Raw genomic sequence first — 72,089 nt, forward strand, 5'->3', positions numbered from 1 at the left:
TCTTTTAATTCTAGTAATTGTTGTTTTCACTTGTGTTTTGCCCTTTCTCCATTCAGGCTGCTGTCCAATTGCATTACCTACCGACATATGTTGTTATTCATCAAGTAAGCTCTCTGTTTGTTTGCTTTACTTATTGCCTTCATGAAAATATAGCTTGCTTTTTTTTTACTCAGGGTTAGGATGTTGCTGGCCTGACCAACATTTATTATCCATCCCTAATTGCCCAAAAGGCAGTTTAGAGTCAATCATGTTGCTGTGGGTCTGTATACAAACTACTTCCTTTTTATCGATAATGAATTGTCCCATTCCAGTTTTTCTTACTCATCATCAAGTTATATCGAAAACATTCTAATGATGGAGAAATCCACTGTATCCCTCTCAAATTTGAAAACCAGTACTATTAGCATAAGAACCATTAGAATTTTACAGAAGGAGGCCAATTGGCCCATTGTGTCTGTACTGCCTCCTGCAAGACTTCCCCATCTCATCCCATTTTCCAGTCCTATCATCGTATCAATATTGGGCAATATAATTACCACGCTAGTCATTAAAATTACAGAAATTGGAAGATGACTGACAGACAGCTGATAATGTTGCAAATTCTAATGAACCCCTGCAGTCACCTAAAGAACAGGGTCCCCATTCGGAAATCTGCACTTGAATGCTAAGAACAGTAAATATTGAAATTCAAACCTGTGGTCCGTGAAATTTCCCTTCTATATTAGAATCTCTGTAATGATGATGTGTTATGTAATTCACAGAACCCTCTTATATTTAATAACTCTTATTTGCAGACAAGCAGAGAGAATTGGCTCCTCTCGTTACAACAGTCTCTTGGTGAGTCTCAACTTTTTTTATTGCTTTAGAGTGCACAATTATACCACACAGCAATAAAAATGTAGTTAACTGTATTAAGATGAAGGAGATACTTGTCTTCCATGAAAGAAAAAAGTTTAATTGCCGACTAAAGACAAATAAAAAAAATCAAACACATACATACAAACACGTCATTTTTTTGAAGTGGGAACATATGGTACAGACACAAAGAATAAAGTTCGCAAAATGTTTAGCATTATTGAATTGTTAAATCTTTTTAACCCCTTGAGACCATGGTTGATTGAAATCCCCGATGCTGTCATTTGTTCCACCTTTGAATTATTGGTGAATATTTGTTTCTGCAAATTGTTTTTTCACTGTGAAGATGAAAGACATGTTAACAGGATATCTGCCAGTGTTCATATTACCAATCCATACTCTTTCTCCTTGTTCTGGTTCTTTAAAGCAGCTGCTGAAATATAGTTCAGTGTATAATCCTAAGTCTGGCTCCACTGTCTTCCAAAATTGGCTAACTGGCAAATTTCTTAATGCTGAATCAGTTGGCCTGTTTTCAATGAATTTAGTTAAAATTGTAATATCATTGCAAATGGTTTCATTTATTCCACATGGGTCTCAAAGTTTTGCCTCGATCTATGGTCAACTGACCACTGCAACAGTTTAAGCTACGTTTCTTCTTTTTCAAAAAAACATTCATCTTTGAAAGGTCTCTAGTTTAAGAGTCAGGTGTTAAAATTTGATAGTCCATATTCACTATCATCCTAACAACAAATTTACTTTGTGTGCTAATACAGTGGTGACCACGGAATCCGAACATCTTATTGTTTGAACAAATTGGAATCTGACCAATTATTTTGAGAAAATTTTGCCCTAAAATCTGAACACATTTTCAGAATCTGAACACCACATACCGTTCAGGTCACACATTGTTTATTCAGTTCATCCCCGGAAGTAGTCATGAAAGCATCTCTCTTGTGTCCATCACTAGTTTACCTTGTGTTTTCACCTTGATTTGTGCTGGTTTTTAAAAAAATTATCACCCTTGTGCATTCACCATGGCACCCAAGAAAAACAATGAAGCAAATAAGAGTAAGAGGAAGTCTATGAGAATGACAATTGAGTTGAAGAAAGAACTTATTGCTAAGCATGAGAGCGGTACGCATGTCTGATCTTGCTGCCATGTTTGAGATACCGAAATCAACCGTGTGCATGATTCTGAAAAATAAAGAAGTGATAAAAGCAGCTGATGTGGCAAATGGTGTTACGACTCTGACCTCTAAGAGATCAAAGTTTATAGAAGAGGTGGAAAAACTCCTCTCAGTGTGGATAAACGAAAAACAGTTGGTTGGTGATCCCATCTCTGAGGGCATAATTTGTGAGAAAGCCAGGCTCCTGTATGCTGACCTTAAAAAGACGTGCCTGGAAGTAGTGCTGATAGTGATGAGTTTAAGGTTAGTAGGGGGTGGTTTGAAAACTTTAAGAAAAGAACTGGGATTCACAATGTTGTTATGCATGGAGAGGCTGCTAGTTCGAATGTGGATGCAACGGCAAATTTTGCGAAGAAATTCAGTGAGTTCGTGAACACTGAGGGGTATGTGGCACAGCAGGCATTCAATTGTGATGAGACAGGCGTCTTCTGGAAAAAGATGCCAAGGAATTCCTATATAACTAAGGAAGAGAAGTCTTTACCAGGCCATAAGCCAATGAAAGGCAGGCTTACTCTCTTGTTGAGTGGTAATGCTAGTGGAGATTGCAAGATAAAGTCTTTGCTTGTGTACCACTCAGAGAATCCACATATGTTCAAAAAGAAGAATGTTATGAAGAGTAAGCTTAATGTTATGTGGAGGGCAAACATGAAAGCATGGGTTACCAGGCAGTTCTTCACTGAGTGGATTCATGAGGAGTTTGCCCCTTCTGTGAAGGCTTATCTTGAGGAAAAGAATCTACCCCTGAAGGCTTTTCTTGTGATGATGCTCCTGCTCATCCTCCAGGCTTGGAAGAAGATTTGGTGGGTGAATATAGCTTCATCAAGGTGAAGTTCTTGCCCCCCAGTACCATTCCTCTCATCCAGCCCATGGACCAGCAAGTTATCTCAAATTTCAAAAAACTGTACACTAAGGCTATGTTCCAGAGATGCTTTGAGGTGACAAACTAGACCGAACTGACCCTCAGAGTTTTGGAAAGATCATTATAATATCCTCCATTGCTTAAAAATCATAGACAAAGCATGGAGGGAAGTGTCTCTGAGGACAATGAACTCTGCCTGGAAGAAACTCTGGCCTGAGTGTGTTGCAGGGAGAGACTTTGAAGGCTTCAAAGAACCACCTGTTGTGCCTGTTATTGTGTCTCTGGGCAAGTCCATGGGCTTGGAGGTGAGTGAAGAGGATGTGGAGGAGTTAGTGGAGGATCACAAGAATGAACTCATCACAGAAAAATTTCAGCACCTCCACAAGACACAGCAAGAAGAAGTGGCAGAGGAAATTTCTTCAGGGGAGGAAGAGGGAGCTAGTGGGAACACTTCCAGTGTTGAAATTAAGGAACTGTGCTTCCTGTGGTCTAAAACACAGGCCATTATAGAAAAGTGGCATCCTACCAAGGCAGTGGTCAACAGGAGCATAAACATGTTCAATGACATTGTGATTGACCACTTCAGAAAAATTCAGAAAAGTCGCCAACACCAGACAATTTTGGAAAGGTGGTTCTCTAAAGAAAGCCAGTTCAGTGAGCCCCAGCCCTCTACAAGTGGGCTTAGTGTTACGACAATGAAAAGACAAAGAGAGAAAACAGCAGAAGCACAGTTATCTGATGTTATTATGGAAGGTGACTCAGTAAACCCTCTCCCTCCTTCCTCCTCTCCAGTACCATTACCACTCCTCACTAAGGTAAATGAAGTTATTTTCATGTTAGTACATTTATTTCTTTTTATTATTATTACTTGATATTTAGGTCATTTACTCATCTTATTTTACCTTAACCATATGTATTTGCAGTTAAAACTGTCTTAAAAATGTTTTCTTTTTGGGTCCAGAAATGGATTAATTCACTTCCCATTAATTCTTATGGGGAAAATAGTTTCGGAATCCGAACTTTTCGCAATCTGAACAGCCTCCTGGAAAGGATTAAATTCAGATTCCGAGGCACCACTGTATTTCTTTTTCAGTCCAATAGTTTTGTCAAAAGGTTTAGTTATCCAATCCATCCATGTTCTGCTATCAGGACTGAAAACAACAAATGCTGGAGATCACAGCAGGTCAGGCAACATCCATGGAGAGCGAGCAAGCTAACATTTCAAGTTGAGATGACTCTTCTTCAGAGCTGATGTGAAGTGTGGAGGGGCAGCATTTATGCTGTAGTTAGTGGTGGAGGGTGATGGTGGAGTATTGAGTGCTGGGGAGAAAGGATGTTGATAGTTCAGATTAAGTGATTGGAATGTAAGAATGTTCTTGTATCAATTTATCTTATTATCAATGTCATAGTTGTTGTGTTGACAAAAAAAGTAAATTGTCTCAGACCTCCAAATGGTTTAGTCAGAATTCCATCTTTCTGAAACATATTATCCTGCTTGACAGCTCATTTGTATTTCAAGGTTCTCCTTTTTTTTAATTTCAAAAATATACTTTATTCATAAAATAATTTGATGGGTCTGTACAGTTGGTCATACCATACATACGTAAACATTTACATACAGAGATCAGAATTTATCATTTTTATATACAGGTCTGTACGTTTATCAATCATATGTCCATATACTTTCACCCACCAAACTGTGCTTCTATTAGAAGTTGTCAGCATTTGGAACACATGACTATTAAATTAAGGTTTTCTCATCTGCTATTGGTTGTGCTTACAAAACTTTACTAATGAACTTTTTAACATTTCCAATAACATTAATTGTTTGATAGGATAAATACTGCACCGTTTGTCTGTTAGTTTTCTCTGGCATTTAAAAATAACTTGTATTTCTACACCAGCGTTCCCAATCCCAATACCTCTCAAAACAATTCATAACCAATTAACTACTTTTGAAGTCTGGTCAGTGCTATAATGCAAGCGCCAATTTACAGCCGATACTGTATCAGCAATTGAAACAAATGGCTGGTGAAGATAAAATGGCCATGGCATCGCCTCAGCCTTTATATTTTTACTAGACATTACCGTAGAAATTTTAACATTCACTTAGGAAGACGGGTATGGTTTAATTATAGGTTCAGACAGAGTAGTACATCTTCGGTATTGTACTACTTCAGATTTCTGAAGTTGAGCTTGAGCCAATATCTTTTGACTTACACGTAATGCTGCTGAGCCAAGGCAGTTAAATCACTTTGGCATTGGTCGAGCCTGGTAAAGCTATATTTGAAATTTAATTCTGTTCCTTAACTATGCTTTCGATGTGCATGTTTTTGTTTTGCTGAAAGAATTTTAAAATGTAGAGGTCAAAAATTGACCTCTATTAAAGGCTTTTGGTGCAAATCGTGGAGAATATTGGAGAGAGAACTATTTTCAGGAATTCCCCATTCAGTCATAGCTTTAAAAAAGTTACGCGTGAGCATAGATTAACTCCAAGAAAACAATCAACTGGGATTAATTCCAACCGATAGTTAGGGTTTGACTGTCCACTCACAGTGGTGGGGGGGGGGGGGGGGGGGGCGATTATCGATCACACAATTGATTCATACCGCAGTGTTAATAGAGAACTGATAGCCGGCGAGTAGTTAGTCCAATTATATTCGTAAAAACTCAGAACGTTGATCGTACAGAACATTGTTCTGTGTACAGAATTGTTTCTCATACATTGATTAAATCAGACTCTGTTCGGTGATTTGCTGTAACATAAGTAAAAGAATGCAAAACGCATGCATTCCAGAAACAACGTGATAGCGGATAATTTGCAGCCACTCCAAATTATTCCCTAAATCCCAATAATTTCAGTTTCTAAAAATATCCAGTTCATTTCCAATATACTTCTGCAAAAACATGAAATCACTCGTTCTTGCATTTGACATGCTGATTACGTATTCTACGGTGTGTTGTTCCAAAGGGAGGAACTCTGTTATTTAATTCACCATAATTTTCTCAGGAGTAAGTGGTGGATTGAATGCATTTGGGTGGTCACAGTATCTAGATACGGAACCTTAGGCCAAAATACTGCACTTCAGTTTAACTGTCAATTCCAACACTGTATTGGTCAAATGATTTAATAAAAAGGGAACAGGTTTATGTTTAAATATAACTGTAGCGTCGAAAGCGCGTCTATCTCTCAAAAATTTCTAGCGATTCACTCGCTATTATATGTCGAATCTCAACATTGTCTGGGAATGAAAAAATCAGATAGCTGCTTCATGTAATAATCGTAAAATGAAACGATTACGGGTCATTTTATTCCAAAGCGATCTAATACAGATTATTTATAGTCAGAAAGGAATGAACTAATTCATCAGCATCATATGGAGGAAAACCTTTTCAACCCTTCACATTTCCGGCAGTCTTTCGTCTCAGACACTTGGAATTCAGTCCAAAAATGAATTACTCGATAATCAACTCTGTTTGTCTATCTAATCAGTTAAGTGTACTATCATTGGAGGATAGACCTCATTATGGATTTTAATGATGTAGAAAATAAGCTAATACTGTGTTGTTCTGACTTCAAATGAACTTGGAAGACAGCATATTGAAAACTAAGACACAACTGGCAAAACGTGTAACACGTTTCTCTAAACTGTGGAGCTGACGCCATGTGGTAATAATAAGCTAACACTTGGGGAAAAGAAAAGATGAGAAAGAGTCTGCAAAACATATCAAAAATTAGATCGAACTGACTTTCAAAGGTCATGCGTAGACAAAACTCGGCGTAGGATTCAACCTGAAATATTGTCAAGATCTCTTGCGTGTTTACATATAGAATCAGTTAATAGTTTCTGTTTTTTCAAATAGGATAATAACTAAAAAAGCAAAATAATGCACAATGAGATTGAATGCACAGAGGAATTAATAATAAAATAATGCAGTCTTCTCGAAATTGAAAAGATTTAAATTAATGCTGCGTTCATTTATTTGACAATTCCGAACATGCTGTTTTATTCTCAGAAATTACCTCGTGACCGGACTGTTATATTTGATGAGACGATTGGTTTCTGCTTATTGCTTAGAATGTAATTCGAATATACTGCAAGTTATTAATATGAGAAAAGAAAGTTCTCTTTTGAAACTTGCTGAGTTTGGTCACTAGCATCGAATCGCCAAGCGTATTATTGAGGAATAATGCACGCCCCTTACTGTTTACTTCTAGTACTACATATTACCTTGGCCTATCCGAGATAAATTGGTGATTAATGTCTGTTATTGTACATTAAACATCACTTCGTATCTTTATAAACTATAGTTTTGTGCTGCTCTAACCCTTGATATATGCATTTACACATAAAAGTGTATTTTAAATATTTGATCATAAATCATGGTTTTCCATTTTATTATAAAAGAACGGATATGCTTTGCAGATAATTTGGTAGTCTCTTAATTCGCAAGCTTTTATTTTAATGAGAAAAACATAACGTCTTACTGTTCTAGTCACTAGGTTGCATTAATTCACCACATCACAAAGACATTAAGGTATAACGTGTGCGATTGTATCTCGCCAAATTTGGGGATGCAAGCAGTTGTCTTATTTCTGAAATTACTTGTTTTTTAACAGTAAAGAGCCCTAAAAACTGTTCAAAATTAATTCGCTGTATTTTGATCACAAGTTGCATAAAATTGTTCACCAAACACGTTATGAAATTCATATTGTACTAATTGTGGTCGAATCGAACGGAAGAAAATCTCCAAGTGAACAAAGATTGTGCTGCATTTTTTTGTTACTCATAGCTATTCACATTAATTTATTATTGCAACCACGTGGAAATGTTTACAAAGACTAGAGCAGTTTCAAAGTTCTCAAAGAAGGTACAACGACAACGTAGTTACTACAGGGAGATTTGTTGGATCAAGAGCGGTGGTAATTTTTCATCATTTACAGGGACAACTTCAAATAGTCGCGTCGGAATAGATGGTTTTCGCAGTTCTTCAAAGTATTTTTTAGTTTTACTGCTTTTTGGCAAATAAATAATCGCGAAAAATATTGCTGTAAACGGCGTTAACTGAATGACTTGGTATATTTCGTACTTTAAAAGCATTATGGTGTTTGTTTTTGGCAGAATACGTGGATTATTCAAATAACTATTTTAAAAAAGTTAAACTATAAACATGTCGTCAGCGTCTGGCCGAATGTGCATGGAAAACAACACGAGATCAAAACGATGACCAGAACATCCCAATAATGGGGTTTCTACTCGCACACAATAATGTAGCAGTGCAAGGAATGTGGCTGCATCATTTACCTCACACAGATATAGTGTTGTTACATATAACATGTCCTTTATAACTTCTGTCAAACGATCATATCGAATGACTTAAATGGATTGGATTAATGCAAACCAGATCAATTGCGCTAGGTGGCGCTTCCGGTCTTCAATCAGCGCAAATAAACCGGCTAAACTGTTTCTTCTAAACCAAAACGTATACTTTTGTTGGTACGTAGCCCGGAACACAATCGAATGTGGAACAGTAGAAGATGCTGCAGTTTTTGTTATATTTTGTTTTAGTTCTTAAAATTAGACATCAAACGAGTAAAGCTGTGTCGTTTACATAATTTACGCCGCGTTTATGTCCACTAAAACGAATGAGGCATCCAGTCTAACGAAGTCGTGCTTTCATGCATTTGCTGTGCGGGGACCATCAAGTTCTTTTGAAGGATTGCAACTGCAGCATACGGAAGTGACAGTGCCATAACTTATGTTTCACTTGAAAATCTAGAAACAGTTCGGAGGTCCCTCGTAAGATTCTATTGTATTCACATAAATCTGCCTTGTCCTTTACTGAATGAAGTGCATTGTCACAAATTGCCTCAGGGTTATACGGTGAGGAATGCCATCTTTTAAAAAACATACGGTTGGCATTCCGCCTGTCTCGTTAAATACACAGGAAAAGGCGTGTTTTGATAAAAAGAAAGGGACCCTATTATTAAGCATCAAAGTTTTGCGGCGGTCGGAGAAAATACTTTCCGATTGTAAATTACCTCTCACAACAAATTGGATAAAGCCGTGCCTTTTTGATTTCCCTCTACCCCCAAGTCAGTTACTTCGCTTGATTAGTGGACTCACCTTTGAAGCGCCACCCGCTTTCAGTGAATTTCTGCACAAAAAGGCCCCCAACACTTTCTGCATTGTGTGTTATATATAAAAGAAGAAAGTGAGAATATTGGCCTGCAGCTATTTGCGATATGTTCTTCATGTACCAAATAACTGAGATGATTAATTCCCTGGGCTGCCGCTGGGCCGCAGCAGAATTACATCATGAAAAAGTCTCCTCCAACACAGGCTTTTTCTCATTGATCACAGAAGGACTCTTTTTTATTTCCAGGAAGTAATGCATTTAACAATTCATTTTTAAAAAAAGTTTGAAGCTTTGCTTGCAGTTCTTTTGAAATGCGCTAGAAATTTCGGCTAAGAATGGCCATTTCTTAAAAATTATAGCAGTTTACGAGTTGCGAATATTATAATTATGCTTTCCTTCCGTTCATTCGTCTTTAATTTCGCTTGCTTTATCTTTCATAATGGGTAGTAATTTTGGGCATGCATTTTATTAGAGAAACTATTTCAGAAACTAAATAGTGCTCGTTGTGACGAGTATAACGTTAGAAATATCCACGGCCAAAACTTATTTCGTAGTCATTTTAAGCAGGTTCGAGTTTAACTCAAGTAATAATCCAACCAAGTCAACTACTTCCAACTCATTGGTGTATTTGTTGTTTTGCTTTAGGGAGGTCAACAAACTACTTGGCATGTCTTCTGTACAATCTAAGATCACATTGCATAATCAAAGCAGAGATTCTCTGAATTCGAACATTTTGACCGACGTGCATTTCAATTTGATTACTGAGCCTCTCAAACGCAGCGTATTATTTAGTGATTTTTTTTAGTGGTGGGGCGGGCGTGGGGCTGAAATAATGCCTTTGTTTTGTGTCGCTCCCTGAATGTTTATTTTCCATTCACGTTTATGCACAGTTACACCATGAAGGGGCGGACGTCCCAACTTGTAATAGACAAGCAAGTTCATCTCCTCCTCATAACCACAAGATCACTTACATACCTTTCAGATATTCCGTTTTAGATATGGCATCTCATTTTACTTCTTTACCTCTAGACTTATTGTTTTCGGAAAAATTGATGCATTTGACAAGTTGATATTTGAGTGCACAGAGTGAGGGTATCCCGGGTATAACGTTCTGTTTGCGCTTCGACAGGCAGTTAAGCGTTAAATGATTCGTTTGCTGCACATTCTATTCAGATGTGGAGTCAGTGACCACAGCCATCACATTCACATACCATGGCACGTGACACTTGCATGTCCAAGGCGATGTGTGTGGACTTACTGCTGGAAGCTGTCCGACCTGAGCTTTGGACAGTTTCCACTTCCAGGGAGCTTTTTTCCCGTCCTAATAAAGGCCTGAATCCTCTTGGTGGGTTGCAATTTAAAGTGAAAAGAACAGCATAATAATGATGTTAAATAACCCTGCACTTACTAAGAAAGCTAGTATAAATACTAAAAGGTATTGTTTGAGAAGTTCGAAAGTAAAAGAAAAATGGCGACTTGATTGCCGTGATCCTAATAATTAAAAATGTGCATATTCACTGATACATTCTTAGTAAAAACTGCCAAAGTGGCAGTAATTTCCCGCTGTTAACAAATTGGAGGTTGCCCAAAGAATATAGCGCCGTGCACGATGCCACTTAAACATATCAACATTGTTCAAACTTTTTAAAAACATCTTTCGTATGAGCTATGCCATTTGATTGCTTGGACACGTTATTATAATTCCTTACACTAATGACGTCGCTAACGTTCCTTTACAAATTGGTACTAAATCATTTGATCAGCACTGAATTACTACAATGAAAGGATCGGCAGGTAATGACTTGCTGCCCCACACATTTCCGATGTCTAGCGTTAGGGACATAGAATGTGTACAGCTTGACCTTACAGCTCCTAATTAGAATGGGGCATTTGTGGAAGAAATCTATTCGTATTCAATTCAAACAAAACCCTTGGTCACCGATTCGCTGTAGGAGCGATGAAATCCATTGTCTGAGAACAACTCATTTACGTCCTTCAAGAAGTAGCCGAAAGTGATTTGATCACGACCTTTAGATATGTTGGACACAGAAGCTGTATATTTCAGTGTCAGAACAGACCGATTAACAAGAAGAAAACGCTGGTGAGATATCAAATTAGAAAAAAAGAAAATATTTTCCCTGTTTTCGGATTGCTGCTCTGAGCAGTGATTTACTTTACGTGCCTTGCATAACCTAGTTTTTATTGCAAAGTATGTTCCACTTTATCATGGAGACAAACACACTCACTTGGAACCTATAATGTACATTTTGTATTTTTCGCATTTAAGAGTAAATCATCTGACAAATCGCGGAGGTTTTATATTATGAAACAAAACTGGAGGCTTTTCCTTCAAGGCGCCACTGTGTGTAATTTCCCCCAACTTGGTTTGCTTCTTCCTTAGCTGGAGGATGTGTGTACAGGATTTGCAATGGGTGTGTGTATCATATTCAATAATAAAAGCTATACGCCACCTGTGCATTTATCATCCCATTACTGTAACAAATCAAAGCTCCAATACATGAAAGGTAAAATGAATTACCGACGTTAAGCCGTCAATAAAGTCATTTCTGTAAATGGTGTCTCAAAAGGCTGGAGCATTATTCAACCAGCTTTATCAGCAGCTTCTAAATTACGTTTAGGATCTCTCAGCGTGTAATATCGCCCTGCTTACTTTGATTAAGCGTCTTGCCAGGGAATACTGACAGTGCTTTTGACCAGATTTTATTCACTCACATGTGATGAACGCCAAGCTGATCAGGCGGAATGAAGAGTAATTAAAACCTATAAATTATCTTTTGCAGCGCTTCTCAAGGCGTCTCTTGCAGTCGAGATAAGCCACCGATACTCCATTTACTGCATGAAAAGGACTGAATCCAACAATGGCTACGTGGCTAAATGGGATATTGATAGTGTCGTAATTAGAATTTAATTAAGTACCCAGGCTCGCTTTTGGGATAAAGATTTCAATTTTGCTAACTTAAATATAAATAAACCTTTGGTTCCAAAGGAAGCTGTTTTTTTATTAAAACAGCACCACTGTAATTGCTGGTTACTGTTCTTCTTCTTCGAGACAGCAGTTTCGTTATTTTCTATCCTTAAAGAATGGTGCACGATTTTAGGGTTATTTTATATTTAACTTTTTTAAAAATATAAACTTTCAAACTGCAGCAATGATTATTTAGCCGTTATGTTTGCTTCACATTACTCCTTTTGCTTAGAATGATTAACTTTCTGGGATATTTCTAAAACTTTATTGGTTTTATAACTAGCACAGTGGCTTAATTAAATGAAGAAAGAATATTTGCAGCATGATTTACCCTATGTATAATTGAAACTAAATACAGAGAACACAACGTACATACGATTTGGCTTCATTTTTGGAGACATGCAGTTTGCCAGCGTATATTTTTACCAAATGAAAATATAACTTGCGTCAAGAATATATTTGTAGAGGTTTTCCTAGTTGATAACTGGTGTTTCACTAAAACTAGGTTGACAGATGATCGTTTTCAGACTATTATCAATCGTAATTTCACCAAAACGTGCGCAAGCTTAGCCACAGATGTATGCTACAACACGGAACGTGAAATTTTCTCTTCCATTATTCTGAAATTATTTGTATGCGTACAGAATATCTGCCATTACCCCGCCACTGAGATTGCATTCCTTTCTGTAGTGACACTGGGGACAACTACTGGCTCATTGTTTGGGTACAGCTATTTCGTCGATCCAAAACAAACATGGTAATGCGTTTATTCTTTGTGAGGTATTAATTCTATGGGAGGGTATTGTTTACTGTTGAAAAATAAAAAAAAGTTAAGATTTGTTCCTCTTTAAGTAAACCGAAACCCAGATTTAAAGACAATGTAGTAGATATTCCTACTGTATTAGAAAAAAATGGATAAAGTGCCCACTAACAATATTTATGAGATAATATGTAGAACTTTACTAATATTGATTGATTCTAAGATTCTCTCAAGACCAACATAAATAGTAATACTAATACAACCTTATTTCCTAGATACGGTCTACGTGGCTTTGCATTACTACATTGCATCTTGCGAATTTATTCACTTTGTTTCGATATATAAAACGTATACACATTAACTTGAAACACACATTGCCTTAAATATTTCTCACGACTCGGTGACACAGTTTCGAAGGGGTACATCATATTTTTTGGATTCCTACCTCATCTTCATCCAAAACTTAACGAAGTCCTATTTGTCTGCAGCTGCCAATACAACAGTGCGCATCAATAATCCACTAGATGCTGGTAGTTTTACCAATAAAACGAAAGGAACGACGGCAGGGAATATATGGAAATGAAGTGCAAAATTTCATCATTAACAAAGCAAAATGCAATTGTTTGTGCCTGGAGACACACTATTCTATACAGAGAAACAGATACATAGATGCAAATTATAGTTGCAAATTACGACTGTCACTGCATCACAAACGTAGGTGCGTTGAAATATTATTAACTAGGAGTTTATGTAGAAAAATCTCACAGCAACTTTGGTACTCACTGTGCTTTGATTTACAATAAAGAATTCTGCTTCTCTTGTAATTAGTGTGCTAGCTATATCCCGGGTAATGAAACCTAGTTTGTTTGAAATGTTTCAGAATGAACTTTGGGAAAACTCCTCGTGATTTTTGTTTTCGTTTTGTGGAGGGAGGGAGTGAGTTTAAAAAGAGAAAGAAAAAAATGAAGTTTGGGGTTTGACCAGTTTGGGGTGTTTTTTTTTGTGTTTGTGCCCCCTCCTAGTCTCCCCTCGCCTTTTGCTGCCGGGGGCTTGGAGCCCAGGACATGGATCTCCTCTGCCCCGCGCTCACTCCCACAGCAGCCTGGGGCTGCCCTTTGATTTATCTGGCGACGCCGGGGCTCTGATTGGTCCGGCTCGCCGCTGTCACTAGGCGATCACCCCGGGGAACTGACGCCGCGAGCGCTGATTGGCCGGTCGCACGTGCCCCGCCGCTCACGTGCTTCCGGTGGTGGAGAAAGTGCCGGGGAGCCGCGGCGATTTAGGAGTTTGCAAAGCTCCGCGGTGTCAGAGCATCGGCACGGACTGCCGACAAAGACCAGGGCACTGCCAGCCTCGCATGGCATCGTAAGTATGTAAAGTGGAGGTTCCCAATAACAGCGTGCCCCCCCCACCCACCCACCCACCCCGAGCCGCCCGCCATGCCCAGCACCTAGGGCAGCTGTCGTTGCAAAAAGTGAGCTGGAAAACAAAACAAAAAGCTGCCCCAGAGTCCGCCAGTGAAGGTGCTTGGCTTCTCTCGTTTGGACTCCAGTCAGGGAGGGGTGGGGGGGGTGGGGGGGGGGAGGGGTTGGGTGGGGGACATAGTCGGCGAACATTTGACAGTTCCCTCGAACTATGGAAGAGCAGAAGGATCAAAACAATCGCGTGGAGAGTCGAGAGTCGAGCGAGGGGGAGAGCGTTTCTCTCTCGCCCCCTTTTCAGTCTCCCCAAATACAGCCCCATGCCGCGGCGCCGCCGCCGCCTCCGCCGCACAGAAACACCAACTTCTTCATCGACAATATCCTGAGGCCGGACTTCGGGTGCAAGAAGGACAGGGACCGGGCGCAGACATCGGGCAGAGAAAACGTCAATCCGCTCAGCAGGCCGTCGAACGCCTCGAGTTTGAGCCCGAATTCAGACTGTACTGACAGCTCCTCTCAGCCCTCCAAGCAGTCCCAACCAAAGCAAAGCGAAGGCAGTGGAACTAACTCGGCAAAGTACGCGGAAAACACTGGCTCCGCGCTTATGCTTGTGGGCGCCAATGCAGAACCTATATCTAACAATGATGGAATCAAATCAGCACCATCTCTAATGTGGCCTGCCTGGGTTTATTGCACTAGATATTCAGACAGACCCTCTTCTGGTAAGACATTTCATAGTTCTTATAACACGGGCAAGAAAATCATGTACTTGAACAACAGAAATCCAACTAACTGGCTACTTATTTTGTTCGATGTAAAATTGTGGCTATGCTTATGTGTAAAGACGAGCGGCTACTTTATTTAGCAAAAGCAAGCATCTGTAGAAGCTAACAGTGATGCGTCTAGCAATTTTCAACCAGGCAACTGCTCCTTAGTGAGGTACCCACACGGCTTATCGTTTATTTTTCTAACCGAAATGTGACATTCACAAGACACTTGAGAGTCACGACCGTAAAATGGATTGAGAAAGTTTCGATAGAAATGAAAATAATCAGTGTTTTAGCCCAATAGTCATGCAGTTACTTAAACGGTTTAGCAGCCGACAAACACAACTGTAAAACTGCGCCATGGAGCGAAAGTTAGTTTTGGGCCTTGATGTTGATCAAAGCATTACAAGCCTCGAAGCCAGGGATTGTTAGACATACAGGACTGTCAGTGCAGCTACAATCTGACTGTGCTGTTAACCAAAAACTGAGCTGGCAGGATCCAGAAGATTATGATAGGTTTCACAAAACATAGGACTCATCACTTAAAACTTCGAATGCCTAAGTGTTTGGTAATAGGGAGACAACTAATTCAGTTCCCTATCATTGACGTTCTTCAATTAAAAATATCTTGTAATTTAGCAAGTTTCAAGTAATAATCTGAATACTACACAATAAACCAGACTAGAAATATATTTATCTTTGTATTTTTAGCATATGTTGCTGGCAGAAAAAACCCATGCCGGTCAATGCTATTTCTGATTGTGTTAGGATCCGTACAGTTTCATTTAAAAATAAGTCGAATTACTTCGTGTGTTTATTAATTCTCATTTATTAAAATATGCCTTACATTGGTCTACTGAGGCCTCTCGCAAGCAAAATAAATCACTTGAAAGTAAGAGACGGACGACTTTCACACGCTCGGTGTAATACCCAAGAGCGGCAGGGCATCACATCCGGATATAAATAGCACAGTCAGTCATAAATAACATTCCTATGAGGTACAAGAATTGGAAAAGCCCCGGTTGGGGAAGCATTCGGTGTCTACTTTCATGCACAAGTTTACAAAAAGCCTGAGCGAATGTTGTGTGCACTGGCTTGTGTGCCGAGGCCTGGCTTGCCCGCTCTCGGCTAATTGGTGGAGGACTATGAGAGGTAGAGAGCTGCAGAGATTCCTGCTCCAGGGTGAAAGCGATCCTATAACTTTCTCTGTCCAAGCCGTGTAGACCGAGCTATTCATGGCATCGAGCTCTTCAAACTAAGAAAAGCCAGCTTGATTGACTAGTTGATTGATTGATTGAGTTGTCAGGCTAAACATTTAGCAAAACGTCACTTTTTAGCTTTTCAATCAAGTAGTAAAATGATTGTATTAAGATTGCCAAGCGCAGTTTGGGCATGATTTTCAATAGATGTAGTATTTTTTTCTGAGTTCTTAAAATTTTCTTTCCCCACTGAGTGTGACACGAATGAAAGGCGTTTTGACGACCAGCTGACCGTATTAAATCTAATCACAAAATTCGGGACACTTAGATTGCTGGTGTTCTTAATACTGTGGTCATATATTTATCTTCTTTATATCCCACCGTCTTACTCTCATTTCACTGTATAATCTCACATTACTACCATAAAGATATATAATATGGAAGTTGCTATGACAGGATTAGCCAAGACAAATATGTTGTAAATCAGCGGTTTAATCGAAATCCAGGCTTTACCTGGAATTTGACGGCAACACGCGCGCAGGAAGGAAGCCGCATCATGCCCCATTTAATATCGCATGAGCACTGTATTCTAGACAATTTACACGGAACAACACTTTTCGCTGCATGTTTCTATTGTATTCTACATTTTTTAAAGTCTGAAAATCTGCAGTCTGCAGGCGCTGGCCCAATTTAACGCGATCGCTTTATCATAAACTTTAGCTGCAATTATAAGCAGAAAGCAGTAGGCCAAATAAATATTCATAACGTTTATTGGAAATTGAAGCACTCTCAGTTCAGAAATTGAACTGCTTTGTACTCTATGTTAAGCTCACCCTAATTCCCAAATTGTGTCTTGTTTATAATTAAAAAGGTGATACCTTTTACCCATGTAGATGCGGGGACATTAATTCATTGCGTGTATTGGCACAGCCGTATATCCACGAGTGTTTGAAAATAAACAAACAAACAAACTCATCTTTGATTTCCGCTCAAGAATATTAGGGAATGCGGAGAGTCCTGGATACAATTATTTGATTTTGTCCATTTTCGCCTCAGAGGAATGCTAATATTTTGCATACGGGTCACCTCAATATCCCTCCGTAAAAAAAATGCAATCGTAGCAACTTATCTGCACTGTTTTATATCCAATAACCAGTGGTGAGCTAATCAGATAAAAATGGCTCACCCTTTATAATGGGGATGAAGTTTTATACACTGAAAGACCGTACGTTAATAAGGGTGTAACATACAGAGGCAGCAAGGTAAAATGGCACACTGGAGTATGGTCTTAGGTGCAGAATTAAACATAACATGGAATGTTGCTTCCTTGTAGCAGCATTGTTCTATTGTGGGAAATGTACTTTGCGCCATTTTGTTAATTTTAATACTATAAATATGGCCGCCTATTTAAAGGAGGCTATGAATTCTTAGTCCACACACTTAACCGTGCGGCCCTCTGAAACGTTTGAACGGTTCTAGCTTAAAGGAGAACAATGAAAGCGTGACCATTTGTTTCTTCTCTCTCCCTGCCGTGGTTTGCCCAGGTCCCCGCACTCGAAAACTGAAGAAGAAGAAGAGTGAGAAGGAGGACAAGCGGCCGCGGACAGCGTTCACAGCCGAGCAGCTGCAAAGACTCAAAGCCGAGTTCCAGACCAACCGCTATATCACCGAGCAGCGGCGGCAAACTTTAGCACAAGAACTCAGTCTGAACGAGTCCCAGATCAAAATCTGGTTCCAGAACAAGAGGGCCAAGATCAAGAAAGCCAGTGGTCTGAAGAACAGCTTGGCTCTCCATCTAATGGCCCAGGGACTTTACAATCATTCCACCACAACAATTCAAGACGATAAGGAAGAGAGTGACTGAAGTTGTTCCGTTTTATTCTATTGAAATAAAGGACTGTGACAGGTGCTATTTAAATTCGATCTGCGTGTATCTATATGGACTGAATTATAATTCAAGCATTTTAAGATTATATATAACCAAACACATTATGGCGTTGTATATATTTAATTTCAGGTAAGGAGATGTCTAGCGATCCCTACTTGACCGAGATTTTATCCCTTTCGTTTTCAATGTTGTCGTTAATTGTTTTAGTCAATGTCAGTCAGGTTTAGAGATCTTATGTGAACCCGGTCTTTTCTGAACTTGTTCAGAAATATAGAGAGACTACATAATGAATCGCCGCTACATGCCAAAGATTTTACTATGTTCAGAATGATGTAGCTTCAAATAAAATACAGATTGTGCTCAGTGCGCACTCTCTCTAATAATCTGGTATTGTACTTGTTCTTTTCACACTGAAATCCGGTTTTGGTTTAAGGGACCCATTCAAATGCGGCAAGCGTCAAGGAAAGTGAACTCAAAGCTGGCAGTGTTATTTAAACAGTGGTTCTGGTTTATATCGCCATCACAAGCCCGGTAATTTTAGATGGAGCCAACGTTGCTTTGTAAAGAACATCGCGATTGGATTTTAAAATAAAGCAATCCCGCACAGTGTCATTGTTGGCGGAAGTAGGACTTCTACATTAAAGTCTGTAAATAATATGCAATCCTTTTATATGATCATATTAGTTCCCTAAAAAGAAACCGTGAAATTTCTTATGATGCACCTTTAGGCACTATTACAAAAATAAGTAAAAGTTATATTGCTATACGTTCCACCCGAGTCCAATGCACTAACTCAGTGTGCTGAATTCAAATAATTAATGTCCTGATTTTGGAGGCGCGGTTTCTATTTCCTTTCCTTGATTTTCGGTGAACCCGTGCATAATGACACTTCCAAAATTCAAATTGGAGATATTGTTTTTCAAGACCTTGCATGTATATTACATAAAGGTACAAAAATATTCCACTTTATGTATTCTAAACGTAAATTGATACATTCACTGCTGAAACAAAATGACGAAGAATTAAACACAGACTTTTGTATTTCACGTTATTTTTTGCTACTTTTTTTGTGCCGTCCCGAGATTGTTGGAAACATATTTCACACTTTAAACTTTTCCTAAGACTCATGGTTAATTGGTGTTAGCGACAGTATCACTTTCCCATAACTGGAGCAAGATGGTCATCAGGCGAGGCCTAAATTATTGAATCCTTTATGATATTTGCAAAGAACGCTTTTGGGACAAATGAGAATTGTTCTTTCAACCTTTAAGAGCTGGCTTTTGGCAATTTTAAATTTAAAAAAAATCCGAGTAAGATAATGTTATCGGTCCCAGAACGATACTGGGATTGAATCTTTAAACCATATACTCGTTCGAGTGCTCGTCCCTTTATCCATAATGGTGTGATATGAAAATTGTCAGGCAGTGGATTCCCCAACTTGGGAACATTGATCCCTCTCGGTCGTAGTGTGTTATAACATGGTAAAAAAAATTCCGGCGTTAACTATTTGCAATCAAGCTCTAACAGCGAAGTGGGCTTCATATTTCACGAAATCAAAAACGATCAGAAGAAATCTTGTAGCCATTTTAATCCACACCTTTGCAGACGGAAGGTATAACTGAAACAAAAATGTATAATTGACTTATGCTGTCATTTCTATTTCAAGCAGAAGCAAAAGGCAACGATGGAAGAATAATGAAAGGCACCTTTAGACAGAAAAAGGGGAAATATATTGAAATATATTGTAGTAGCTACAAATATTACTATACAATCGTAAAAGATATTCGAAACTTTGAAATAATTCTATTTAATAATATTTCTGATAAATGACATTGGTTTTATGTATTTTTAAATTATTCCTCGCTCGAAAGGAGGCCCATATGTTGGGGTGAAACCCAACAGTTCTCCCAGTATTGTGTGTAATTGGCGTCAGAAGTAAAAATGAGATAATTAAATCTGGGATTTAAAAAAAGGCATTCAAAGGTTTTTTTTTCAATACAAATCCACAGCTGTTAGTAAACTGTAAGCAAAAACAAAGCCCGCTGCTAAAAGACATCTTACAACTTCATGAGACAATATATTTACTGTAAATGTTGCACAAGGAAAACAAAATAGTTACCGTTTATTCTATCCATCCGATAATCCTAAATGTCAGTGTATGCCTGAAATGTGTATTGTCATCTTAAAACACAATTAGTTAAAGAGAAAGAAGTGTGCACAATCGTATTTTTCAAACGATTCTTGAAGTGCCTACCTACAATTATAACATGTTTTACACACGCACAGGGGTGAAGTATGTTCGCTTGATAAAAAAAACTCAGAAGTGATTCTCCCATCTATATATGTTGAAAGTATTCTTTTATGTTTTGCTTTGGTCATGAGAAGTGAACACCTAGCTATTATGAAAAATAAAACAAAATCTTCCCCGAACATGAATATATACAACAACGTCTGCACGTGGATTGGGTGTACGTGTGATCAAGCCACATCAAACTTTGCTGGCTGGGAGGGAAACTAGAGGCGAGGAAACTGAGTTAAAACAGTTAGGTACAGCCCGACACCTGTGGAGTAGAGGTGGTGTGTCAAGGACTTTGCCGAGACAAGTACCTGTTTCCTCCAATATTTGCCAGCCATCAATGAAAACAGCAGAGGGACCTCAATCTTCTAAGATTGCCTGAAACGTATTTTCCGCTGTCAGCAATTGCTTTTTAAATGCAGCCAGCAAGCTTTTCTGATTTTGTTTTTGGCGGGATCCAGAGCTTACTTCCTGGAGAGCAGCACAATAACACATCTCGCCATATTTCCTGCGTCTATTCAGTCTTGCATAATTACTCTTTTGAAACATTTCCAGCGAGTCTGTGATGCAATGGCAAATATGAAATCTGTGCAGTCCTTTAAAATGTTGTGAGGAATTGTGAACTATAGCTAATAAGCAGCTCAGATCTAACTTCGAGCAAGAAAGCTTATCTGATTTTAAACTCCCATGCATCATGCACATTGGCCTAAAGATGGGGGATCTTTTGCATGAATTCAGATGTTGATACGGCGAAGAAAATTCACATCAGCGCCCTCTAGCTCTGGTTCCTATTAAACTCCGCGGAAGGGCGGAACTTGTCTCATTTTCCCAGCCCTTCTTGATTTGCAGACATTACCTAAATGTCGTTAATTTGTAGTTAAGAAACGCAAGTATATTCTGTTGTTCAATGAATCTAAAATATACTTAAAATATATTGCGGATTTTCCAGCTTTTCGCTTTATCATTCGCCAGTGAAACTTTTTAAACAACAGATTGAAATGTTAAATGCACGATGCGAATAGTTTCTAAAGTGACGAGGGTCGAGCTGTGAATTATTGGTTCTTAGTTTATTGTTCCTGGGCTCTAACTAGAACAGTTGGTATTGTCAAGGAGTAAAATGTGTTTGGATCACATGAGGATCTGTTCTCAAGAACTTCACCAACATTTTCCTCTAGTACATAATACACAACATTACAGCAAACATAATAAATTACACTAGGAAGGGATATTTTCTATACATGATGTTAATATAAATAGTAACACTGAGTTTTATCGTTTCAGTCAGCCAGTATAAAATAAAAACAAATTGAAGACCCTATTAAAGATGTCCACTTCAACTAGCCTAACGATTAATTGTGCCGGGCATTTATTCTATAAATACATTTATACATATTTATTGGCCGATCTCTGTTTTGTTTTGTATGAAAGAATCTCAAAGTATCCATGGAAAGCTATTGTTTCATAACAACCTTAGCGTCCCATAGCGCCAAATTTCTTGTTAAGTAACGGGTTGTTAAAAGTAGCAGTTTCTGACTTCTTTTTACTGAAACAATCCGTACTGAGCAATAACTGCTGACCGTTTCTTGATTTAATAACGTGAGTTGGCAGAAACGGAAACTAATCTCGGCCAGACATCGGCCGGTTACTTTGAGTTGTTTAGAAATAGCCCTTCAGATTTACATACGAAAAGTGACGGCTAAATGTTTTAAAAGACTGAGGTAAAATTGAATCAAAACCTTATTTTATCGCAAACATGCGGTATCAATTCGAAATAAATAATAGCATTGGCAAAGTATCAGCTGCCACGTTACTCAGTGAATTGTGCTGTAAACTTTCATTGCAAACTGCACAGCAAGTGGCAAGATCCTGTTATTGTGAGCCGATCTATTCTGGAAACTTGTAGTGCTACTAGACAGAAACATGATATCGTTGATGTGGTGATATGTTATATTGAGTGAAACTTATCTTTCCACTGTAAACGTGCTCTGAATGATATAAAGTGCTCTTCATTTTAACTGGCAGAGATATCCTTTGAGAAGGCCACGGAACGAGAAAAGATAATGTTGCCTGGGCTCTGAAGTGTATCTGCAACATTTACAGCTACAATAGTAAGGGTTTAATAAGGCGCAAGTGCAGTGCACGGTTTGATCTGTATATTTAAAATGTACAGATAACACAAACATTGGAGGTAAGGATGTGATGTTTCATCGAACATATATACAATACCTACATGCATATCTGTTGCACATTTTATGCGCATTTGAAGGACATGTGCAAATTTATATTTGAAAAGAAAACAATACGTAGTGCTGTGTCAAGTTAGCGCACTCCAACACATTCAATTCAAACACTTTGTCAAAAATGAAATCCATTATTCAGAATACTATCATTGTGTCCGACTAAACTATACTTAAGCGTTTCCATGTATAATGGTTGATATTAATGTGAATGGATACACAACAGTGCACAGATTGAATGTAAAATGGGGAAACTAGGTATGTACTTTCCGCCGATTGGCAGGTATCGCTAGTTCTACTTTGAAAGGCCGCCCTGGAGGGTCCCATTTTATGTCTTCTGTCAGTCACCTTGTCGTCTGTGCCCGTACGCCGGAATAACATCGGACACAGGGAGGAGGAGGAGGAGGAGAGAGCCGATTTGCCCTTTGGGGTCAAGGAGCAGATTCTGGCCAAGCAGTATACTTGAAAAGAGCATATGATATCTAATTTTATCAGACTGAGATGTGTGTATAAGAGAGAGAGAGAAAGGGCAGGTAGCAATTTCTGACACAAAGATGCGTTGTCTGAAACAAAAACTTCGATAAACATCGCCTTGCTCTTTTAGTTTTGGATTTACAGGAAGAAAGATGCGCGTGGGCACAAATTTTGAGAATCTTGGGTGAACCAATGTGAAAATATTAATTGAACATTTATCTTCCTCGTGTGTAAATGCTTTATTGAAAACCCCGATAGAAATGAGTAACACCGAGTAATAAAATGAGTTGATATGTTTCCAGGGTAGGCCTAGTGCGAAGTAAAACCGTAGTGGTGGCGGATGTAATACTCTTTACTATATATGAGACTGGATTTCTGGCTGGTGATCGAGCTACCTGAAAGATTCACTTTAGGACAAAGTTATCACCTTGATCTTCGTTGTGTTCTGTGTAACGGAACATTTACAATCACAGACTTATCAGACGTACCAGCAATGTAACCGCTGCAATGAGATGCGAACAGCCTAAATTGAATTAACTACTAAAGACTGTGTTTAACAACAGGCCAGATAAACAACACGCTTTCTATCTATTCGTTTTGTATCATAATGTACATAAATACTGCGCGACAAACCGCGTTTTTAATGGAAGTTTCCTCGCGCTGATCCGTTTGTTCAACTATTCAATCACTTAGCCTAAAACCGTGCAATTTTTATATTCTGGAGCTGCGGAAGAGCAGTGCAGAATATCGGCCTAGAGGTCCTATCTCTGTCTCGGAACATATTTAAATCGGCCTTGTTATTTTCTGAGTTTTCCCAGATGCCTACTTTCTGCACTCCTAGCATATGATAATGTAATCATGGCTGCACTGAACTGTATATAGTTTCGAAATATTTTGCTAGGTTACCACTTCGAGCACAGCGACAGGAATCCGAATAGCTGCATATGCTTTTCAGATGAACAGTTTGTCGTGTAAATCAAGTTTTCCACAACTCTGGTAGACCTTCTGAAGCAAAGTGCAGCTTCATCCGATATCTCACCTTCAATCATTTCATCTTTTTTTTTCCGTGATGAATCACGTTATATTAACAAGAATGCACCATTAGCGGCAATCTTAATTTTTTTTGCAATGTTTGTGAAGGTTTTGTCTAAAGTAAATATAATTAATAGCACTAAAATAAGTATTCTTTGCCTCGTTATTATCTGCAACTACTGTAACGGAATGGAACAACTCTATATGACTTTGCTGAGTAAAACCTTGGGAAGAGAGTAGGTTAAATGGCGTAAGTTAACACTACGCGCATCCTGCTTAATGCCTGAATTAGAGTCCAACTGTTTTGCAGACAGTTTTTAACAGAAGTCTCAGAATTTAAATGATAGAAAACCTTGGAGTTGCTTCTGGAACTGAAGAGTTCCACGGCTGATTGAAACTAAGTGTTTATATATATATATCAGATCTCTTCATATTAGCCTCTTTTGCCCAGTGAACTAGATCAATAAAAGAACATTCTGTGCGGAATCTGCTTCAACAATGTACCATATGGTCGGCAGCAGTATGTTTATCTGCGATCATCAACTCTTAAAATCAAAACATGATTCGCATTACCTAGAATTTCAAATCATCACAAATTAACAAAACAAAATGGAACAGTAGCAACTGATCACTTCCAACTCCAGACTTCTCACGTTCACTAAAATTATCTTAACATTGTATTTCAGCTTGATAACAAGGGTTTCGTCGTCATTTACTAGATCAACGGTAACTTTAGTGTTTGATTGTATTTTAGCAATTGGGAGAAATTGATTAAGCAGTGTAGTGTATTTGTGATCCTAGATTTTCAACAAATCAGAAGCAATATTATTCAAATAGATTATCTGTCCATAAAACAGGGCGATTTTAAACCACAGACCAAGTTGGTGTCGTATGCAAGTCTGAAGGCCACCCTTCGAAGTTGTTTTATGCTCAAATCTGACAGGGAGCAAATTGATAGATAATTTCTTTTTAGAAAAAAAACTCATTCAAATATCGTATTTCACGTTTCTTTCGGAATTTGATCAGTCCCTGTTAAACATGTGTTGTGAATGTTTCCAAGTTTACATCAAATCCTGGTTATTGTAACATCAAACCATTTACCATATTAAAAAAAAGTCGAATGTTACTCCCCAAAACAGATTAGCCCATTCGTGAAAGGAGCAGTAAAGATATGCTGAAGTTTTCTCACAGAAAACCTTAAGATGAGAAATATTTTACCTTGCATTGTCATCAGTTTCGACATTAAGTTTTGTTTTCAAATAATGGATTTCTCAACGACAAAGGAAATAAATACAAACTCTTGCCAAGTGCTGCTAGGAAATATGGTACTAATTAATATTTTCTGTTGCGCGTATGGGCAGCTACAGGATACAGAATTAGAGCAGCAAACCCAATGTATTTAAAAAAAGATCAAAGGCACATACGCCGAAAGAAAAAAGAACAAAAAGCACAAAGATCAATTCTATAGCAATTCATGAAACTTCTAAACTTAAAAAAAGTTGCAAAATTAAGACAAAAAGGCAACAAAAATGAATTGAAACAAGTCATAAATCACTGTTCATTCCGATCATGTTTGGTCAAGGAGGCACAAAAACGTGTGGACATCATCTTACCAAATGCACTCTCGAGAAGAGTAATTACTGACCACGACAAAGTGGCCCATGAATATACATGTGATTCTGCACAAAGGAGAAAAAGTATTACTAATAATTTTCCACGACAGTTGTATATGCTGACATGCCCTGAGGTGACCCTAAGCTTGCCACGTGAAATTCGCTATACAAATTAAGAACATTTAAAAGTCAGATTTCAGAAGCAAATACTTCAATAAATGCCATGATGATGATACAAAATGCACACTATACAAGAAATTGCAAGCGTCACAATAAAAACGGAAAGGGCACGGAGATAAATTATGCGCAATTTGAAAGCTAAGTTGGAAGGCCTGGAAGAAAAGAAAGTTTACAGAAAACACATCCTTATATTTGTGTCATTTGTCTACTTCAAAAATAATTTATGGGAAAATTGATCTTAATGAAACGCAACTTCATTCCAGCCAAAACGAAAATAAAGAATAAATTATTTCCACCCAAATGTATTCCTAACTTTCTACATTTACATTTGGGAACGGGATCTTTGGGATCTTATTTTTGAAAGAGACACTTTAACTTTGGTAGACATATTGGGATCAAGCCATGCAGCAAAATCAATTCCATTTCCCGTAAACATTCTTATTGGCTACATTGCAATTAAGCTGTAAACAACTAACTTACTAGTTTTTAGTGGTCCAAATATAAAGTCTGCTTGGAGTAGAGAATAGATGCTGCTGCAGTTTTTTTTTCTCTCAATTTACATCTTGCCCCAGAGTTTGCATTTTATGTTCGCGGGTTGGATTAAGAGTGTACATAATTGTTTGGTCATCAGTTGACTTTGTAAACTTATTGTCCGGAGCTTTACCATCGACACGTGTGGACGTTAATTTAATATTAACTATTTTAAAACAATGAACATATGTCTAGGTTTGAAAAAAAAGTCCCTGACTTGATAAACAAGTACGCTAAACGTACCTTTCTTAAATATTAATATATTATGCGAAATGAAATTTTAACTTTATTGATCTGCAAACGCGATATCAGTTGGACCATGCACTTAAAATACAACACGCATCAAAACTAAATACAATGAAAAGCTGTATTCACGGAACAAAATAAATTGTTTGGTATTAAAACAAACACTCATATTAAAACAGTAATACATTCAAATACAGTTACATAATTCTGTGAATTCTTCTAAACCTTTAACCACATGACCACTTCGTAAAACAAATGTATTCTCGTCCTCCAATAACGTTTTGTAACATATAGGACGTTAAACAAATGCCCACGTATATTACCTTAAGTTTAATGTATATTTTTCATAGCTGAACAAATTGCTATTCAAATTTAAACTCCTAACTTATGCTGATAATAAGCTTAATACGTATGTCGAAATATTTCCACAATTTAGAACAGATGGAGTTAATGAAAACAGCAAACAAATAAAAAAACTGAGAGAACATTGGCAAGTGATCTATTAAGCACAAACAAAATAATTATTGTAATAATTAAACTATAAACATTTCATGACGGACAGGACAATTCCAAATGAAATAATACAAATATATTGTTCAACTCTTTACCCTGGCCTTGCTTTTTCTAGTCTATAAAATGGTTGATATGATTAATCTTTGCACGCATGTTACTGTATTAAATTACATGCATAACCGTAGAAGTATATGATACATTCATGAGTATCCTGTGTTCACGACTAAGTGAAGGAACAATTATGGTGCCCAAATTCAATGCAAGAATCATGTTGAATACGATGATGCTTAAGAAAATCCGCGAAGTTTCACAAACTTGTAAGCGATTCTTATTTTTGCATTTTTTTTCTTTTTTAAAAAATAACCTTTACAACGAGTAGGTGCATTGCTTGCCAGTGCTATCCTAAATATATCGTAATTATTATCTTTGCTCTTTTAAACAGTTTCTTGAAATAAACAACACTGGATCTCACATTCTATTTACATCTGTTCAAACGTTCACAAGTTGTCAGTAAATTACCAAAACTCTCCAGACTAAACAATTGATTCCGGTGGACGCATGCAAATCTTAAGTTATTAAATTAGATCAATGAAGAGATCGAATTCAGGCCTCCCAAGAAAAAGCGATGGGATTTTTAGGATGGTTCGCCCGTATTTCGCTAATAACCTCATGTCTCAGTGTTACGTTTCTTTGGTATTTGGAGGCGGGAAAATGCAAAGGAAAACTTGACACATTCAATACATTCATGAACTATTAGAGTTGAAATATAATTTCATCCAAAGGCTTTCATTTTTATTGTTGTGATAATCAGTTACAGTCTTGTTTTCAATGAAAAAAATATGAGGCGCCGTGATAACATTCCACGACTATCTTCGAGCAGAACGGCCAAGTTTAAAGTAAATTATGTACAGAGAGTAACTTGGGTAAAAATAAGATTAATCAGTACAGAAAATCACTGAATCGTGATCAGAGGGGATTCAGAATAAAAATGACGTTTTTGATAGGTGCACAAGAAGGATCTAATGATTAAGATCTCTTTCATCACTTTCTCTCACCAATTTGTTGGACATTTATGTTGTTTATGGAGCTGCCCATCCGCCTTATAGCAGTATTACATGTTTGGATGCCATGTGCAGTGCATATGTTCAAATACTTCTGATGTGATTCCAATTCTCAGTCTGCTTCCAGCCATTTGTTTATTAGATGCAATGAAATAGACATAATAAATGGCTCGAACATTTTTTAAAAATCATATACACCAGTAATAATGAAAAAAGCCCTCCTAATTCAATGCTTCTGAACAATCACTAATATTTAAAACTACTTGTAATTTTCTGGCAAACATAAAATGCGACACATTAAGATTATTCTACCATCATATCTTGCTATTAAGGTGCTCATAACAGCATAGGTTACACTCAGACTTGGGGTGGGGGGGGGGGGTGGGGGGTGGAGTGTATCAGACTTCCTACAAAACATTCTAAAGCATAATTCACTAATAATTCTGAAACAAATATCGTCACATACAACACATTCTATTACTGATGGATTCCTGGTTTGCTTGATTGCACAATTACTGATCACAAGAAAATTGGGGAGACACAAGTTATGACCAAGCACTTTACTTAAAATGGAAAGGGACAAGTAAGTTACCTTTAGAAGGTAAGTTCTCTCACTGATTATTGGTACTAACCATGTGCTATAATAATACATGTCTTGGGATGCAGACTGATCTGCTGTTTAGTCAAGAATAGTATAAAATTTGGATGAGGCTGCAATAAGTGTCTAAAAGTGTACGAAAGAGTGGAACAAAATAGATATATTTTGAAAAAAATGTATCAAAATGTTTGAGAATGTGTCTTTTGCACATCAATGGAACATGTCAGTGGCCATATCTTTTCATTACAGTTGTTGAAAGCATGAGGCTTCACTGAAAGCATGAGGTATTAGAGAATGAATCATGTATAGTATTGCCAGTTAGGAGAACAGGATTCATAGAAAATTGCTGGGATGGCTATCAGCTTTGGAAAGAGTAGCAAGGGCACTCATGTCACTCCAAAAGCTACACTAGGACAAAAATAGATAGAAAATGCTCTTAAACTGTGACTACATTGTTTTAATCTTAAAATCACACATGCTTGAGGATACATGATGAATCCAGTAATATATATGGAGTAGTTTCTAAGTAGATGTAACTAGGGTTATATATCAATATTAATATATTAGTCAAGTAGCCAATGTAAAATACAACACACAAGAGAGAAAGCAAGAAGATGATAGTAGTTAGCTAGATATGTAGTTAGGTAGATAAAGACAAACGCATCATTTACTACTTTATATTTAAGTTTTAATCATTCCATCTGAAGTTTTCAATGAAGCTTTCTATAGCATTGCACTCTCTGCAGTTAAGATCGCTGTTTATCTTTTTTCTATCTATATTTCTGAGATAGTCCATGCCTTAACCTTGTTTCCTGTATAATCTTTTCTATTTTCTGTAATATGATCCTGGCAGAAAATTTTTTTTTCCTTGTCCCTTTGTACTTTGGCTCCTCCTCCATTCATATATTTATAGCTTTTTAATCCTGAACCTCAAACAAGTGGAAATGAAATCATAAAAAAGGGAAAATAATAAATAAAGGAATCAAGAATAATAAAAAAAGGGAACAATAAAAAAAGTAATGATAAATACATGGAACAGAAATAAGAAAATTATTAACAATTTCAATGAATAAAATAGTGGAAGATAAGGAAAAATAAAAATTGAAATGCTTAACAAGTTGACTGAGAACTGTCACATACTTTATAATAGCTGGACATATATCATAACCTGCTGGATGCTGCTAGCAGATAAATTTTCAATTACTGAATATTATATTGCACACTGTTTTGGTGGATCAGGAAAGGTAGGGGAAAGGGAACTTTCACAGTGTATATAAAGGAGAACTGAAAATAAAAGAACATGAAGAAATCAAATGGAAGGAAAAGTTAAACAAAAAGACAGGTCATACAAATAATGGAAAATAAAATATATAGGAAGACAAAAATCATGAAATATTAAGATTTAAAAAAACAACAAAAAACAGTGACAATGTTGCAAACAGACATCTGCAACTATCACTGTCATACTCAGGCGTTCACACTTTTCAACTTGAAGTGATTTGTTGTGCTCATGTACTTCATATTATTCTCTTTTTAAAAGCACATTAATTTTAAATATTTACATATTACTGAATCAGTCCGAAATGCTGCATTTTAATACTCACAATGAAGGATAAATAAATCCATAGCAGATAGCACTTAGTGAGATACTGAATTGAAATAGTGAAGCAAAGCAAAATATAATAACATTAGCAATGAAATGCTTAGGTAACTTAGAAATATGAAAACCTTTCTAAATGCCCTTGGCCTAATTGTTGTTCAACTATTGTTCCACAATGAGATTCATGCATTTGATAGTGCAATTATATAAAGCAATTTTTGAAATTTGTTAGTTTTTTTGTTTCTTCAATATATTCCTGCTCCACTCTTGAAGTGGGCCAACCTTTGCATTTTTATGCCTTCACTATATCACCTGAATGCACTTTTCATCAGTGAGCTAAATAGTGAATTTCAGCATGCAATTCAGTTGTACATGTTAGTGAAGCCTACTTTATGCAGCATCTATACTCTTTCCAGAAAGAATTCATGAATGGTGAACAAGGCTGGGGACCCTGGAATGTTTCATCTCCTCCTTTAGATACAGCTCCAAAGGCAAATGCATTGTTCAAATACAGCCAATATATGATCAACAAACTCTGAACATAAATCAGTTTTAAGATGGTTTAACATTTCAAACACGTTTTGAACAAAGAAAAATAACTAGATAACTTATGAAAGATTGAGGCACATCAATGGATAAGGAATACAGCTTGCGGTGATTATGCAGTTTATGGTAATTTCTTGCATTCGAGCTTGAGTGCATCTAGTGAAGTGATCCTTTTCAATTCACTTTGTTCATTTTTGAGGGTTCTTAAAAAGGATCTAAGTTTGCCCAAGCATTTAATTACAACTGTTCTTGTATTTCTTTATAATTTTAACAAATAAATTCAGCAGCAATATTATACCTGATCACCTGGTTTAGTTTATGATGGTTAATATATTCCCAGGTTCAGAAAATTGTCTTTCTACCTTTGGGCTATGGATTTGATTGAAAGCTAAACTGATGAAATAAAAATCTTCTCTTAATGCTAGCTGTAAAGTTCATATATAAAATGAATTGCCATCAACTTTACATTCACAGCACAAATCTCTCCACACTCTTACAGAAATCAAAACTCTCACGGGAATTGTTAGAATTAATACAGGAAATGAAAGGAAAAAAAACAGAAAGAAAATGAAACAAAAGAAAACAGTAGGGGATGAGGTGCTGTAGTAAGATTACGGCTAACAATATACTGTAGCTGAGGAGAGGGCACTTTATTTTATTTACAGTGCAAGTTTTCTTTAGTAGGAATTTGACTGCTGACAGAGAATGCTAAAATTGTTATGGGCTCAGTCTGTATCACTGAACTTGCACCTTGATTATCCTCATACAGAAAAAAAATCAGTCCTCTCAACCACGTCTGCTCCCTCCCGCACCCTGTCACCACATTCCTACAAAGTTCCTCTGTCTAGCAAGAGTTAAGTTTCTGTGCCATACAGCTATGGATAGGATGTGGTAAGTTCAATTTATTTTTTTTAACAGAGGCACAATGACATTATTAATGATGACTTTGGAGTGATACAAACTGTTTTACGTCACCATTCATACAAAATGTTAGTGAAATCTAAGGAAAAAAACATGGTAAATCAATTCCAGGTGTTGAAGAAATTTCAAATGATATGTTTCTTCTAGTAATTCTAATTTTTGAAACTCCAAAATATAGAATGCAGCTCACAACTGTGCTTCAGTACTGTATTGGCCATACCTAAATACATGAGAATAACTCTGAATTTGTTATCTTAATAGAATGAAAGTAAACTTTGCATTAGAATTAAAATAATAACTTTATACTTGGAACTTGGAACACAAGGGAATTGAGCTCAAATTGATATGAACTATGAAAATAAAATCTTCGCATTCTGCATTTTGCTTTGGAATAATTTTTGGTATTCTATTATCACATTATTTTCTGCCCCATATAATTAGTTAAACTCACAATATTCAGCTAAAACTTTACCCCTATGAGAGAACTTGTAAATTTCATCCTCTATTTGTTATATCTTTTTATTGCCTGGATTATTTTCCTCAGCCGACACAATAATATCACATTAATAACTATACAGAACTTAGTATTGCCCATTATGTGAACAAATATGTTAATCCATTTATTTATATCTTTAATATATTTTATCAAAACACATAAGAATTTCATATGATTATCTTAACATTTTAAGTTAGTATCACACAACTTTTTAACTTTTGATGAACTGTTTCTGTATTGTTTGCATTGAAGGTAATGTTGTACATAACTATAATCACTCTTAATGTTTAATAATGTGCATACATTGGATTAGACTTTCATAAAATGTCAATTTGAGTTATTTAAAACCATTCTTTGATCACTCTAAAATAATTGATGCTTGTGTTAAATTTTTACCTGAAATCTTTTAAAAATAATATGAATCATGCCACATGTATAAAACAAGGAGATCTATCTTTTTAACTCAAATGAGCAATGGAGAGGATTGTACATTTAACTGTAAAAAAGAACAGAATTCTGCCTATTTTTAGAAACTTGTCAATAATAATGTTTAATGAATATAAATGTATGAACAACAAATGTATCACAGATGAAACTATTCATCTACTGTTAATAAAATAATATATTATTTTTCTAGTTAAATGATTAATCTATAAAATTATTTATTATAAATGCTAAAAGTCTTTGTGCAAATGTTAAACATTACTCTGAGTGCAATTGTATATTTTAGTTTAACTGAAAAGCACAAAAAGTAAAAGCATGCTTTCATATACAATAGTTGCATTCAAATAAATTCCTTAATAATACACTGTACTGAAAAACTGCATGTGGTAACAAAGTTCATTTTTCTGGTTTTTTAAACTCTAAATTGCAGTGCAGTTTTATGAAAATAATATATAAATATATATAATTTTGATTCAACTATCGTAACCAATGGCACTAAAACTAGACACTGAAGTTTTAGCTCCCTGAATTTCACGATTTTAGGAATCACAATTCCTCTTTAATAGAACAAAATGACAGTGTAATGCTTGGTTTTGCCAGTATTTAATGATTTGACTAAGAAATGTTTGGATTGTATGGCTTTGAAGTGTATGAAAAGTGACAGAATTCACGAGTTTAGAAAGGGCAAAAAGGTAATGAAATAGCGTTTAACTTAAGAAAGTCCAAGACTGGCTATATTTTGCCATATTTAAAGGAAGAATTTTAAGTTTTTATATTAATTATGATAATTGAAAAAACAACAGAACATGTTATGTTTTATGTAATAAAACTTGGCCTTGCATTCCAATACAGTATTTCTGTCATTATAATATTATAAAGTAGATCTCTTCTTATTTTGTAAAATAGAACCAGGTGCAATTACACATTTTTCCAGGATCAATTGCTTTTATTGAAGCTTCTTAAAATGAATAAGAGTAATTCAGAGGTGGCTAGGTTAAGGACACTAATCACTTGTGAAATATATTATCAGTTAGGAATTGAATTACAGCTTCCTAACCATCTCAAAACCACCGATCAACCCATGACTATCTATACAAAATCATAGTTTCTAACCCACTTGTAAAATGTAAGCTTTATTTTTCAGATGGCACTTAATTAGTTTTGAAAAGTATATGTTTTATGATAACAATACTTAATAAGCTGCACTGCATCTATTGAACATTAGTCAAATTTAGTAAGCAAAGATACACACATTCACTTTGGGTTGGTTAGACATTAAATGGATCCTTAGTCCATGATTTGAATATTTTAATAGAAATACACAAATATAGATTATATGCTGAATGAATAGTTAATCTATTTTTTCTTTGGTCAGAGTAAGTGAAAAATAATTAAATGTTGCTGTATTTTTAGCTTTTTGTGAAATGCATGCATAAAACAGAAACATCATGTTATCTTCTAGCCAGCAATAGCAGCATATTTTAAAAAAGGATATTAAAAGGGTAGTTGGAAAACAAACAAGCAATTAAATCAGTACAAATTAACTCTGGTTTCTCCACCCTGCCATTTAACTGCTGCTTGTAGAAGTAAAACAAAGGAATCTGGTATGGTCAATGTTTTTGTGTTCAACTGCCTTGAAGCAACAATGCTAGTTTAATTTATATGCAAATTAATACATAAATGAGAAAATAAGTTCAGGAAAGAGCATGACAGGATGATATAAACTGAAATACACTTCAAAATTTCCTTTCTTAAAATAAGAACTGTCTGATTGGCAAGTGGCCATCTTATGTGGAGATCAGCAATTATTTTCATGGAATACAATGTGCCATATAAGGGTATGCTCTGGAAATGCAAGAAAGCTCCAACAAACATTTCTTGTGAGATCCAACATCAGGAAAATTTCACAGTCTCACTTCTGACTGCTTCGTCCTGAGTTGACCAGCACCATGCAAGGCTGATCAAAGGCCATCGGAAACATCAAGTAAGAGTGAATGGGGTTAAAGAATGCTAATACAGGAGCTAAATTTACTTTAATCCTGTTATAATACAAGTTAATGCAGAGGTGGTGGAGGGGCTTTTTGCTTTACCCCACTGATTCAGAAGGACCCCTGCAAATCATGAATAGAAGCAGCTTCCTATTCTTTCTGCTGTTGGGCTTATGCTTTTGCAGATGCACATACAAGTCCCTCCTTCTCCGTTTACTAAGTGTCAACAGTCGGGTGAGCAAGACTTCACAGTTCCTTAGATCAGTACTCTGTGACCTTCCACATTTAAGTACAGGACATTAGATTAAGCTTTCCAGCTGTTGCTTGAATTCTGATTGTTTTGGGGGAGGGTGATTCCGAATTGAAAAAAAACCTACTAAGGAGATGACCATTTCACATTTAATTCTTATTAGTTTTCTTTGCACCAATGTTTGCTATTTTCTTTGTTTTTGTTGAAAGTAAGACTTCCCTACAGAATTATAATTGTTGTTTTCATTCCAAATCCAGGTAGATTACATTTATAATATCTTCAGGATAAGCATATGCGGCTTTTGACTATTTTCATTTGTAAAATGGGGGGGAAATGACCATTTTTGGGAATTGCCTGCTATCTGACAGTGATGCCTGAAATACTTTCAAAGCCATATTGGTTCAGACAGTATTCAGGCGTTCTTGCTGAACACCTTAAGTAGATGATAAGATTCTTGAATTTGCTTGGGATTGGCCTAATGTCTTTTTAAGGACTCCTCTCTGAAATGGATGAAAAACTAGCTGCATATTTCAACTAGATTTCAGGTTCGAGAGTGAGATAACCAATGTTTTTTAAATGAACTGTTGTTGGCTGCTGAAGACAACATACACTTTGTTTCAATTGTTTCAATTTTTAACAGTTTGTTCAAATAAGCAAATCTTCAATTAATATGGTGTCTTATGGAATAGGAATACTGCACAACAGCACTCCAGGCTGCTATTTGCTCACATTTGCTCCACCCAGAATTTATCTGACAGTCATATTTGTTGCCTGAATTGGACAGTTTTGCTCTGAGATTATTTCCTGATTACATCAGGATGACTAAGTGATTCCTACAGCTTATTAGTTTTATGGTAGTTAAGTCCGAACACCAATTGTGGTCAATCCTCGGCTAATTTCACTGGGCGTATGTTCCAGTAATTGTTCATCAACCAATTTGCCCACATATTATAGCATAATTTTGGATGTCTTTTTTAAAATTCACTTGTAGGACATGTGCATTGCTGATTTGCTAGCATTTTTTGCCCATCCATAACTGCCCTTGAGAAGGTGATAATGAGCTGCCTTCTGAACTTCCACAGTCTCTGTACTGTAGGTGGATCCCATGCCAGTAGAGAGGGAATTCCAGGATTTTGACTGAAAAGTATTATTGATGCAATCCATTTAGAATAAGAAGTTTAATTTTCCTCCCACCATTGTGAGAATTGTGATTATAAAATAGAAAACATAGAATGTCAATGAATGCAAAGTTGTTGCAATTAAACTTCAATGGTACATTTCCCATTCCAGTATAGTGATTTTATCAGAAACATTTATATCTTCACAGCCTTGCAGAAAATAATCAGATCAAAACATTAAGTTGTTCCACAATATCTCTATGATGTGTTAAGAAAATATCTAGAGTTTAAAAGGCAGAACCTTTTAAGTCTTGTGCATGTGGTAAGGTTTTTAACCTAGGTGTAAAATTGTAATGTAAAAATACATAATGCATAATAAGCTTAATTTTTACTTGAAAATGATTATCTAATACCACTTACAGTTTGATACATTTTGCATCACACCATTTAAAATTAGAATCATAACATCTCAGTAATCAGTTCAAAACATATTTCCCAAGGAAAAAAATTACAATTTTCATATAACTCTTTCATTGGAAATACTAACAACTAATTCAATTACGTATTTAAGAAAAACTTGTATACACGTGAGAAAATATATGAGGGAATTTTCCAACTACCTTTTTGAACAAAAAACTGTTACAAAATGAACGTCAGTTAGCAGCACATATCTTTCATTATAATTTTGAATTATTAATCATATCCAAGCAAAGAGAGCTGTCATATTTTGAACAATGGTTTGAGCTGTACAAACATATTTAAATTATACCTCCAAACAGCACATTCAAAGACATTTTCTTTTTAAATCATTAGCTGCTATTTTACTTCTGTTTTTGATAATACTTGACTTTTAATAAGACCATTTCTTGACTAGGTTTTCACATTTTTGTTTTCCAAGAAAAAGTGAACTGTTTCACCAAAAAAAAGTATTTAGATATTTTCAAGCAGAATAACTAAGTGTAACATACCTATTATTGTAACAACACTAAGACCTGAAACTGTCTTCTGTTGCTTGTACTTGGTTATACCTCAATTAAATTATTGACAGCCTTCTTATTGATGACCATGATGCCCTTTTACACTCTCTTTTGTGCTACTTCTACCCAACAATTTAACTAAATATACAAATTGGATTTTATTGATCACAACTTGAAGTGGTTTTAATTAACAACAATTAGATCTATGCTTTGCTGTTTTACCTACAGAAATTTGTTGGGATGCAATATTTGAAATGGCATTTATGTTGTAATTTTAAACTCCAAATTTAATCAAGTAATTGTAGAATGGTTACAGCATGAAAGATGTTCCTTTAGCCCATTGTGTCCATGGCAGTTCTTTGTAAGAACAACTCAATTGGTCCCCATGGATCTGTAATTATTTTTTTCATTTTAGATCATTGTACAATTTTGAACCTGCTACCCCATTCGTCACCAACAAAGCATTCTAGATCCTAAGCATGCATTGTCTCAACAATTGTTTCCCTATGTTACCTCTAGTTGTTTTACCAATCCAACTTAAATTGGTGGCCTCTGGTTCTTGACCCTTCATCCAAAGGGAAAATTTTCTCCCTATTTAGCAGTCCAGACTCCTCATCATTTTGAATACTTCTATCAAAGCTCCACTCATCTTTAACTTCTTTCAGGAGAACACCATAGGTTTTCTCATCTACCCATGCACCCAAATCTCTCATTTGCAAAGCAATTCTTGGAATTTTTTTTTCCCTATTCATTGTGCATTCACATCCTTCCTCAAATTTGGCCCCCAGACTTGTACATGAGCCTCCAATTAAGGTTGAACCAGTGTTGTACAAAGGTTCCCCTGTAATTGTCATGCTTTTGTACTCTATGCTTTTACTCAGGAAGGTAAAGATTTCATACACTTTTAGGAACTGCTTTCTCAACCTATTCAAGCCCCTTCACTAATATGTACAGGTATATTCCAATTCTTTTAGCTTTTGAACCAATTTTTGAATTGTATTCTTTATTTTATATTACATTTCTTCCTTCCTATCATACCAAATCACACATCTTTGCATGAAATTTCATTTGCCACTTGGCCAATCATTCTGCAACCCTGTTTATATCCTCCTGAAGTCCATTACTATTGTTCTCATTGTCCACAATATTTCCAAGTTCTGTCTGCAAATTTTGAAATTGTGCCCTATATACACATGCCTAGGTCATAAGCCTTGATCAAGGACCACACTGGTCCTAGTACTTAACCCTCAGGGGACTAAACATTTGAAAAAGAACTGTCCAACATAACACGCTGTTGCCTGACACTCAGTGAACCTCTTGTCTATGCTGTCACTTCTCCTTTCATTCCATGGCCTTGAACTTTGCTGGCACACCTGTTATATAACACTTTGCCAAATACTTTTGGAAGTACATATACCACATTATGCTCATCAACTTTCTCTTTTATCTCATCAAGGTTCAATTAAATTAGATGAAAGTATTTGCCTCTGACAAATCTGTTCTGGTTTTCCTTAACTCATTCATATTGGTTGTCAGTTTACTCCCTGGTTATAATTTGTGAAAGATTTTCCATCAAGTTTTAACTAACTGTCTTACAGCAGCTAGGTTTATAGTTACACTCTTTTTTTGAGTACTGGGGTAACATGAATAAATCTGTGATCCTCCAGAACCACTCATATCTAAGAAAGATTGGAAAATTATGATTAGTGTTTCTGTACTTTCATGTCTTACTACCCAGAACATCCTCAGGTGCTTTTTATCTGATACTGGTGACTTATCATATTTCAGCACTGCCAGCTAGCTGTTCTAGTCTTCCTTATGAACGTTAGTCCAGAGTCTCAACTACATCTTCTTTCCCTAGGATTTTTATAATATCTTTCTCCTTGGTAAAGTCAAATGCAAAGTAATCATTTAAACCTCAATCATGTCCTCTGATTCTCATGCCTAAAATTTCCATTTTGTTACCTTCTCCTCCTTTAAGCATCTTTTAACTAGAAGACGTTTTAATTTTCTTTTGTGTTTTCAGTTATTTTCTTCTCATAGTCTCTCTTTGCTGTTTGTATTTTTTTTCTCACATCTCCTGTAGACATTTTACATTCAGTCAAGTTCTGTATTGTATTATCAACTGATGATGTGAAGGTGCCAGTTTTGGGTTGGGGTGGACAAGGTCAGAAGTCACCTGATAAAGAAGCTGCACTCCGATAACTTGTGCTTTCAAATAAACCTGTTGGATTATAACCTGGTGTCATGTGACATCTGGTATTATCAACTGTCAGATACATCACTTTCCATTTTTTCATATTCTTATCTCTTTCAATATCCAGGGAACTCTTTTTTCATGTCACCTACCTTTCTTCTCATGAGAATGTAGATTGACGATTTTTGAACTTTATTCTTTTTTGTTCAATTATAGCCTTACCAGCAAACATATTTTTACATTTCTGTACTCAATCTGATTGCACTGAATTGAAATTGGCCCTCCCCAATTAATTTCATTTTATTTATTTTTATGTTCGTCCTTTTCTACATCCAATCTGCATAATCTGATCAATGACTCTAAATATATCCTCACTACCACTTGATTCACCTATTCGACCTCATTCCCCTAGAATCCTGGTCCAGGATTGCCTCCTTTCTCAGTATGCTGATCGAGAAAATTCTCCTGAACTTATCTTACAATGTCTTCCCTTTTCTCTATCCTTTACATTAATTATCCTAGTATAGACTGGAATAGTAATAACAACCCCCCATTGTAACTCCTGTGTTCCTTTATTCGACTCTTTGTAATTTCTTTGTAAATGTATTCAATATTCTCCTGTCAGTTGATGATCTACAGAGTACAACCAGTTCAGTGATGGCATTTCTATTGCTCCTGGCTTTGAACACATGGATTTTATCCTGACAACTCTGGATTCTCTCTCTTCAACACTGTAATACTATCCTTAGTCAGTACTATCAAATACAACATAGTTCGTGGAATACTAGTATAACTTACTGAAATGACACAATTTCCACATTCAGTCTCAATTAAATTGCATTGAAGAAAATTAAGTTCTTCTTAAGATTTTTCTTTTGATATTAATTTAAATATCATTGAAGAATATAGATGGAATAAAATTTACCTGATTTTTCACATGAATTATATATTTGAAATGTACTATCTAGCTTATGATTTTTCAAGTAAAATATGATGCATAACTTAGCACTTATATATTTGAAGCATGTTCTCAGTTAAATTAAGACAAATTAATTTCACACAGGATAATCTGGCTATATACTGAATTATATATACGTGTATAAAATTTATCTGACCATATAGAACCAGTTGGGTTGGAGTATGGTGGACTTCGATGATGTCATAATCTCTAACATTACACTCTCATTTTGAACTCTCAGCAGTCTATTTGTTATTTATGAAACATGACAGGGATGTATACCTTGCTAACGTAGAAACTATTCTTGAGATTGTGGGTCATGTTCCATGTCAAAAAAAGCAATAGTCTAATGATCTTTAAAATACACATACATAGCTGTATAGTATTGTATACACTGTAGAGATTTCACTCTCTATATTCTATTCAAACAATTATCATATTGTGATATATAACAACATATTAAATAATGAACAAAGTAAAATAATAGAAAATTATAAAATTTGTGCTTTTTCAAGCACCGATATATTCAATCTCATTGCTATTACCATTTCTACTACCTTTCCCTCACTTTTGTCAAAGTGAAGTGTCATATCTTTTACAAATGGAAAATCAGTTTCAGTAACTACAGTTGACATCAAGCCATCATAAATTATATATAACTTTTTCACATGCAAAATACAGATGGTTCAATTCCAAAAATAATAAATAAATTGTAATTGATTTATATCATGCTATATCACATTGAAGCACTGCCAAGCTATTCATATGATGAATTATAGCCAATTATTCATCCTACTAATCAATCTTAGCACCAATTTTATAAATGCACCCCTGCTGTACTGGTGTGAAGTTTTCCATTTCTCACTTTAGCCATTCTAGTTCTGAAATTGAGTGTCAATTTATGCCTATGTGCACCGTAAACTATATTGAGAATGCCCAAAAGCACTCCATGTAGCACACATACTGCTAATAAGGAAAAAAAAGATTTTTCATTCCATCTGCCTGTGTTGGTTTAGATTTAAGGTCCCGGATGTAAAAGGGCAGGATGCTAATTCAATGAGTCATATTCAACTCCTTTTTTATTCCACTTCAACAGCTTGAGAATTTGATTTTTTGTTATCTATCAATACCAGTTATACAACAATTCAATGTTCAACGAAATAAAATGATGCTGAAGCAGGCACATTTTATACTGATAATAAATAAAATTCTTAACGGATACTTTAGTGCAAGTACATTGACTGTACAAAATTTATTTTAAAGATAAAAGGTGGTAAGAAATATATGCAAACCATATAATCTTTTGGTACAAAGATGTAATTGTGTAATTTTACCAATGATAATCCGGGAAGCAGCAAGTATAGGGTCTGCAAGGAAGACATGGTAATATGGAATGTCTCTCATAGTATATAATACTGTAGCACAATGCCTCATATGCAATAGTCTTTTGTTAAGCAGAGTTGAATGTAAGATCATTATTCTCAGTCAGATGGTGAAATCTAATTGTAATCACTCTTTGTTAGCCAAATACGTGATTCGTTTACATCTGTAGTAGAAATATCTTGAATTTAGCTGAATAACTATTCTGTAAATTTGCTTCCTATTTTTCATTTCAGTAGTAGCACCAAAATCCTGTATACATGGTTGGTTGTCTTATTGATAATAAAGGTCATGGAGTTCTCAGAATGAACTGATTATTTTTATATAAATACTTTTTGAATATGCTATTGGAGCTAAATTGTGATGTAAACCATTGTAATTAATTGCATACGACAATTCAAAAGTTAAACACCTAGAATCTCATCTCTATTAATAATTGATATTGTTTCATTAATTTAGTTCAAAACAAAATAAAAATCACAATGTAATTACGTGACACCTGTTAATTTTAAGGTTTAAACAACCGCACTTACTGCTTTGGGGATTAATAAACATAGGTAATCTTTTCCACTTAGACATGATTGGTTTTACTATCAAGAGTGCAGGGCATAATTTCCTTGGTGCTATATTGAGGGTTCTAGAACTTTCTCTGTTGGCTATGGAAATTTAAAGCTTGTAATGTTATAAAGCTGTAACACAACTCTAAATTCCACAAACAGCACACATTTATAAAGCAGAGCTGAAAATGATAACAATGAGGACAGAGAGAAAATAATAAGGACCCAGAAATGCCAAAAGAATAACTTATCATGAAAGGTTGATCAGGTTGAAGGTCTTTTCTCTAGGAAAGAGAAGTTGAAGGGTGACTCAAGAGAGGCCTTTAAGCTTATGAAAGAGTTTGATATGGCAGTTTGAAAGAAAGATCTTCTACTTATGGTGAGATCAAAAGTATAGGTCATCCACTAATAAATCCAAGAGGGATTTCAGGAGAAACCTCTCTACCAAAGAATGCTAAGGATGTGGAAAACTTTACCACAAGAAGTAGTTTTTTCTTTAAAAGTATTGAACATTAAGTTTGCTAAAACAGAAACATGATCTTGATCAGGTAATCTATTTTTGTGATGTTGATTGAGGTATATATTGATCATGAGGATGGGGATAAGTTCCCTGCTCTTTTTTAAAAATAATGCCACGAGTTGTTTTACATCATCTGAGAAAGAAGGCACTGCCTCAGTTTAATACCTCATGCAAGCAACAAAACATCCAGCAGTGCAGGATGCCTTCAGTACTTCACTGGATTGTCAATCAAGAGTTTTGTGTGCAAATTTCTGGAGTCAGGCTTGAATCTACAACCTATGTTTTGTCTCAAAGGCAAGAGAGCTACACTGAACCTCAAAATTTGTTTAGATACAAAGAATAACCTAAATACATTTTAGGGGAAAGCCACATAAGCATATGGACGAGAAAGGAATAGAGAGAGACTGATAGGGTCAGATGAAAAGTTTTCTGTGGAACACACAATGCCATTGAGGAGTTCAATTGAGTGACCTGCTTCTGTCCCCTAGAATCTGAAGCTGAAATATTGTCAGCTCCTGTTTTGAAGAGATTTGCCCATGGTTAGTCCCTTGAAATACTGACTGTGCAAACTTTGCACTGCATCTTTATTTGTATGCCCACAGCCAAATATGACCCATGCTGCCAACTGGCTGAATGCTCAACAAGGAAGCCTAGCAACATACACAATTTGCATTTGTTGCAGTGAGTCCCTAACACATAAAACTAGCCTGTGTGTCTTAAAGGAAGTTGCACCCCATTACAAAGAAGCTACTGCTTACTAATGTAGTATTGACTGCAAGTGGAAGTAAACATAATGAAGGCCCTGGTAAGAAAGAAAACTGAGGAAGGGGTCACTCGACCCAAAACATTAACTCTGATTTCTTACAGAAAGGTCTGATTTCACAGAAGGTGACAGACTTACTGAGCTTTTCCAGTAATTTTTATTTTTGTCTCTGACTTACAGCATCCGCAGTTCACTCATTTTTTTAGGAGAGAAGACACATAGGGTAACAAATGTAATGCTGAAAGCTTTAGTAATAATGAACTATTTTTTTCATGGGGGCTAACAGGCCATCAGGGAACATCATTTAAAGGGAATGGAAGCAGGTTACCATGGAAGTCAATCCTAGAATCTGGTCTCAAGGACGTGACAGCAGAGCTCATAAAAAGTTTGAACAACAAGAACGGCAACCAAAAGTTTTGACATTCCTCTCTTGATCTTGCAGGACAGGGTGACACACAATCAAAAGACAAGCATAGAACCATTTGAGGCAGACATTCCTACATCACAGAATTGTTAATGTGGAGAAGGTGTTTTGCATTACATTTGGTATCAAAGGAACACTGAGGATGTTTCTGTTTTATGCCCCTTTTCAGCTCATACCTAAACATCACCCTCATCCTGTTATCTAATACAATTCAGATTGTTAATAATGTAACCATGGACCTCTCGCTTTCCACAATCATTTACCTCACATCTGAGCTTTTTTAAAAAACAATTCACAGATATGGCTACCATTGATGAAGCCAATTCATAATTGCCTTTGAGATAGTGGTGGTGAACTGCCATCTTGAACTAATGCAATTAATGTGGGGTAGATACATCCACAATGTTGTTATGAAGACTATTCCCTCATTTTGATCCAGTGTAGGTGAAGGAATGATGCAGTTCTAAGTCAGGATTTAGCATGGAATGATGGCTAGCTGGTTGTGCAATTAGTGTTTCTGCTGCTCGAGTCTTTTTTAGATGACAGAGTTCTTGGATTTGCACAAACCTGTTTAAGAAGAGTTTATGGCAACCTACTGGGGTAGTACACCATAGATTGAGCTCTACTATTCCTGGAATTGTACCAAATGTTAAAGTTTTTTGTATGCTTACACATATCACAATTCTTCCAGATCAAATTTGACAGAAATCATGGACCAAGTTGCTTTACTGAGCAAGAATTATTATTTATTATTTGTAATTGGACTATATGTATAGGGAAACATCTAAAACTATCGGCATATGACACTACTTACTAAAACTCTAATCCAACTTATTTGTAATTTGCTTATCTCACTGTAATTTGTATCCTTTTAACTATGTTATATTTCTAATATGTACTATGAATCACTGCAAAGTAATGCAACTACATTTCTTTTTTATTCCTCTTTTTGTATCTAAGATTTGTACCTAAGTACTTTGTAGCTCAGTTGGCACCATGAGCAGCGACATTGTAAAACTTTTCACTGTGCTCCTATATTTCTGTGCTTGAGTACATGTGACAATAAGGGATATTCTATTCTAACTCTCCCTTACACATGTATAGACAGACAAACAAATAGGGAGAGTAGATTATTGATGGAGGTAGCAAAACTGGAAAGACCAATCAGAGCTCTCACTTCCTGGTTTAGATTATAAAATAATCTTTCATTGGTTTGCCAGGCTCCTTCTTGTACAAACGTCATTCTTGGAATGCTAGCACTGTCTTTTTTAAAGAAGTACAGAGTGGCTTTTCCTCTCTCTCGGTCTCTCTCTCCCTCTCTCTTTGTGTCTCTGTAACTGAGTTTCCAGCTCCAAGTTAATCAGACACCTGAGAACCAATCACAGAGCTGATGACAAGCAAAATGTTTCTGTCGTTGATAACTGTTAATTGTCCACAATCCAATCAACTTCCTGTTGCTAATTAGAACAGTATCAATAAACAGCCTTGGCTCCAGATTGTTTGTAATCTGAACTTCAACTACTGTTTGTTCAAACAGTCATTTACAATGCCTGTCATGGGTATCAGGTTATTTGCTTTCAAACTGCAGCCATTCTTTCAAACACTCTAGTTACACAGTTCTTTCTCATTTCAGCCTTCAGTTATTAAAAATACAAAAATAAAAACACATGGCCCTTTCAAATTGATGTAGTGCATCTTGTAGATTGTACTCACGGCCAACGTGCACCAGTGGTGGATAAACTGAATGGTGAAGGTGGTGAAGGTGCTGCTAATCAAGTGAGCTAATTTGTCCTTGGTAGTGTTGAACTTCCTGAATTGAATTGGGACTTCACCCATCCAGGACCGTGGACAGTACTTCATCACACTTCTGACTGTGTTTTGTAAATGGTAGACTGCCTCTGCAAGTGACTCACTACAAATGTTCTGGTCTCTGATGAGCTCTTGTTGCTATAGCATTTCTGTGGCTGGTCCAGTTCAGTTTTTGGTCGATGGTAATATCAGGACGGGGAATGATTTATGATAATATCTTTGAATGTCAAGTGGAAATTAGATTCTCTCTCTTCTTGGTTTATCCAATTAATACTCAAGAACATTCCTTGCCCATTTTCAGTGGCCTCCTGAGAAGGACAAGAACAATACCACACTACAGATGAAAGGACACACAGCTACCAGCTCAATTACTGACATTTTGTCAACATTAGTAAGGTTCATAGAGTGTGATTATGCAAAAACTGGACTTCTGCTTCAGTGGACTCAGATGAATACCTTGGTTGGCTGACATACAGGGCACACTGATGAATTGTAATGCTTCTTGTTTTGTCAAGCATGCCAGCAGCCTCTTGCTGCAGTCAAAAGCATGGAGGAATCCTGCTCCAGCATGGCTTCAGACAGAATTCCTTTCTGAAAAGGAAGAAATGGTGAACTCCACAATGACATTTGCAGAAGTATTTGTGATATCTTATTTTCTTGTCACTGCTACTTTTGAAGCACAGGTAGATTCCATTCAAAGTCTTAGTGCTGTTTTGGAAACTATGATGGAGATCTATTCTTGCTGCCGTGGCTCAGACACCTGCTGAGCTCAGTGCTCAAAAATGCGCACAGGCTCTCACAACAAACTATCCTCCAACAGGTTATGGGGATTGCACTGGTTCTGCCTGGGGAGTAGTCATTTTCCACAGGATCTTGGCCAAAATGATAGTGTGAAAATGTGTGACAGATGGTTTGCAAGTTAATGAATAATGCAGCCTTTATGTTGAAAGAATGATCTCCTGAAGGGAGTGGAGTCTAAGTAGTCAGTCTTGGGCATCAATAAGATCCCTATTGTCTCCTATCAACGCCTTCCCACATGGTCTCAAGATGACTGGTAGCAATGGCTACACCTCATGATAATTTGAATTTGAAGACATGCTCTGAAGAGAATTGTAGGGCTTCGCCAAATTCATCAGGCACTAGCTCTCCTCACACACATGAGTGGTCCAGACATTGTAACCATTGCTTATGATTGTTAGTGTTTTGCTTCTTAATATTCCTGGTGGCAGCATGACAGTTATTATCTTAAGTGGTGAGATGGCAGATTTTGGGAAATTATCAGATGGATGTGGATGTGTTGTGCCTTATCTCTGGTTCTTCCTGGCCTGAAAGTCGTGGGAATGACAGGAATGACACAGGAAGAAGGCGTCATAGCTGTTGTAAGGATGGCAGTCATAATAGCTCATCCACATTCACACACTGTCTGCACATTAATTAAGCTGTAGCCATTGCAGATCACGTATTTCTCCTGCTGACAGGTGAAATTTACAGAGACATGCATGTCCAGTCGTTGGTATGTCACACCATTGGGAATTTTGTTATCCTCAGAAAACCATATGCTTGTTCATTTCTGCTTCCCTCATTCAGAGAGAAGACAAAGAAATTGCATCTCCTTGCATGGAGGATCATCATCAACACTTCAACATAATGAAGGATGGTATTTTAGAAGACAGTACTTCTCCTTCCTGGTTGATCAGTCACAAACTAATTTAAAGTAATGGCAGATCCAATGGCCACTAGTGTGTGTCTACATTGTTTAATCTGAATTGTCTCAGGTACTGCCCTGAATGAGTTTGAGAAAAGTAATTACTTACAATCTTAATAGATACAGTCTTCAACACAGAACCTGATTCCACCTTCTCATCTTCCTCCTTCTATGTAGGACTTCCCCTCTTTGGAACATTTCTCTATTTACTTGCTCTGTTGGAGGTCTAGTGGCAGTGAAACCAAAGATTCCACACCTATTGCAGATAAGTGTCTAAATCCTCTGCCTCTCTATAAGATGCACCAACTCACTCCAGCACCTTCCAGTACACTCTGTACTACTTCCGCAGATCTTCCAATGGCAGAAGTAAGTCAGATACAGTTCACCCATATTTGAATGGTTGGCTATAGAGAGCACAGTTTCATACATTTCTGTGCATAGAATCAACCATAATAAATAGATGATTGTTACAAACTGAGCACTCTTGATGCTTCTGGTATATGCATGTCTCACCTGCACTAGTGCTCTTCTCAGCATGGAAGATTGCACAGGCCACACCAAAAGTACTTGGAAGTGTTGCATGTGTCATTTTGTGACTTTGGGACTTCTGCATTGTGGGAACCAGTGGTAATATGGAGGCCAGTTTCATGGTCAATACAGGAACTGTAAAACCTGCGCCCACACCTCCTCCCTCACCTCTATCCAAGGTGCCTTCCACATCCATCAAAGTTTTACATGCACATCCACTAATATCATTTATTGTATCCGTTACTCCCGATGCGGTCTCCTCCACATTGGGAAGACTGGGCGCCTCCTAGCAGAGCGCTTTAGGGAACATCTCCGGGACGCCCTCACCAATCATCCACACCGTCCCGTGGCCCAACATTTCAACTCCCCCTCCCACTCTGCCGAGGACTTGGAGGTCCTGGGCCTCCTTCACCGCCGCTCCCTCACCACCAGACGCCTGGAGGAAGAACGCCTCATCTTCCACCTCGGAACACTTCAACCCCAGGGCATCAATGTGGACTTCAACAGTTTCCTCATTCTTCCCCCCCCTCACCCTAGTTCTAAACTTCCAGCTCAGCACTGTCGCCATGACTTGTCCGGACTTGTCTGACCTGCCTATCTCCTTTTCCACCTATCCACTCCATCCTCTCCTCCCTGACCTATCACCTTCATCCCCTCCCCCATTCACCCATTGTACTCTATGCTACTTTCTCCCCACCCCCACCCTCCTCTAGCTTATCTCTCTACGCTTCAGGCTCACTGCCTTTATTCCTGATGAAGGGCTTTTGTCCGAAACGTCGATTTCGAAGCTCCTTGGATGCTGCCTGAACTGCTGTGCTCTTCCAGCACCACTAATCCAGAATCTGGTTTCCAGCATCTGTAGTCATTATTTTTACCTCATGGTCAATATAAGTTCATTTTAAAATTTGAGTTCAGGTTGATTTACGTTTGGTAGCTTAGTTGAATTAAAATTGTACTGTAACTCTGTAACCACTCCCAAAAAGATGATGTACTCTATGTATTATAACATTTCTATGTCACAAAGTACACATCTAAGACTTGTGAAATGTTTAAATAATTTATTTTGATAGTACATAAAAAATGCTGGATACAACTTTAGATATAATAAGCTTCATAGTTGATGATAGCTTTCACTTGCAGTTAATGTTAGAATATTGGTTTCACTAACCTTTTGTTTACTACAATATTAGTGAATCTTCCTGTGATAATACAGACAATCAATTAAAACCTGATCACAAGAAGTTGAGGCAAAATAATTAGTCAGATACCTTTTATGAAATCAAAGTAAACTTTTATGTTTGCATAGATAAGAAATGACATTTAAATCGTTTAAATTAGGTTAAATATTTATCATTAAAATAATTTCAATCAAATTATAATTTAAAGGTTAACAACATGGGCTTAATTTTTCAAGATAATTTTTACAGAAACTCAATGAATTGCTTATACAGGCAACACTAAAAGCATTTGGCACCATGATAGCAGTTGACTGCTCGTAATGATAATATCTTAGTTCTCTGGAAATTCTAGTTAATCCTAGTCAAATACATTTGAAACAAACATTGATTTTCACAGAAATACAGAGGATTATTAATGTTAGACTACTCCTTTAGTTTTTGTTTGAGAGACAGGTTGAAACTGGAAGCGCAAGATTTTAACACTCAATCATATTTTATAATCATTGTTAAGATGAGGCATTTTGTTCAGACTTGTCACTGACAGAAATCCACTTCAGATGTTTATATTAAACAGCATTATGTAAAGAAAAGAGTTATCTGTACATAAATGTGCATGTCTGGTATTTTAATGCTCATATTTGTTGTCTAATTTGGATCAAATGTGCATGTGTTAAGCATATTTGAAATACATGTCACATAAAAGGCTTCACAATGGGAGAATTTAACACAGTGCATGAAATTAATAGTTGCTCCACTGCTGAAAGTGTAATTGAGCTCAAAATGATGTAAAGCAACTTGACAATAACTGAAGTGCTTTACTGAAGAAAGAGAAACTTTAATTCAGAACATTTATTTTCTAAATCAGTAGCTTAGTGAAACATGATTGGAGATCAAATACTGGAAATTTATTTAAAATGGCTTAATGCAGCATTATCTAATTGAATGGAAGAACAAGCTTGAGGAGGTCTGATGCCTACCCTGTTCCTATGTTTCTACATATCAATTGACTAATCCTGTGATACTGTGTGCCATACATTTTTGGAGTTATTTCTTCAGAATTCCTAATGATCTGTGAACACAGAACTGTGGGCATCTATAAATCATGAATTGGTTGATTTAGGTGCAGCTAAGGTTGATTTTGCTGCAGCTTAAAAGCTCTGGTGCTGCTGCACTTGGAGTATTGTGTACAGTTTTGGTCACTGCATTATAGGAAGAATGTGGAAGCTTTCAAAAGGGTTCAGAGGAGATTTACTTGGATGTTGCCTTGTATGGAGGGAAGGCCTTACAAGGAGGGACTTGAGGCTGTTTTCGTTGGAGAAAAGAAGATTGAGAGGTGGCTTAAGTGAGACATAAAAGATAATCAGAGAGTTAGATAGGGTGGGCAGTGACAGCCTTTTTACTTGGATGGTGATAGCTAGCATGATGGCTTTAAATTGAGGGGTGATAGATACAGGATAGATGTCAGAGGTAGTTTCTTTACTCAGAGAGTAATAGGGGCTTGGAATGCACTGCCTGCAACAGTAGTAGATTTCCAACTTTAAGGACATTTAAATTGTCATTGGATAGATATATGGACAAAAATGGAATAATGTAGATTAGATGGGCTTCAGATTGGTTTCACACATCAGTGCAACATCGAGGGCTGAAGGGCCTACACTGCACTGTAATGTTCTATGTTCTGTATTCTATGAAATGCTGTCCTTATGGACACATGGGCCAATGAGCCGAGAAGTGGCACATGGAGTTTAATTTAGCTAAGTGTGAGGTGCTGTATTTTGGAAAGGCAAATAAGAACAAGACTTATGCACTCAATGGTAGGATCCTGGAGACTGTTGCTGAACAAACATACTTTGGAATGCAGGTTCATAGTTTCTTGAAATTGGAGTCACAGGTAGATGGGATAGTGAAGAAGATGTTTAATATGGTTTCCTTTATTGGTAAGAGCATTGAATATAGGAGTTGGGAGGTCATGTTGCAGCTGCACAGGACATGAGTTAGGCTGATTTTGAAATATTGTGCGCAATTCTGGTCTCCCACCTTTTGGAAGCATGTTGTGAAACTTGAAAGGATTCAGAAAAGATGTACAAGGATGTTGCCAGATTTGGTGGATTTGAGCTAAGGGAGAAGCTGAATAGTCTGGGGCTAGTTTCCCTGGAGCATCAAAGGCTAAGTGGTGACCTTTTAGTGGTTTATAAAATCATGGATAGGATAAATATACAAGGTCTTTTCCCTCGGGTGGGTGAGTCCAGAACTAGAGGGCATAGCTTTAGGGTGAGAGAGGAAATATTTAAAATGGAACTAAGGGGTAACTGTTTCACGCAGAGGGTGGTGTGTGTATGGAATGAGTTGCCAGAAGAAGTGATGGAGGCTAGTACAATTACAGCATTTAAAAGGCATTTGGATGGGTATGTGAATAGGAAGGGTTTGGAGGGATATAGGCCAAGAGCTGGCAAATGGGACTAGATTAGGTTAAGGTATCTGGTTGACATGGATGAGTTAGACTAAAGGGTACATTTCTGTGTTGTATATCTGAGCTTAAAAATGTGTTGCTGGAAAAGCGCAGCAGGTCAGGCAGCATCAAAGGAGCAGGAGAATCGACGTTTCGGGCATACGCCCTTCTTCAGGAATGAGGAAGGTGTGCCAAGCAGGCTAAGATAAAAGGTAGGGAGGAGGGACTTGGGGAGGGGCATTGGGAATACGATAGGTGGAAGGAGGTTAAGGTGAGGGTGATAGGCCGGAGAGGGGGTGGGGGCGGAGAGGTTGGGAAGAAGATTGCAGGTCAAGAAGGCGGTGCTGAGTCTGAGGGTTGGGACTGAGAAAAGGTGGGGGGAGGGGAAATGAGAAAGCTAGAGAAATCTGCATTCATCCCTTGTGGTTGGAGGGTTCCTAGGTGGAAGATGAGACGCTCTTCCTCCAGGCGTCGTGTTGCTATGGTCTGGCAATGGAGGAGGCCAAGGACCTGCATGTCCTTGGTGGAGTGGGAAGGGGAGTTAAAGTGTTCAGCCATGGGGCGGTTGGGTTGGTTGGTGCGGGTGTCCCAGAGGTGTTCTCTGAAACGTTCCACAAGTAGGCTGCATGCAACGACCACGCCGCATGCGTCCCCGCCCCCATGCCAAACCCTGCCCCCATGCCTAACCCTGCCCCCACACTGATCCCCGCCCCATGCCGATCCACGCCCCCACACCTAACCCCGCCCCCACGCCGATCCCCGCCCCCACACCGATCTCCGCCTCTGCGCTGATCTCTGCCCCACACCGATCTCCACCCCCACACTGATCTCCGCCCCTGCGCCGATCTCTGCCCTCACACCGATCTCCGCCCTTGCGCCGATCTCCGCCCCCATGCCTAACCTCGCCCCCACTCCCAGCTCCAGTCCCACACCAGGTCCTAGCTCCCAGCTCTGCCGTATATTCACCATCCCTTCAGACCTCCCCCTCTCTGCGGATGAAAGATCAGTCCTCAGCAGAGGCCTCAAGTTCATCCCTCTACGCTCCCGGATTAACAAATTCAACACGTGGTGAGATGTCAAGCATTTCTTCCGCCGCCTTCGCCTCCGCGCCTACTTCTTCAACCAGGACTCCCGCCCACCCTCTGACGACCCCTTCTCCCACCTCCAACACACCCCATCCACCTGGACACCCCGTGCTGGCCCCTTACCTGCCCTTGATCTCTTCATAGCCCAACTGCTGCCACAACATTGACCGCCTCAACCTGTCCACCCCTCTCGCCCAGCCCTCCACTCCACGTGCAGCCCTCCACTCCCTCCGCTCCAACCTCAACCTCACTATCAAACCGGCAGACAAGGGAGGCACGGTGGTAGTTTGGCGCACCGATCTTTATATTGCTGAGGCTAAACGCCAGCTCGTGGACACCTCCTCCTACTGCCCCCTTGACCATGACCCCACCTCCCACCACCAAACCATCATCTCCCAGACCATCCATAACCTCATCACCTCAGGGGATCTCCCATCCACCGCCTCCAACCTCATAGTCCCACAACCCCGCACTGCCTGTTTCCACCTCCTGCCAAAAATCCACAAACCTGACTGCCCCGGCCGACCCATTGTCTCAGCCTGCTCCTGCCCCACCGAACTCATCTCTGCATACCTTGATATGGTCCTGTCCCCCTTAGTCCAAGAACTCCCCACCCATGTTCAGGACACCACCCACGCCCTCCACCTCCTCCATGATTTTCGTTTCCCCGGCCCCCAATGCCTTATCTTCACCATGGACATCCAGTCCCTGTACACGTCCATCCCCCATCACGAAGGGCTCAAAGCCCTCCGCTTCTTCCTTTCCCGCTGACCCAACCAGTATCCTTCCACTGATACCCTCCTTCGACTGACTGAACTGGTCCTCACTCTGAACAACTTCTCTTTCCAATCCTCCCACTTCTTCCAAACTAAAGAAGTAGCCATGGGCACCCGCTTGGGCCCCAGCTATGCCTGTCTCTTCATTGGATATGTGGAACAGTCCATCTTCCGCAGCTACACTGGCACCACCCCCCACCTTTTCCTCTGCTTCATCGATGACTGTATCGGCGCTACCTCGTGCTCCCACGAGGAGGTTGAACAGTTCATCCACTTTACCAACACCTTCCACCCCAACCTCAAATTTACCTGGACCATCTCAGACGCCTCCCTCCCCTTCCTAGACCTCTCCATTTCTATCTCGGACGACCGACTCAACACGGACGTTTACTATAAACCGACTGACTCCCACAGCTACCTAGACTACACCTCCTCCCACCCTGCCCCCTGTAAAAATGCCATCCTATATTCCCAATTCCTTCGCCTTCGCTGCATCTGCTCCCAGGAGGACCTATTCCAATACCGGACAACCCAGATGGCCTCCTTCTTCAAAGACCGCAATTTCCCCTCAGACGTGGTCGATGATGCTCTCCACCGTATCTCCTCCACTTCCCGCTCCTCCGCCCTTGAACCCCACCCCTCCAATCGCCACCAGGACAGAACCTCACTGGTCCTCACCTACCACCCTACCAACCTCCAGATACATCGTATCATCCTGTGTCATTTCCGTCACCTCCAAACAGACCCCACCACCAAGGATATATTTCCCTCCCCAACCCTATCAGCATTTCAGAATGACCACTCCCTCTGCGACTCCCTCGTCAGATCCACATCTCCCACCAACCCAACCTCCACTCCAGGCACCTTCCCCTGCAACCGCAAGAAATGCAAAACTTGTGCCCACACCTCCCCCCTCACTTCCCTCCAAGGCCCCAAGGGATCCTTCCATATCTGTCACAAATTCACCTGCACCTCCACACAAATCATTTACTGCATCCACTGCACCCGATGTAGCCTCCTATACATTGGGGAGACAGGCCACCTACTTGCAGAACGTTTCAGAGAACACCTCTGGGACACCTGCACCAACCAACCCAACCGCCCCATGGCTGAACACTTTAACTCCCCCTCCCACTCCACCAAGGACATGCAGGTCCTTGGCCTCCTCCATTGCCAGACCATAGCAACACGACGCCTGGAGGAAGAGCGTCTCATCTTCCACCTAGGAACCCTCCAACCACAAGGGATGAATGCAGATTTCTCCAGCTTTCTCATTTCCCCTCCCCCCACCTTTAATCAGTCCCAACCCTCAGACTCAGCACCGCCTTCTTGACCTGCAATCTTCTTCCCGACCTCTCTGCCCCCACCCCCTCTCCGGCCTATCACCCTCACCTTAACCTCCTTCCACTTATCATATTCCCAACACCCCTCCCCCAAGTCCCTCCTCCCTACCTTTTATTTTAGCCTGCTTGGCACACCCTCCTCATTCCTGAAGAAGAGCTTATGCCCGAAACGTCAATTCTCCTGCACCTTTGATGCTGCCTGACCTGCTGCGCTTTTCCAGCAACACATTTTTAAGCTCTGATCTCCAGCATCTGCAGTCCTCACTTTCTCCCTGTGTTGTATATCTCTATTACTCTATGATTCTATGATGTAATCTTACTTTAAACAAGCCATGAAGAAATGTTGTGGGTCAAAATTTGTGCTTAAAATACTCATAATACATATGTCTACTGTACTTGTGTTTAAAATCACAAGGTTTCCATTGCAGCTTTTCCTAATATTGCCAAATGCCAAATGATGGACTGGGGTGCTGTGTAGATAACTCCTGCTCCATAATTTATGTGTAGAACTATTAACATTCGTCAGGGCATTGAAGTCTTCTGCATGCTCAGATTATCATCCATCATTGTGGTTTTCCTCCATATTGTGTTCTTTCTATCCTAACCAGCAGCTGAAGACTTACCCACTAAATTTAAATTCCTGCATAACATGTTAGACATTATCCATCTGCTGATTTTGCTTTACCTAGCAAACTCCATTCCCATTAACCAATCCAACATTTAACTCTTCCCCACTTGTGGTTAGGTTCCTAACAGGTTCTGAACAATAATAAATACCAATTATTTTCACGGCACCTGACAATATTACAAGATGTCTGATTGTCTCATATGGATGGTCAACTTCAAGTAATGCACTTTCATATGACATTTTCCACTCTCCCCTCCCTCTCTTCACAACTGGAGCCTCTCACGCTGCTCATCATTGATTCAACAGCATATACCCATCACTTATTCAACAGCATTCCCTGACACTCAGATTCCACACTTAAAACTGAGATACTTCACTTCTGTCTTACACAGCCACCAATGCTGCCAGTTTTTGTATCTACTTCTCACTCATTCCACATGCTTTTAGGTACAGCAGTCATATTACTGAGACACAGGGCATTGGTATTCTTCCTGTCTCTTACAGGGCAAGTGGCATGCAGTAGAAATGTGCATAAATGTACAAGGATCATGAGCCTTACAGAGATGTTTCTTCATATCTTAGGTCAGCTTATAGCATCCAGCATCACTTGAGAAGTTTAAGCATGACAGTACGGTCATGCTTTATCACCCTTTTTAATTCCCAGCTCAATTTCAATCTTGTTTGCTGGTTTGATGAATAAGCTGCTGATGGTGTGACAATTCTTCCCATTCCATCTCTTGTCCTTCATACAAACATTGCTCCTGATATCTGACATCAGGAATTGCCACCTGCCTTCCAAAGATACAGTAAAGAAAGTGAGCAGTATGAGCTGGGTACATGGAGCAATCCTTACAACAAAACAGTTTGGCTCAAGACCCCTCCATCTTATGCCCCAGGTCTCATTTATGTGACATGTGCTTCTACTGATATTTAATGCGCAAACTCAACCTGTCGTTGTTGTGGGTGTGTTCGCTGAGCTGGGAGGTTGGTTTGCAGACGTTTTGCCCCTTTCTAGGTGATATCCTCAGTGACATAGAGTCTCCTGTGAAGTGCTGCTGTACTGTGTCAGTCAGAATTTATTTGGTTTTGTTCCCGCTGCATCCATTTGCTGGTTCCGGTTGTTCATTGTAGTGGTCAGTATTTTGGGTCTAGGTCAATGTGTTTATTAATGGAGTCTGTGAATGTGTGGCATGCTTTTAGAAATTCTCTGGCTGTCCTCTTGTTTGGCTTGTCCTATTATTGTTGTGTTGTCCCAGTTGAATTTGTCATCCTTGTCATCTGTGTGTATAGTTGCTAGGGACAGCTGGTCATGGCATTTAGTGACTAGTTGATGTTCATGAGTGCAGATTGCTAGTTGTCTGCCTGTTTGTCCTACACAGTGTTTGTGCAGTCCCTGCATGGAATCTTGTACACCATGTTTGTCCTGCACATGATGGGAATTGGATCTTGGCTATCGGTTTATGTAATGTAATGAATCTGAGTGGTTGGAGGAGTGGTCAGTTTGGAGACATTTTTTATTTAAGGTAGAGCGTTTAGTGTGTTGGGTCATGGCATGTCCTTGTTGCATTATTTGTCTGCCAGGCATCTATGGATAAAGTTGTGGGGATATTTATTCTTGACAAAGATTTTGTAAAGATGTTCTTCCTTTCTTCACCAACTGGGAGTGCTACTGTGTGTTGTAGCCTTTTTGAACAGGGTCCTAATGCAGCTTCACTTGTGTGTGTTTGGGTATTTGCTGTTGTAATTCAGGATCTGATTCATGCATGTGGCTTTTCTAGACAGTTTTGTTGTATAGTTCCTGTTCTGGGTTTTCTCTACTATCACGTCACACCAGCAGAGAAACCAACAGCTATGCTCAGACAACAACTCACCAGAACAAAAAACCCAATATCCATCATGTACGGGACCATGATGGTACACAAGATTCTATGCAGGGACTGCATTAAACACTATATAGGACAAACAGGCAGACAACTAGCAAACCACACTCATTAACACCAACTAGCCACTAAAAGCCACAACCAGCTGTCCCTAGTATCTGTACACACAGATGACAAGGACCACAAATTCGACTGGGACAACACAAGAATAATAGGATAAGCCAAACAAGTGGACAGCCAGAGAATTTCTAGAAACATGCACTCATCCATGGACTCCGTCAATAAACACATTGACCTAGATCCAATATTCCGTCAGGTACCAATGTTCTAGCAAAGAGGATAAATAGGGTGGTCAGTAGAACTTTAAACTTCTGAGTTGGGGGTAGGGAAAGTGAAAGCGACAGGGAGTATGGAGTTAAATGGAAAGATAAGCAGCAGGATAGCATCTGTGTGGGCGGATTTAAACTTGAGGCAGACTGGGAATGCAGCAAAAAGGAAGGATAACTTAGGACATCTTATGACTTCCAATATCTCTAATCATAAGAAAGTTAGCATTAAGGCACTTTACCTGAATGCTCATAGCATTCGTAACAAAGCAGATGAACTAATGGCACAGATCATCGTGAATGATTATGATGTGGTAGGCATCACAGAGATGTGGTTGCGGGGGGTCAGGACTGGCAGTTAAACATCCAAGGATTTACAACTTATCGAAAAACCAGGGAGGCGGGCAAAGGGGGCGGGGTTGCCTTGTTAGTTAAGATGAAAATTAAATCTATGGCACTGAATGACATAGCGTTGGATGATGTGGAGTCTGTGTGGGTGGAATTGAGGAACCACTAAGGCAAAAAAACCATAATGGGAGTTATGTACAGACCTCCTAACAGTGGTCAGGACCAGTGGCGCAACATGTACCGGGAAATAGAGAAGGCATGTCAGAAAGGCAAGGTCACGGTGATCATGGGAGACTTCAATATGAAGGTGGACTGGGTAAATAATGTTGCTAGTGGATCCAAAGAAAGGGAATTTATGGAATGCTTACAGGATGGCTTTTTGGAACAGCTTGTCATGGAGCCCACAAGGGAGCAGGCTATTCTGGACCTAGTGCTATGTAATGAACCAGACTTCATAAAAAATCTTAAAGTAAGGGAACACTTAGGAAGCAGCGATCTTAATATGGTAGAGTTCAGTCTGCAGTTTGAAAGAGAGAAGGCAAAATCGGATGTAATGGTGTTACAGTTAAATAAAGGTAATAATGAGGGCATGAGAGAAGAACTGATGAAAATAGACTGGAAGCAGAGCCTAGCAGGGAAGACAGTAGAGCAAAAATGGCAGGAGTTTGTGGGTATAATTGAGGACACTGTACAGAGGTTCATCTCTAAGAAAAGAAAGATTATCCGGGGAGGGATTAGACAGCCATGGCTAACAAAGGAAGTCAGGAAATGTATTAAAGAAAAAGAGAGATCCTATAAAGTGGACAAGAGCACTGGGAAATCAGAAGATTGGGAAGGCTACAAAAACAAACAGAGGATAACAAAGAGAGAAATAAGGAAGAAGTGAATCAAATATGAAGGTAGGCTAGCCAGTAATATTAGAAATGATAGTAAAAGTTTCTTTCAATACATAAGAAACAAACGACAGGCAAAAGTAGACATTGGGCCACTTCAAACTGATGCTGGAAGCCTAGTGATGGGAGATAAGGAAATAGCAGGAGAACTTAATAAGTACTTTGCATCAGTCTTCACAGTGGAAGACATGAGTAATATCCCAACAATTAAAGGGAGTCAGGGGGCTGAGTTGAGTATGGTTGCCATTACAAAAGAGAAAGTGCTAGAAAAGCTAAAGGGTCTTAAAATTGATAAATCTCCTGGCCCCGATGGGCTACATCCTAGAGTTCTGAGGGAGGTGGCTGAGGAAATAGTGGAAGCGTTGGTTGAGATCTTTCAAAAGTCACTGGAGTCAGGGAAAGTCCCGGATGATTGGAAGATCGCTGTTGTAACCCCCTTGTTCAAGAAAGGATCAAGACAAAAGATGGAAAATTATAGGCCAATTAGCCTAACCTTGGTTGTTGGTAAAATTCTAGAATCCATCATTAAGGATGAGGTTTCTAAATTCTTGGAAGAGCAGGGTCGGATTAGAACAAGTCAACATGGATTTAGTAAGGGGAAGTTGTGCCTGACAAACCTGTTGGAATTCTTTGAAGAGGTGACAAGTAGGTTAGACCAGGGAAATCCAGTGGATGTAGTCTATCTAGACTTCCAAAAGGCCTTTGAGAAGGTGCCACATGGGACGCTGCTGAGCAAGGTGAGGGCCCATGGTGTTCGAGGTGAGCTATTGGTATGAATTGAGGATTGGCTGCCTGACAGAAGGCAGAGAGTTGGGATAAAAGGATCTTTTTCGCAATGGCAGCCGGTGACAAGCGGTGACCCGCAGGGTTCAGTGTTGGGGCCGCAGCTGTTCACGTTATATATTAATGATCTGGATGAAGGGACTGGGGGAATTCTAGTGAAATTTGCTGATGATACGAAATTAGGTGGACAGGCAGGTAGTACTGAGGAAGTGGGGGGGCTGCAGAAGGATCGAGACAGTTTGGGAGAGTGGTCCAGGAAATGGCTGATGGAATTCAATGTGAGCAAATGCGAGGTCTTGCACTTTGGAAAAAAGAATACAAGCATAGACTACTTTTTAAACGGTGAGAAAATTCATAAAGCCAAAGTACAAAGGGATCTGGAAGTACCAGTCAAGGATTCTCTAAAGGTAAACATGCAGGTTGAGTCCGTGATTAAGAAAGCGAATGCAATGTTGTCAATTATCTCAAGAGGGTTGGAATATAAAAGCACCGTTGTGCTACTGAGACTTTATAAAGCTCTGGTTAGGCCCCATTTGGAATATTGTATCCAGTTTTGGTCCCCACACCTCAGGAAGGACATACTGGCACTGGAGCATGTCCAGCGGAGATTCACACGGATGATCCCTGGAATGGTAGGTCTAACATACGAGGAATGGCTGAGGATCCTGGGATTGTCATTCATTGGAGTTTAGAAGATTAAGGGGAGATCTAATAGAAACTTACAAGATAATACATGGCTTGGAAAGGGTGGACGCTAGGAAATTGTTTCCGTTAGGCGGGGAGGCTAGGACCCGTGGGCACAGCCTTAAAATTAGAGGGGGTAAATTCAGAACAGAAATGCGGAGACATTTCTTCAGCCAGAGAGTGGTGGGCATGTGGAATTCATTGCCGTAGAATGCAGTGGAGGCCGGGATGCTAAATGTCTTCAAGGCAGAGATTGATAAATTCTTGATGTCACAAGGAATCAAGGGCTACAGGGAGAATGCGGGTAAGTGGAGTTGAAATGCCCATCAGCCATGATTGAATGGTGGAGTGGACTCGATGGGCCAAATGGCTTTACTTCCACTCCTATGTCTTCTGGTCTTCTGGTCTTATACTGACCATTGCAACGAACACCTGGAATCGGCAATCAGAAGCAACAGGAACGAAACCAAATAAATTCTGACTGACATAGTACAGCAGCGCTTCACAGGAGGCTCTACACCACTGACCATGTCACCTAGAAAGGGGACAAAACATCTGCAAACCAACCTCCAGCTCAGCCACCATACCCTCAACAACTGCAAACAGCACCTGAGCTACAAATCTTTACACAAACCTTGAGCCTCAAGGTATTTAATGGTGAAAAGAACTGCAATTTTGGGCTGCTGCATTGAAGGAAGATAGACCTGGGAAGGTTTTAGGTGGGTTTGGATGAAAGGAAGGGAGAAGTCATTCTGAAAAGGACGTGCATGATTAGACAGAATTCAGAGGTACTTTACTGGTGCTAGCAATGATCAATGGTGCAACGGTATACTTGGATGTTATGCTCATCCCATCTCTATATTTACATATCTAAAGTTTACCTTTAGGTGGTGGTCAGCAGCAGCGCTAATGATTAGACCACTCATATATCTAATGCTAGACATGGTGCCAACGGAATTCATGGCAAGCAATTTAGTAAAGGGGACGTAGAACTGATGTTAGACCCTTTATAAAGCCCTTTGATACCTCTTCTAATGTTTGTGTCAAAATGGTAGGCAGAACGTGCATATAGTAGAAGCAATTATGGCTATAAGATCTGTGCAGCATTATATAATTGCCAAACTTTACTATCTGTTATGAAGGAAAATAAAAATATTTTTCTTGTTTGCCCTTGCTGATTTACAAGAAACGATGATTTAAATTACCCTATTTACTGTCAATCTGGACATTGGATTTGTTGCAGTTTATGCACAAATTTATGCACTTTACACAATAGACATTAAACAGATCAGTGTGCCAAATAATGACAAGCTCTATAAATCATGATTTGCAATATAAAACAAAAATACTTGACAAACCCATACTGATTCAAATACCATTTGAAGAAAAACATCTTTGGATTTAAAATGCATTTCTGATAAACGTTGGAGAAAAATGTATTGCTGAAAAGATGTTTCCAACTGTTCTCATTTGTGTTTTTATTGAAATAACCATTTAACTTGAAATATGATACATGCCATATACTGTAGATTGTAGTGCGTTACTAAACTTATGAAGACTCAAAAAATGCGGTCAGTTTATATATCATGTCAAGAGCAAGAAATAAAGTTTATTCCGCCCATAGTTTTAGTAATGGGGACAAAGGGGACAAGAGCAGGGAGATGGTATTGACTCTTGTTAGACCTCAGCTTGAGTATTGTGTACAGATATGGGTATTACATTATAGGAAAGATATAAATGCATTGAAGAGAATGCAAAAGCAACTTACAAGAATGATTCCAGGAATAGGAAACTTCAGTTATCAAGATAGATTGATGAAATTGGGACCATTCTCTTTGGAGATTGAAAGTCTGAGAGGATATTTGATAGAGCTTTACAAAATCAGGAGCAGGCTAGATAGAGTAGATGGGGAGAAGCTGTTCACATTCATAAAAGAAAGACAAAATAATTGAAAATAATGAGCAAATGAAGCAATGGTGATGTGAGAATTTAGATGGAAATGGTGTGAATGGATATAGGTAATGGGCAAGGAATTAGTGCAAGGTAGTAGAACTGGTAGAGATACAATGGGCTGAATGGCCTCCTTTTGTGCCATGACAGTTCTGTGATCCTGTGAAATATGAGCCACCAATATTGGTGCAGTTGATCCTGATGGTGAAATACAAAACAAAAGCAGTGTTATTTCAAATTAAGTAAATGTAACATGTTGTATTGAATTAATTAGTTCTACAAGGATAACTAACTAAAATTAAAATGTTATGAAAACCCTGAAGCACATTGTTTTCAGCATTCAATGCAAAATGTTCATTAAATCCATTCTGAGTCACTTGTTGATGGCATCATTGTAAAGATCTCACCCTGTGGTCAGATTTTGTGTTCTTGTTTTAGAAATATCTCCATTTGACAAGTCATCCTCCTTTCCATCTACATTTTTAAAAAGATATTAAACTTTGAAAATCTGAAACATTTATGCCTTAGTAGCATCCCATGACTTGAAGATAAAACCACACAAACCATAAAAAGGGCAACTCTCATACTTTCACTCTTTGTAAAAGATATTTCTTCATGGACCATCCACTTATTCCATTTGATGTGAACATGGTTCATGAATGGCTTTTTAAAGCATACATCCAACTGTTAAACTGTCAACTTTAGTGTAACAACAATTTGGGTGTAATTCCTCTGCAGGTTCCTCTTGAACTCATTAGTTGTATCAAATCTGAACATGTGTCTTCCTAATAAACTGTTTTGTTTCATGCAGGCCACAGGACAGCTACTCCACATGTTATTAATCCATAACTTCACTCCATCCTCATCCATCCAACTGGTGTCATGGGCATATGTATAAAAACTGCAGCAAATTTGGCTTTTTGTTTGAAAATGATTATACGATTAGATTTTGTTCCATTGGCCATACAGACCATTGGCCATTTGAATCTAATATTCTTCTTTCCTTTGGCTTTGACTGGAATTGTTTATGCTGGGATATCAAAATTTATGGCCTTTTCATGTAAGTTACCAATGTGACATAATGGGTACTTATGTTTTTGCTGGTACCTGATGTTGAATTACTAGAAACTGGTAATTTTGGATTAAGTTAAAAATTACACAACACCAGGTTTATTTGGTAGTATAAGTTTTTCAAGTGCTGCTCCATCATCAGTGCGGCAGGATCATAGGACACAGAATTTAGAGTAAAAGATCAAAGTGTCATACAACTGATGTGATGTATTGAACAAACCTAGATTGCAGTTAAGTGTTTAATGTGAGGTTGAATAAAATCTGCAGATATGTTCTATTTTGTTCAAAAAGCACACCATCTGTAGTCAGTCAGTCCATGTGACATTTTATAAACTCTTACTTTGAAAACAGAACTAGTCTGACTCAAAGTTGGGGCTCACACAGAATTTTAATGCATTGTCTAAACTGAGTTGTCTCTTTTTTCTATACAGATAAAATCTCAAATTAATCTTGGGACTGTGACTTGAAAGAAGTTCTGGGATTTACATATTAATCAATCGAAACCTGCATCCCCATTCCAAGTGATTAAAGACTTACCAGCAACCTCAGTCTATTCAATACATCACATCAGTTGTATGACACTTTGATCTTTTACTATGAATTCTGCATCCTATGATCCTGCCCACTAGCTACCTGACAAAGAAGCAGTGCTCCGAAAGTTTGTACTTGCAAATAAACCTGTTGGACTACACCCTGGTGTTGTGTGATTTTTAACTTAATCCACCCCAGTCCAACACAGTCACCTTCATATTAAGTCTCTGGAACATTTCTGAACAATCTTCGTCTTCTGCTGCAACACCTGAATTTTATGTTTCATAAAGCAGCTATCCCACCCGCTTTTGCACTGAATTCTTTTGTTGGACCCAGGCTTTGATTTGACCCACTTAAGTGGGTTTATATACATTACACTTCTGATTCCAGTGTAAACATTCCATTGATTTCCAAGTCTGCTACATGCTTTCCAAGATCAGGCCAGTTGCAGGTACCTGTTCTCATGGCCCATTTGTTCTTGGGTATCTTCTTGAAGATAAATTCCTTCTTCTTTCAATTTCACACCCATTTCCATGAACACCAGGTTTCCCCATAGCAGCACACTAATTTGAAAGAGTAGTAAATGTTATGACTTCTGGCTTGAAACTGATTTCATGCTGAACTCTTTTTGGCAGAAGACTCATTTATGTTGTTGTTCATCACACAGAGCCTGTGCGTATTGATTTGCTGTAAACTCCCACACATCTTCTTGGCAACATGGGTTGTGTTGCTTGCATGATCCCATGCTCTGACTTGTAAGTTGAGTAAAGCATGTGAAAAATCGAGGCTGACCCCTAATGCAGGAATTACATTTTTTATCAGAAAAGGTGGATCAAATACTAATAAGCCAAGCCTAAGCCTAAATATTTATGTTGGGTCTAAAATAATAGGTTGTCTTCTACACCAGGTTGACCTAACTGGTGTAGTCTACTGTAATCTATACACAGAAAGTGGACTGGAATACTACCAAATGCATGTCTGAATTTTGGCAAACTCCAGTGCTGTTTTCAGCAATACATGGAATTCTACTTTAACCTTTTCTTTTGAAGTCAAACCAATTTTAATATATTCAATTAATATGTACCACATGCACAATTAGATGAATATGCACACTTGGAAGCAAGGAAGTTGCACAAAATTCCAGAATGGAAGCATCACAATTTTTTTGAGTAAATGTATGGAAGAAAAATATCATTGTTATCACTTTCAGTGCCAATTGCTTCACCCTTAGCACTGAGTATCCCTCTTCTGGGCATTTGAGAGGGCTTGGTCAAACTGCAAATTCTGGCTGTGATGTTCATCTGAACTAAAGTTTGAGTCCCACAACCTATTTATCACCCTGACTGTTTACTTCATTTCTGCATTGTCTCCTGGGCCAGCCACATATTAATTGCACCATCCCCTGAAATCCTGACCTAGATTTAACTGTTAGACCATTTTGTTGTAATTCATTCTGTGGCATGAGCTCACACTCATCACTGTTGAAATTCATCTGTCACATTCTTGTCCATGTGTTTAACTTACTGTTGTCTCTTTGTAACTGCCCGCTGCCATCTACTTTACTAACTATATCACATATCTTTTTGTTATTGGAATACTTGAATACTTCTCTGTTATGTTATATGGTCCCAGCACTGATTCTCCTGGGAGACCACTAGACGCTTTCTATACATTTGAATATATCCTTACTCTCTGACTGGTCAGCCAAAGCCTGACTCTTTTAATTTGCCTGCAATTCTACAGCTTTAATCTTGGTTAGCAGTCTCTTATCTGGAAGCTTATCAAGTGTCCAACTTTCCCTGACTCTGCAAAGATCTACTCAAACTTCTTCATTTCAACCAATTCATTAATTGGCCTTCCAATTCACCAAGGCCAAGCATCCACTTGCCTGTTTTCATTGTAAAGCACATTTTCTGTTATTTTCAATGATGATCAAACCCTTTAGTGGAGCTTGAGCCACCTGACCTTCAGGCATGTATACTATCAACTCAGCCAAGCTGACACTTATGATTTCAAATGTGCCATATTCATATTGTGCAACATTAAAAAAAGATTAAAGCATGGTTTTGTCCAGAATATATTGCCTCCAAAGACACTGTTTTATCTGCAGTAAAAACTAAAGAGAGCCACAGTTATAGTAACTCAAATAAATAAATGGCATTCTGTCTGGATGATATTAATTAATTTCAATGGACAACATTGTGTGAAGCATCCAAGAGTAAGAATTTTGAGGTGATAAATGGCATCAATAACTATTGTCAATATTTCATTCCAAACATTTATTCCAAATCTCCACCTCAGCATTTTATTTCAAATCCCAACCTCCCTTCCCCATTGCCTCTTTTAAATGAATCTTAATACTTACCTCTTTGACCAGCCTTTTAAAGATCTATCATCATATCTTCCTATGTGTGCTGTGTCAGATTTTATTTGATAATATAGTGATTAAAGTCTTTAAACTCACAAGCATGGTGGGTGCACAACATACCTGGCCCTTAGAACAACCAGAAAAGCTTTCTGAACCTTTGGATTCTCCCTGTCCATCCAGAATCAAAGAAACCTCGAAGTGTCAGATAGACATGGTGGATGTTGCAACCTCGATGTCTTTACAGCCTGAAGAAGAGAATGAATTGCTTCTGAGACACTCTGGGTCTAAGAGGCGGGCTACGGTCCAGTATATGCTGCCCGTATCTGAGGCTGAATTGTAGCAACTGGACCTGGCACGAAAACACTCCAGGAGAGTTTACAAGGATACGATCAAGACCATATACCTGAATTTAAATGGGAAGGGATGTAGTGATTGTAGTGAGAGCAGCCACAGGGACCTTTTAAAATATGAGTTCCCTGATTGTGGCTGTTAATCTGGTCCAATCAAGGAGCCCTGGCTGACAGACATAAACAAGAATGTCAGAGGTTCTGTTCATTCTGAGAGCGAGCTCCAAGGAAGCCAGAGCAGCGTCAAGTTCTAAACACCTCTAAATAATGGGTGACTTGATGATGGGGTGCCAGCCTCTGTGGAGTTATTTCAGATAATGTTGCCAGGAAATGTCTTGATATATTTTGCAACATAGAGTCATAGAGATGTACAGCATGGAAACAGACCTTTAGGTGCAACTTGTCCATGCTGACCAGATATCCCAACCCAATCTAGTCCCACCTGCCAGCATCTGGCCCATATCCCTCCAAACCCTTCCTATTCATATACCAATCCAAATGCCTTTTAAATGTTGCAACTGTACTGGCCTCCACCACTTCCTCTGGCAGCTCATTCCATACATATGCCACCCTATGCGTGAAAACGTTACCCCTTAGGTCGCTTTTATATCATTCCCCTCTCATTCTAAACCTATGCCCTCTAGTTCTAGACTCCCCCACTCCAGGGAAAAGATTTTGTCTATTTATCCTATCCATGCCCCTGATGATTTTGTAAATCTCTATAAAGTCTCTTCTCAGCCACTGACGCTCCAGGGAAAACAGCCCCAGCTTACTCAATCTCTCCCGATAGCTCAAATCCTCCAACCCTGGCAATATCCTTGTACATCTTTTCTCAACCCTTTCAAGTTTCACAACATCTTTCTGATAGGATGGGGATCAGAACTGCACACAACATTGTAAACATTATATCAATATGAAGTACCATTGCTGAAGTTGTAACAAACTGTTAGAAAACAGAACATTTTTCTTCTTAATTTTAACACTTTTGCATTGTATATTTTGAAATTTGTTTGGAGAATGATTTACCTGCACTTCTTATAAGGACATTGCAAACTGTGCATAAATGTGCAAAATCTTAAATGTGTTTAGGAAAAAGAAAATCACCATGATTGGAGGAATAGTACTACTATAATGTTATGTTTCAGGAGCTCCATCAACAAGACTGGGCAAAACCCACACATCATCAAAACAGTTCAGATTCTCCCATGGACACAAATTACTGTATGAATTACAGTATTCTGTATTTCTCTCTCCTTATTCTGTTATGGGGAGCCTTGATTTTGTAATAACATTGCTGCCTCAGGAAAATTAATTGTGAATCAGAATAATTGAATCATTGAATTTGAACTTCAGTTCAGCGGGGGATCATTTTGGTGATAGTTATCACAACTCAGTAAGATAAAAAGTAATCTTAGAAAGGTGTAAAAATGGACCAGAGTAAAGATTCTGAATTGGAGGAAGTACTGTTTTAATAAGATAAGACAAAGTCTGACCAAAGTGGACTTGGAGGAACTAAATGTGAAATTCTACATCCGAGTAGGAGGGGTCATTCAAAAAAGAATGAGTGAGAGGGCAGGGCCAACAAATTCCCATAAATGTGAATGGCGATGCCAACAATTTCAAAGAATACGAGATGAGAAGGGTTGTACAGGTTTCAATAGGGGCAAACAAAGATTGGTTATGGCAGATATCAAGTGCTCAAAATAGTGGCAGCCTCAGAGGCGTATAGAAAATGCAGGGAGTTATTTTTAAAAATTAGAAGAACAAAAAGGGCTGAAAAAAACACTGGTGGTTAAAATAAAGAAGAATCTAATCAAACTTTTGGGATAGTAGGGCAAGAGGATAACCAGGGGAACAGTTGTACCATTAGGGACCAAAGTGGCAAATTGTATGAAAGACAGTTGAGGTCTTGAATGAACACTTTGCATTTGTATTTACAATAGAAAAGGACATCAGAGATATTTTAATCAACCTGTTCAGATGTGTTACAACACATCTTTGGAGCAGGCTGGACTTGAACCCAAGCCTTCTGCCCAGAGGTAAGGACATTATCCCTACACTACATGAACCCTGAAAATGGCAATGTAGATGTAGAAATCAGGAGGGACACTGTGTAATACTGCAGCAAATAGTATTGAGAGGGAGAAAGTATTGGCAGTATTAATGGGCTTAAAAATAAATAAATCCCCAGGCACAGAAGAGATGTGTCCCAGGCTGCTTTTGGCGGCAATGGAAGTGACTATATTAATTTTCAAAACCTCTCTGGCCACAGTATGCTATAGATAAAGCAGAAATCTGCAGGTCAGTCAGGCTAACATCTATGCTAGGAAAGCTATTTGAAAGCATTTTGAGGGATAGAATTAATCCAAGGTCATCAACATGGCTTTCTAAAGGTGGGATCGTGTCAAACAAATTTGATTGAAGTTTTTGGAGAGTTGACTGAGTGTATAGGTAATGGTATTGCAGTTGATGTCGTCAAAATGGAGTTTGCGAATACTTTTGACAAGGTTTTGCATGGCAAATTAGTTAGGAAGCTAGCAACTTATGAGATTCAGGGTAGTTTGGAAAATTGGATCAAATATTGGCATAGTGGCAGAATAATGGTCAAAGGATGCTTTTGGGTCTGGAAGACTGTGCCCAGTGGCATTATGGAGAGTTCAATGTTGGGTCCCTCACTATTTATAGTGAACACTAATGAACTAGACATGAATGGAAGTAGCAGGAGGCCTCACAACATTTAAGAAATATTTAGATGAACACTTCAAATGTCATAGTTTACTAGACGAAGTGATAGAAAATGGGAGGCAATGGCTTAGTGGTATTATTGCTTGACTATTAATCTAGAAACTCAGGTTATGTTATGGTAACAGGTTGGAATCCTACCAAGGCACATGGTTAAATTTGAATTCAATAAAAAATTTTGAATTAAAAGTCTAACAGTGACCGTGAAACTGTTCTCAACTGTTGTAAAATATATCTGGCTCACTGACATTCTTTAAGGAAGGAAATTTGTCATCCTTATCTTTTACCATCTAGTTTACATATGACTTCAGATCCACAGCAATGTAGTTGAATCTTAACTGCCCTCTAGGAAATAAAGAATGGGCAATAAATTCTAGCCCATCCAGTTATGCTCACATTCTGTGAATGTATATTAAAAAAATATATTGGATAGGTGCTTGATCACCAGTGTGCATGAAGTTACCAAAAATATTGATGAGGGCAGAGCAGTAGGTGTTATTTACTTGGACCTGAGTAATGCTTTTGACAAGGCTCTGCAAGATAGACTAATTAGTAAAGTTAGGTCATATGGGATTCAGGGTGAGCTTGCCAATTGGCTACGTAATTGGCTTAATGGCAGGAGACAGAGGGTGATGATGAAGGGTTGCTTTTTGGACTTGAAGCCTACCACCAGTCGTGTTCCACAGGGATTGGTGCTGGGAACTCTTTTGTTTGTCAATTCCATAAGTGGTTTGGATGAGAATGTAGAAGGCACGGTTAGTAAGTTTGCAGATGACACCAAAATTGGTGAATAGGTCTATGATGACAAAGGGATCTTGTTCAAATAGGTCAATGGGCTGAAAAATGGCAGATTGAGTTCACTAAGCATGAGCATTTTGGTTCAACAAACAAGGGTACAGCTTATGCAATTAATGGTAGGGCCGTGTGCAGTGTTGCAGAACAGCGGGACCTAGAGGTTTAGGTACATAATTCTTTTAAGTTTGCATCACATATATACAGGGTGGTTTAAAAGCCTTCATTACTCAGTCCTTTGAATATAGGAGTTGGGAAGTCATGTTGTGGGACAGGACATGGGGGAGGCCTCTTTTGGAACACTGTGTCCAGTTCTTTTTGTTCAGTTATAGGAAGGATATTATCAAACTGGAGAAGGTGTAGAAGATATTTAACAGGATGCTGCTGGGTATGGAAAGTTTGAGTTGTAATGAAAGGCTGGATGGGCTGGGACATTTTTCACTGCAGCATAGTAGGTTGAGGGGCATAGGTTAACGGTAGGTGCCTTTTCCCTAAGTTGGGAGATTTCAAGACTAGGGGGCACATTTTCAAGGTGAGAGGAAAGAGATTTCAAAAAGACATGAGAGGTCTTTTTTTTAACACAGGTTAGTTTGTGTGTGGAATGAACTTCCCGAGGAAGTGGTGGTTTTGGGCACAGTTACATTTAAAAGAAAGTTAGATAACTACATGAATAGTAGGGGTTTGGAGGGATATTGGCCAGGAGCACTCAGGTTGGACTAGTTTAATTTGGGATTATGTTCGCATGGATTGGTCGAACCATAGGGTCTGTTTCCGTGCTGTATGCCTCTATGCCTCTATGAAAATGATGGATGAATGGCCTCATTCAGTGCAATGAAACTCTATAACTGTATGGGTTCAGATAGATCCAGTAACTGGAGACTGGCAAGTGGGTTCTGAAAACAGGATTGATATCTAATTGCAGTTGTTATGCCTGACTTCTATTGGTAGCTATCGTTCTGCCACCCCAATAAAGTCAGAGAGGATTTCTACCTTTAAACGCATCCGCAAGTCTAAGAGATGGTACTTCAAATGTATAAAGCAAGAGGCAATGGAAACTACATCAGTTACTGTTCTCTAATATGTGACTCGAGATTTTCATGTGAACTGCGCAGCTTGGATGACACTTATCATGGGATAAAAATGTTTTACTATTTTTGGATAATGCCATTGACAACAGAGCCAGAGGAATACAACTTACAAAGCTAGTACTAAATATAATCATAAATATTTCATCCCAAATGGCTATTTTATCAGGAATTAACCATAGCTATTAATTTTTGCAAATATAAACAGTTTATTGTGATTTTACTGTGGTATTATTTTTGCTGTTTACTACATTAAAAAATTAATATGGGTTTGGTAAGTATAACTTGGAACTATCAACTTTAGCACAGGAGTTGTACAGATGCCATATTGATTGGTTGTTGTAACATTTTTGTGGAAGTCAATAAAAGGATTGAAAACATTCCTATTAACTTGGCTCTTGTTGAATTTGAAGTCAACACCCACAATCTTTGAGTCGTTCAGCGAGACTGAAATTTAATGAATACATTTCAATGTCAAATACCTTCCATTTTAAAAAAAATCAACGCAAACATTGCATTTTTTGTTTTCCATTGTAATGATTCATTACCTAATGACAGGTTCAACAACAAGATGATTCACTGGTCTCCTTACTTCAAATTGCACAATTAAAAGCCAAGCTGAGATAATATGTAATTAATAGAGGCCATTTCATATACAGTTTAGTGAACTAAAGGTAAAAGTTAAAGTTTGAATGATAATTTTTTGCTAGTGCATGTCAGTACTCCCAATAGATCATTACTTAGTTACTTTACTTCTTAAATGACACACATTTATTATTTAAAGTGCAGCATTTTAAAAATAAAA

The 72,089-nt window shown here is 38.3% G+C and overlaps 1 protein-coding gene across 1 annotated transcript; it reads left to right on the plus strand.

Annotated features, from left to right (window-relative positions):
• The first annotated feature begins 14,192 nt into the window (after positions 1-14,192).
• en1a (engrailed homeobox 1a) lies at positions 14,193-18,446 on the plus strand. The gene is made up of 2 exons (XM_072579616.1): positions 14,193-14,931; positions 17,720-18,446. The coding sequence occupies exons 1-2, from the start codon at positions 14,424-14,426 to the stop codon at positions 18,037-18,039; spliced, it is 828 nt and encodes a 275-aa protein (XP_072435717.1). The 5' UTR covers positions 14,193-14,423; the 3' UTR covers positions 18,040-18,446.
• Positions 18,447-72,089: the final 53,643 nt, after the last annotated feature.

This window comes from Chiloscyllium punctatum, chromosome 10, assembly GCF_047496795.1.
Source record: "Chiloscyllium punctatum isolate Juve2018m chromosome 10, sChiPun1.3, whole genome shotgun sequence".
Lineage (NCBI taxonomy): Eukaryota > Metazoa > Chordata > Chondrichthyes > Orectolobiformes > Hemiscylliidae > Chiloscyllium > Chiloscyllium punctatum.

Coding starts and splice junctions, on each gene's coding strand:
- en1a (XM_072579616.1), top strand. CDS start 14,424: ATGGAAGAGCAGAAGGATCAAAACAATCGCGTGGAGAGTCGAGAGTCG. Junction 14,932..17,719: donor TTCAGACAGACCCTCTTCTG/GTAAGACATTTC, acceptor TGGTTTGCCCAG/GTCCCCGCACTCGAAAACTG.